The 72,089-nt window shown below is 35.0% G+C and overlaps 1 protein-coding gene across 1 annotated transcript; it reads left to right on the plus strand.

The window, feature by feature from the left end:
- The first annotated feature begins 3,553 nt into the window (after positions 1 to 3,553).
- LOC124637072 (hemicentin-2-like) lies at positions 3,554 to 43,488 on the plus strand. Its single transcript, XM_047173392.1, has 7 exons — positions 3,554 to 3,720; positions 17,623 to 17,827; positions 22,997 to 23,133; positions 33,660 to 33,870; positions 34,771 to 34,870; positions 38,188 to 38,345; positions 41,080 to 43,488. The coding sequence occupies exons 2-7, from the start codon at positions 17,788 to 17,790 to the stop codon at positions 41,358 to 41,360; spliced, it is 927 nt and encodes a 308-aa protein (XP_047029348.1). The 5' UTR covers positions 3,554 to 3,720; positions 17,623 to 17,787; the 3' UTR covers positions 41,361 to 43,488.
- Positions 43,489 to 72,089: the final 28,601 nt, after the last annotated feature.

Here is a 72,089-nt window from a genome sequence, read left to right on the forward strand (position 1 = left end):
TCCATCGCTTATTTCATTTTAATATTGAGAGTGAATAAATATCGTTTCTATTAGGTAAGTGCTACCGATAGTGCGTTTTCGATAACGTTTTAACATCGCATATTTCATCCTAATGCAAATCATGCTTTAGTCAGACATAATGTAGATAAATGTTAATCTGAAAACTACGATGTATGCATGGATGCATTTGTTAACGTTTAAATTATAGGATGCGAACCGCCGATAATAGTTGAATTAGGTATGTCAATTCCTAAGGTACAGAAAAGTTTTGTTGATATTTTCTGCCATGGTTAAATAGGATATTTCAAAAAAATAGGTACTTTGTGATCAAAAAGTCTCGTCAAAGGATTTCATGGAATTATTGAAAAAGTGTGGCGCTTTTTACTTAGCAAATGGACAATGTTTACGACTCGCTACTATCAGACGCAGGATGATTTTTTGTTAGTTTAGTGTAATGTGTGTGATAGGAATTAGGTCACAACCGAGAGTAATACTCGAGACGACATTATTGTTTTTTAGTCTAACTATACATCTCCGAAGTAGGTATAAGTTTTGACGAGTTATCATAAGAATAAAACATCACCGATTTATCACCATAACCACTTGTAGTTCTAAGTTCAAATCTATATTCGAAATTCAAATCATATTCAGGGACACTACGATAACATTTACTTGATGGGTTTCATAAAGTAAATAAAGCCAGGGTTTTGCGCCTGACGTTTTCAGGCTCAAGAGATCTTTGTCAGTCTTGTTATTATTAGTGGAGCACGGGCCGTCACGTTATCCGAAGCTTGTACGAATATGCTTGTTTCGTCCCCAGTTGGGTCCGGTGACACCGCAAAACCACCACAGCGTCTTAATTTTCGTGACACTGAGCTACGGCGCGTGTCACCTCGGAGTGAGCTAGGTCTTACGCTGGATATACCGTAGATATCTAGCCGCTCTTGAATGTATACTGAAAATATTATTTCGCTCCAGAATTTGCTTGAATTTTTAGTATTTAATATGCTGTTCTAGTGATCCAACTACTGTGTTCCATGCTAGATTTATCAACACAAAGGCCATCCATACCGACGGTATTTCCAATATGGAGAATGTACAATTGCCCACTTTTCTAGCAGCCTAAATATCAGTCGTAGTAAAAAAGTCATGTAAACAGTAATATCTCATATTGAGTTGCCCCAGACAATGTCCGGAGCCGTCGATTCTGTATCTGACACAACGTATTATGTGTTCTGAAATAATATCAGTAGTTTATCGCAATATAATCACGTAGCAACAATAATGTCCTGCACGATCGCTCGCTTCGCATCCATATTCGAAATACGCATACATTTTTTTACTGATTCTCCATTTGAATGTGTGCAAAACAATTGACGTTAGATGAAATTAGAACATGAACAGCAGGAATTTAACGTTTGCCAGGTCGTTTTTAAAGCCAATTTAAACAATTTCACGAACCTTATGAAGAAAATTATCAGTGCCTAAAGCGTCCACTGTTGGACAAAGGCCTTCTCTCCCATCAAGGAATCGAGGAATTTGCCCAAAGATACTCACCGCAGTGGGCAAGCGTAAAATATTTAGCTTTGGAGAAGCAGAAGAAATTCAGGAAGCCTTTACCGAACCTAGTCATACTTTAATATATCTCCTATTTATGATTATTGACACAAAATATTGATGATGATATAATATCACCAAGTAGGTAGGCCAATAAAATAGTTATAGCGCTTAGGAGGCAGCGTGGGCTGATATTTTCATTAGAGCATTAAGTCAACTTGGGGAGGCATATATCTGTTTACGAGATATCGTGTTATGTAATCCAGTACTATATAGTGCAGTTATTAAACCTGAAGATTATTGATGGTTTGATAATTAATGAAGTTATCTTTTGACAAAAAGAAGGCGTCAATTAATGAGATGAGGTCTAATAGATCGAGATCAAATACATTATTTTCTAAATTAAACAATATTTATATTATAAAAGCAAAATAGGTAAAATGTGATAAAAAAAGTACTTATTGACTCTTACATTTGTAGTGAAACAAACTATGAAATGACATAAGTTATTAGATATTATCTCAAAACAAATTCTAAGTAGTTCTACGTTTCATTCATCAATCAAAACAAATTCAAGCTGAGTAAATTAAACCAGTAGTAAATAAATCATCCGCAAAATTTATTCACCTGTAGAAGCTACGGAAGAAAAGATTTTATTTTCTTTCAGCCCACGTTATATTATCCGTACTTCTAATGACTTATGATATCACAAAGTAATTTAGAAGTTCATGGATAAATTGATCCTTAGGAGTCAGTTTTTTAATCACATGAATAATCCAATAAGCTATGGGACAAATTAAGTTATAATTAGTTATTCTGAAAGTATTTGATCGACATAATTTTCATTTCGTCATTTTCCTTACCTAGCCTTACAGTGAATTCGTCAAAAGTTTAAGGGATCAAAATATAAAATACTTTAAAGGAGCCTAATTATAACATTTACGAAGGAAACGCTAAAAGTACTTAAAAAAAACTAAACAAACGCGTCAGTTGTTGACATTTGTTCAATCAAAGATTTCCGTAGGCGAATAAACAACTTAGCTCTTGAATTTAAGTATTTTGGAAACGTTTTAATGCTATAAATTATTCATAGTTATAAAGTAAATGACTTATATCAGTTGTTTCTTGTTTCTGGTTTTCAATTATTCCAGGAATACTTGGTCAATATCTGACGACAATCGGACAATTTGCAACTAAAAATAAATGTACTCTAATTGACGTTAGAATTTTTTAAATTCTAATTTAAAATATAAGAAATACGACACAAATATTTTTATAGGACGATAAAACTATTATTTTATAATAATAAAGATAAAGCAACAATTTACCTAATTATAACAGGACTGTTATTTTACGTAATAAAACTAGTTTTTTTTTTTCAATTTCTATGGTTCAGGGTTCCTCAAGTAGAAGTGAAACCATCGCATTTCCGCGCTTAGAGCCTCAATCACTACAATATCTTCTGCCTTGTTTAAATCAGACGGAATCCTCTTACGAGCTATGCCCAGGTTCTAGTGAGCCAATCCAGAGCAAAGAGAAAATCTCCCGACGATGTCCAATTAAGGGATTATAATTCCCTACTTTCTAATATGATTGTCATTACCATGCAGTTATATTTATACCTCTACTCAACTGAAGCGTTATTCCATAAGCTCGAAAAATAATAATTTGGCGCATTATGTTGATGAAAAAAACACATATGTTGTAGTTGAAAAAAAGCATTTCCTTTTTTAATTTGTAAGAGTGAAGAAAATGCAACATGTATTAGCTGGAGTGGAATCAGCCACGTGAACGCAACACTGAAGAAGATCTCGCGATACAGCGGGAAACAATAAAACCATCTGCACACTATCCCAAAAAGGTTTACCTTCAAGTAATGCGGAGAGGAGCGTTTGCAGGGGTCTTCCACAATGGTTTGAAAGAGAGGCGGTGAGTGCGCATGTTCGCCGCGGCACATCGCGAGCCGGCCCGAGAGCCACTCCAGTTCGCGTACGGAACCCGGGGACGGCGCGTCGAACCCCGCGGCCACGCGCTCTCGCCCGCAATGTAAACACTACAAACTAGTTCTTTTTTTAATTGGTGCAACGTACTTGTGACTGTTGTGTGAAAAGTTTTGGAAAAAGTTCTTGTAACAATTCACGGTATTTTCGTGCATTTATTTGGGTAATTATTTCTATTTAAATAGGTATTGAAAAAGTTCTTGAAACATTTTTTTTTTAATTTTGCAACATTTACAGCCTATTTTTAAATTATGATGGGTTAGGTCAAATATGGATTTAGTTCTGCCAACATTGTACTGCTAAAGTTTACAAAGTCACACAAAATAAGTATAAAAATTAGTTGTAATGCGTACTGAGCCCATTAACGGCGACTCCTAGCACGCGACCTCGCCGACGCTTTCATAGCATGTGACTTATTTTTAAGCCTTTTCTACTAAACAAGATGCAATATTGTGAAAGAACTTATAATTATATTAATTAACTTAAAAATTGCATGGTTTATTTGATTTAGAAATTAAATTAACTGTCAATGCGTGCCTGACTCTAAGAGGTCACTTTTTGAGTCAGGCATTTTTTTTCTAGAGATCTATCATTGTTTTAATTAAATGTATCATCTATCAGGTGCTTAGAAACATACATCATATCAAATTATAACTTAGTAGTGGGTAAATAAAAAGGTTTTTGTGGCAAGAAAATATTTGGTAATTCGTTGATGAATGACAAGGTAGAAGAGCACTTTCGGCTAAACTTAAAATAAAGTGCGTTATGAAGCAAATGAATACTACAATTAGACACAACTTTTTAGTGCCATAGAACTCATCTACGTTTCGTTAGAAATTCTCCGTGCATCCGGATGAAAAGTAGCCGATACAGCCTTTCTCGACAAATGAGCTATTAAGCACTTAAATACTTTTACAAATCAGTCCAGTAGTTTTTGCGACTAGTGCATGATTGCAAACAAACAAACTCGTCAGCTTATAATTAGTGTAGATATTGAAACAACAAGCTGGTTGAATTGAATTATTCCGAAAGCATTTCCTTATACTCCTCGTTATCTTAATTTCCATCGTATTCATGTTTCTTCTTTCCCGAGTTTTCCCCGCTTGTCAAATCTTGTTAAGTTGCCGACGGCCGCTCGTAACTGCCTCAAAATCAGGGTGAAATCCATCGCAATTTTCCAAATGGATAGGTAATTGATTTCTTCGTTAATATATTATAATTGATATGTCAACTTAATTTAATTCAAATAGCATATTGATAAAACACTGAATCTGATTTGTGCAATTTATTGAACCGGGTTGTTTTGAATCTAAAATATCCCATTTCAATAAATTGATTGTCCGGATCACTACATTCAATCAAATGATGGACGGACTTGATTGGAATACAAATTTAAACAAGTACTTGTGTTCGCCCGTGTAATCGGCTTAGAAACAGATTACTCGCTTTCTTAGGTGTTTCAAGATGCGAGTAATCAGAGAAATTGGCTTAGGCCTGATCTTGTATTGTGAGAATTAACGCTGCAATCAGCGACTCGCGTGCCAACCAGATTATGGCACGACGCCTACAAGATAACAGTAAAATACTCACTGCTTTACTCATTCGAATTATTAAGGAATTCTTTTTCCGTTCACATCCGAGGCAGCTTAATTTGATAAACAACAATCAGAGCAATCTCGTCTCGTCACGTTGACGTTTCTGTCTCAAGCCTCAAATCCTCTGACATTAGAAGGTAATTGGGCAAAAGCGAACACAAAAATCTTCTTTCCATTCCCGCTACATGTCTGGCAAGACACTCTGGCAACTAAATACGTGACCCTTCAACGTCACACAAAACAATTTGGGAGCATCCAAATTTAGATGGAGGCTGCATTTCTCTTTCACATGTCGGAATCAGCGCTTCGGCTTCAAGCGTGAATATTGAATTCGATTTGTGTGTTGCTAATGCTTTGTTTCTGATTGGAATTTAAGGGTTATTTTGGTGACTCGAGAGTTTATGACTTATGTTATAAGAATAACCCTTAACAACCCACAAGTGTCTCGCGGACACATTTTTGCGTTTATGTTTTCATAAAAACGAAAGTATTTATTTTTACGAATCGGCCTTTTATCTAATTTATCTCCAATGTTTTACGAATCTAAATGTGTAATGAAAATATTTGTTTCATGAATAGTTTATTATTTTTGGTTAATAAACGAAAATAGTACTTAATCAACCCACAAGTGTCCAACAGACACAGTAATATTTTGTTTGATTCGAGTGTAAAGGTAGATTGTTTTTTATTTATATTTACTTATAATAATCTTATGGTGTCGAGTGCCATGCAAGATGTGGCAGGGTAAAATCGGGAGGCTACTCAATCATCTGAACCTGCTGCGAAAAGAAAGAAGCGTTGTTTTATTTGCCCTTCTAAATTATCAAGGGCTTCTAAACAGTGTTGTGACAAATGCAATCAAAATGTCTGCTCTGAAAATTCTGAAAAAAAACTAATTGAAATAGCTGTAAATGAATAAGTGTAACAAAACATTACTGAAATACATTATACTGTTTTTTTAATTCAAAATAACTTTCTTTTGCTTTGTCATAATTTACCTACATTTATAAAGTGTCTGTTGGACACTATTGGTCAGTTACGTCACAAAAGCATTCTGGATAGTTAAGGGTTAAAGTACATACGATTCTTATCGCTTAGTATATTAATATAAATAATTTTGAATGTAACATGAGTGACGACTTTAATGTCGTCAATACTTCATGGTTAATCAATACGGTCTATCAATATTAACAAACCGCGTTACAAAGAGATAGAAGATAAAATAAAATATAGCCAGCCATTTTATTTGAAATCTGACTAACATTTTCACTCTTGACAAGGCCCAGTCGTTCTCTTTTCTAGCGACCCTCATTTCTTTTCACTAACGCATTCGTAAAATTTCATTACAAAAGATAGCTACTCTGTTTTTCTATAAAACGTCCATTTTCCTCGAAGAGTTTTCAAAGTATACGTGGGGCATTTTACTCTTGGAAATACTCCTGAAAATAGTCGAGCAATGATTGCATAACTTGTCTTTCATGCCGAATTTCACAGCAGCGCTTGGAACGGAAAAACGTCTGAGCAAACAAGCGTTTAAAAAACATAATGAAGGAGGGGCTTATTGTGCTTCTGATGGACTTACAACCTGTCGCTACTTAAGTACCTTCTGTAGGAAATTCAAGCCTCCACTTTAATGTTGGGACCAGCGAAAGGCCATTGCATAAAAGTGCCGTACTTACCAATCGTGCTCAGAATGCTAGAGGCCTTTTGGGCAATTTGCGACAGCTTGGCATTTTTTACGCGGTCGAAAATTAAAATTTACACTATGAAGTAATTTGAATTACAATGCAATGCTTCTTCTACATATCGTTATATGCTTTAAAATGATACATACTATAGTATAGTAAAGATATGTACCTATTAGTGCCACTAAGGCTGACTGTCCTGGCTGCACCGGACGTACATTTCTGTACGTCACTCGTGGCTATTTTAATGCATTCCTTTTATCTACCAACGCTATTTCAAAGCGCTGTTATCTGCATATGTTGCTATTTCATACAAATTCCTAAAATAGAATCATATAAACTCAAAATACGCAGAGCTTTGCCGCAAACATTATGGTTATATATTTTAATGTATGATAATAATTCGATTACGATGCATCTGAAACGTTTAGAGGCGGCATACTGGGACGGTTCGTACTGGTTAGTACTGGTAGGCAGCGGAAATAACCGCATAAAACTGGCGCTGTGAGAATAGTCCTTTGTGCTAAGCTGCACAGAATATACTGTCCGGCAGAATTTAATGTAGGTAGCCGCATAGCGCATACCGAGCGTGACCATAATATCACCCAATCATACGTTATTAACCAACGCTGTGTACTGGGGGTTTAACTCAATTATAAACTTAATATTAAGTAAATAAACTTATAAAAAGTCCTATTTACTTATATGGTTTCTAATGTACCAATTTATTAACTTACTTATTTTTTTTTTCTTCAGTCTGAATTGAGCCAATAACCTATTAAAGTTTAGTGTACGTACTTAGTTTTGTGATGAATGAAAAACCTTTGTATTTTATGCAAAGCTTTTTTCAGGTTCAATAAAGTTATATGAAATAAACTTATAGTCATGTTAAAGATATAAAATAGACTCAACACATAGCACAGAGCATACTCGTAATTTGGATAACCTAATAACAACACAAGATTGAGGCTCAAAATAGAACATTTAAAATATCTTCCTATTAATAAGTCACTTAATAAAGGTTCTCAAAGCAAGTTTCGGGAGTTGTTTAAATAATAAATTAAATTGAGAGCTAACCTTATCCATTATTTATCAAATAATTTGTAAACTGTAGCTGAAGTGGACTGTAAACTATGCCGATGATAAAAATAGAAAACGGAGACAGGCACCTAACTGATATTGATTATTCCGTTTGACTTCTCTTTCAAGTCATTCTAAGAAATATTAAAGAATATAAAAGCCACATTATCTTTACCTACGTCATCGAATTAGATGTATGAATGTTTTAATGTTTTTCAATAATTTATTGGAATGTTTACACAGACATTTATTCTGTGGACACATCATCCTCCGAGCCTTTTTTCCCAACTATGTTGGGGTCGGCTTCCAGTCTAACCGGATGTAGCTGAGTAACCCAGTTAGGGTTACTCCGCAGTACTACTGGGTTACCCGGGCAACAAGAAGTGAAAAGTACCCAAAACTTGTATTTTTAAACGATGATCGAAATGTCACTTCAGTAACACTTTTCTCCAAGTTTCTTATTAAATTTTATTTTTGGAATAAATCCCCACAGACACTCTCATATAGCTTGATATTATTTTTCGTATAATATTAATAACCAAATGCTGTTCGAAGAGTGGGCGTTAGCTTGTGTTTCGTATTTTATGTGTACCTACTCGAAGATCATAATTAAAATTCATTTATAGAAACAAGATACAGAAAATGGAACAATCAAAAATACATTTTGATTTTCCCTTGTATATAAATTGCAGTGAAGGAAACTTAATCTCGTATCATTAATAAAACTATATTTTTTGTCTATCATTTACCAAGTCAGGCAAGAATCAGTCATCAAATAAAATACTTGCTTAAAATAAATCTACTACTTCTCGCAGCTGAGATCATTATCAAAAAATTCTAAAACTCATCAATTAATTATCGACTCACTTGTCGAAAGTAATTATGATAAACGAGATCCTTTGCGAAATAAACTTACATGAACAGACAAGTTTAAGAAGAGTATCCCTGGTCGCTCGTAACAGTTAGGTAGATGTTTTATAGTCCCTCATAATAGGTATACTATTCAATTTATCGAGTTAGCTTAACTGTCCTTTTTACTTGCTACAGAAGGGACATTTGAATTACTGAGATGGTCTCTGAGGGACAAGCCGCTGCTGTCTGATGCAGACATTTTTATTTGATGCGATAAAAGCACTTAATGGCTGATTTGATCGAAAACTTGTGTTATAGATACTGTTATTGTCTATTTGTTTTATAAGTTATTCTTTCGATTCTGATAATAATTTGACAATTATATATGTGTATATCTTGTTCCATAGCAATCTATGTATTATTCTATCAAAGTTATTACATATTTCTTTAAGCAAATCTCATATAAGAAGTCGACTTGTTAACAAAACATGGACCCACAAATATATTATATTTTGAGAATCTAGACAAAGTTATTATAGCAAAAAAAACTTCACCTCCTTTAAGATTTCCATTCAAATCACAAGAGGTCCGAGCCGAAACTTTCGTTAGCAACAGGCTGTCTCGAATATGAAGACTAAGCGCGTATACCTAATTAGCAAAATGTAGGTGTACTATGTATAATCACACGACTGCCTAACCCACTGGGAAACCATGATGGCCTCATATTACGCTAAGACATAACGTATGAAAAATTAATTACCTTTTCTAGGAAATCTGACATCAAACTGTCAAACCATTAGTGGTATGTTGAGGTAGAAAATTAGCTGTAAAACTGTTGTTATTCAAGTCTAGTCGTTCGAGTTCATAAATTACAATGAACCCAGCTATCATAGTTAATTGCTAGACATGCACTTCTCATTATAACTAGATTAAACATACTGGAACAATGATGAGTTAAGCTATTGTCCACTTCGTAATTACGTAGATTTAATATTTCATACAGACATTTTGACGGCGTTTAATGACGGTTTAGTGAACTGTCATTTGTTTCTGTTATATAATTGAGAGATATCGTTATTTTTAAGTTTACAATTTTTAAGTTTTGTAATAGACAAGGAAAATACTGTTATTAACAGTAGTATTATTCAATATTTGTTAAAGAGACATTTAAAACATTTTAAGTAGTGGAATTGATTGAATTATGTACAGATTATATAAATAAAACTTTTATAAGCGAGGCGTTTGCGCAAAAACGGTGTGATGGAATAAAGCTATGATGGATTCACAGAATTTTTTCGGTCAGTGATCCTATCCAAATATGAATGTGTCATTTTAATTGGATCACCATTTTTACAGTACAAACAAACTATCGACAGCGATAGGCTAATTGATTGACTAAAATCAAACAGGATGGATATTTTACCTAAAAAATATTTTGCGTTCGTCACTCATAATCACTCACCTCTCGCCATATAAGCCTTATCTTTCTGAACTAGTTGTATCAGTAGGTAGGTACCTACTTCATTTATTTGAGCTTAAGCCGAAGTTCCGAGAACCCTTGCGACAATAGCCTGCACGCAGAAAAGCATAAAAAAATATTCGCAATTAAGCACACTTTTATTTTTGATCACATTTTTTATTCATTATATCCTTCCATATATCCTTGGAAAAATCCATAGCGTTCATGAGTACTGGATTTTAACAAAGGACGGCTGGATCCCCGTTCGTTGTCAAGCAGACCTTAGCTATAGTTTCTGGGTTAACATAATAATAATATATTATGTTCTGAAGGAAGCCATTTAACGAAAAGCCTCTTGTTTCATTAGTTCGACAAAGTAATAACTTACCTAAATTATTACCAACATGAGCGGTCTGTTGCTACCCAGTCACTTTCCATCTCTGGTATTCAATCAATCTCATAATGAAAGGAAGCTGATATTCTCCGATACGCTAATTGAGTTCTACTAATTAAATTATGAGTATAAACGTTCATTAATTTCAAGGTATATTTTTTCAAATGTCAAGTGCCTTATTTGAGCTTTAAGTGAATGATAAGTGACATACCTACGTACCTAAATATCTTTCAATCAGTAGATTAATTTAGGAAACATAAGTCAATGGTATTCTAAATGTAGTCATAAATAAATAGCTGAATATGAAATGAATTCTATTTTGTTCAAAACTTATACGAAAACCTGTGTTTTAATTAATGAAGTTCTAAATTCATGAAAAGATTATTAAAAAAGATATAATTATCATTTCATAAAAAGAAATGCCTCATTTCATTTTACGTGTACCTAGTAAAGGAGGGCGCCGACTTTTTACAACTACAACTGAGCCTTGTTATAATAAAAAAATACATCACAAACAAAATAAGATTGACAGCCAGGATTATGATGACAACATTTCCTCGCTATTACTTTATTTTACTTTCCCGCTTTGTGGTCGCACAGCCACGAATTGTCATTTTATCGTCACTTTGTGGGCCTAAAATAATTGTGTCTCGAAAAATTGACCTTGAAGCTCCCAAAGTTGGCTAAACTTACTTCGAAGCGTCAATGCGAAGTTTGAAACATTTCAACAACGCGACTCTTACAAAAAACACTTTTAATTAAAGGTAATCTACAGAACAAGCTTGAACGCAAAAGTCTGAGTCTAAGATTATTACTCAGTACCTATCTCCCGAGTTCTATTATGTAAATACTAGTCTATTTTATACTGAGGACACTTGAGGCTAAAAGAAATCCCGTTTCCACTAGTCGTTTATTACCAGGAATTATTTCTTTAACGGTAACATAGAAATGGCAACTACGAGCTTTTAAAGTAAGTAGTTTCTAAATAACTTGGACCTGAGGGACCAAGTAGATAAAACTGTAAATAGAACGTTACACGAGGAAAAGTGTTTAAAAGCAAGATAATCCATCTATTTAAAAAATAGTGTTCATTTTTTGTGGGATTTGTAAATGAATAGAAGAGAGCGGAGCTAGCAATGTACGTTTGGTACTCGCGTAGTATATTCAACGTGGTCACTGTCCCTCGACCACTTATTACGGAGCCAGCGAAATTGAAAACTTGTAGAAAGCGAAATTGTAAAGCAGGTGGTTTCTACCCCCGGCGTATAAAAGGCAGAGCAAAGTAAACACACCCTTAAATCCTATATGACTCTTTGTATATAGGCCCTTCGTGTGTCTACATGCTGTAGGTACTTATATAGAAGTGAAAGCCCTGTTAGTAAAAGAGTATTAACAGATATTTCTATGAAAAACTTTAAAGGTAATTATATTGTAGGCTTTTTCTCCCAGGCGATCTTCTATTAAGTTCCCAGAAAACATTATTCATTTTTCCGCTGACGAAAAATAAGTAATTTCACTAACTAAAACGAGTTAGTTATTAAAACCTAACTGGGTATGAAATTCTGGGATTGTAGGTAATTTTCTGTCAAAAAAGTTGTAGAAGAAAGCCTTTTAATTATGAACAGGAAAAATCTGGAATAACTATAATAGTATAACTTTAACTTTATTAAATCATTTCTTGACATACCCAAAAATAAATCTTCATGACAAAGCATAGCAGAATCTGTTCCACTGCACCACAGGAGAAACAAAAGCAATGCGATTACTCCTTACAAACACTGGGGTTGTTCTGAACCCCTTTGACTTGATCAATAGAACGTTCCGAACATCTGCTTGTGAAGGGAATTATCGAAGCGGACATTTCTACCACATAGCTCTAAATCCATCTAAATACCTGAAAACCCAAGTTAAATCCGTAAACGTTTAACTATGCCGTCCATCAACAAATATAAGACACAATAAATGTAGGTTTTACTTTCCTAATGTACATTTTTACGGACTTGAGCACACAGTGATTTATTACTGAACATTTTAATATGTTGCGTGTATACCCGTATTGATTCAGACCAAATATCAGGTATCTAGTACTTTCTGTGTTATTTATGGAATAAACTTGGCAAACACGTCATATGTTAAGGCCAGTTTATGAAAAACACGTGTTTCTACTTACTTGTTTATTGGCGTCCTATATTTTTAGGTAGCGGGTAATTTTCTTTGGCCGATGGTTTCGGCTATAAATCTTGAGCATGCAAACATGCTTGGAACATTCTGCAGTAAAGCAAATGTTTTTTGAATACATTATTATTTTTGTAGTATTCTTGGTACACTTTGAGTACTTATTTTTCTACCTGGTAGATTCACGTAGCATCAATACTTATAAATCTCCACTTTTAACAACGAACTCAGTGACTTTTCGCGTGCAGCTCAATCTCAAATCCCAGCTTAAGGATTACTTAAACAACTCTTAATACAGTCCCAGTTCCTTTACTTTTAGAGACACTCACAACTAATACAAAAATAAGTTAAACAATTCAAAAGTTTACAAGTTCCCACTTATTTAAAAATACCTGAAACTAATTTAAATCAGAACCAGAAACGTCAAGAGACATCAATTACCAGCAGTCAATAAGTACCATTAAAAGCAAAGCTTCGTGTAAATCGGACTAAGCATTTACAAGTTATTAATGACCATCGCAGGTGGGCAAATTGTCCTCTGACGTTTGATATAGCTAGCATCAATAACAAGCTTAGTTTGCACTGATTGCACTGTTTACGAACATTACCGTTTGCTAAAATGCATTGCTATTTCAAACTGGTTGGTGAGATTATTAAACAATATGTTACCGGCTGGAATTATGGTTTCGAAGCGTTTGAGGTATTTTGAACAGTCATATGTCGATAAAGTTTAAACACAAAGAAGAATGAGCAATGGATGTTGAATCATTGTCATTAAAAAGCGCTTTTTCACATTAAGTATAAAATAAATATTTCGTTTATATTTTTTTTTCTTGAATTAAAACAAAAATAACCTTTGTTAACTTGTAGCATCTAAGCGAGATGCTCATAAGCATGCTACGCAGGATTCTAACTAAAATAAAAATGCTTCATGAAGATTGTAAAAGTATTGTCATCTGTCATTTTTTTGAAGGAGAAAAATTAATAAAATATAAAACATAACACACACACAAAAAGTTCCGACTGTACAGGTTTTAGTCCGCCACAAACTCATATTTTTAATGAAATATTATATTGGACAGCATACATGTAGGTATTATAGTTGCAATGAAAATTTTAATACTCTACGGATTTGTGAAACATATCGTATTACGTAATACGGACTGATACATTTAATATTTTATTACAGCAATTAATTAGTCTAAGTATCTATTTGACACTACCTAATTGATTGGGCTACTATATTGCGATTATGTTCTCGAACAAAATTTATGTTAATCATATAGAAACATACAATGCGTTAAAGATTTAATCTAAAAAAACCGTTTACATGGCACCGACACAGATAGATTAACATTTTGCATCAAAACAAGAAAATACTCATAAGTGTTTTGGTTTAATTCCTACAATTTGAAGCATTAAACCGTCAACAACAATAACTACAGCTGAACATTGTACAAAGTTTGTATCATCGACACAAGCAGCTCCCACACGTAAGGAGTCCAGCTTTAAAGTGGATTCCCAACTAGTCGTAAACCTTTCCCTTTAACAGCTCTCCAGTTGGGAAATGTACCGCGTCTCAGCGCTGACCCATGTCTCGTGCAGCCACTTAACCAACTGCTCTAGACAACTAATTGTTTGGACTTAACGAAAGTACCTACACGTTAAATACGTAGTGCGTTTCTCTTTTAGTTGATCTGTTAAATTCTTTTTATATCTTGATGAAAATTCATAGGTATGTGAAAATTTATACCTTTTCAGTATTTTTTTCAGCTAAAATACTTTTAGCCATCACATGAAACTGGTTGTCCAGTGTAACGTTTGAGCGATTGACGGCGAAAGTGCTTTTCTACGTGAGATATACGAGTTTGTTAACGCTTTCACACCCAAAAACACGAGTGTAGCGAAAATTTTAACTAAAAAAATAAGAACAAAACCATTTGAATTCTATTCCATTTAAATTAAAGTGATGGCCACAGGTCGCAACACATTGGCGCTGCAACCGGGCCGCCTATTGTGTTATCTGCCTAACGCCCAGAATAATCCATTTATTTCACAAACCCTGCCACAAAGAGTCGCGTGGAAAAATATACAATGACAGTCACCGTGAGATATTCTCGAACAAAGAGAGGTTTGCGAGGAACTCGGATAAGGAAATAAATAAATTGAAAACCGAGTTCAGTCCCGCAGTTTATGTAAAATAATATTCTTTGGACTAGTAAACCACAAAAATATGAAGATTTAGATAAACCTTTGCTGTAAAATATACCAAGGTATCTTTTGAAATGGTGGAGTTTTACTTGTGATAATCCACGTAGAATGCGCTAGTTTCTAAGATTGGTCTGTACTTCTTTAGTCCTATAAAAATATCTAGGTACTTAAAAAGAACACAAACATGGTTTTATAAACAGTTGCACAAACATACCATGTCTTAAAACAAAATACTCGGCTTAGAAATAAAGCAAGCTTTATGGATTGTTACAGTTTTATTGTTAAAATTTTATTTTACGACGCTCAAGTTTACGGCGTATGGTCACCGCGGGATCAAAGCTCAGTAATCCGCACTGTTAGTTTAATTTCATTGGATTTACTCAACATCTTATGGCAATTTCACAATAATTAAGAGACACAGTATAAAATCCAAGGTAGGGAAAACTTTCCCTACGGTGGATCTTTTAACAACATCGTTATTTCCTGAAGAGGTGAAGTTGTATATCAAGAGTTGTAAACATAACAACTCCGGACGGACTTACAATTTCTCTCCCAAAAAAATACTGAATATAAACTTCTTACTTCAAGTTATCTTCAACGCAGACATACTTTATCTACATAAAAAAGTATTATGCTAGACGTGTTATCAAGACTTAATAGAAGTCCACTTCTGTAAATGAAAATCGTCTTTACTACATCTGACCACAACCCTTTCAACAGTTTACAGCGACAGTCTAATTACCCATACAAACAAAGTGCGTACTAAGTTTAGTTGGTACATTTCAGTTAGCTAGAAGATGTAGTTTAGTTGGAAGTTAGGCTCTTCCGGGGAGTAGTATAACCGCGGTAACGAATGCATTGGGGCCGCCTGCAGCCAACTGGTAACCGCAATCCCGCCTTGTCGTATCTCTATCTAGTGGAGAGCCGACGCAACCTGTCGGCCCAGTTTCAGTTACGATGTAATTTGCTAAACTATTTTTCTTTATCGCTATAATTTTTCTTTCATTACACTTAACTTTAATGGATCATTGATAATTTAAGTTGTGTTCAATAGAGTTGCTAATTGCATTTTACGAAAAAAAAGTAGCTATGCTTTTGCTCAAAAATAAATCTTGGAAAATTTAACATTTGGATATATTATTAAATATCAATCTATTGATTGCCTATTCTTGGAATACGTGTTAACTATAACTGATTATTTAAGCTCATATAAATAATTCACTTATCAAGTGAAAAAATCAAGTCTCATAAAGTTCAATTTGCTTTCATGTGAACTCATTTCAACGTTATTTCTGACATTTATTTAAGGGTGAGAAAATTGTCATCGTCAGTACAGAATATGAGCAGAATACTGTTTCAGCTCGGATTAACTTTTGATCTCATTACAATATGAATTCACGCTTGACGCTGTTAATTAGTTCGGATATGCTTACCATCCGCAACCAATCGCAGAATTTCGAACATTTTTAATTACGAGGATACTCTTTAGATTAAAAATGTACCAAATTCCACCAAGTTGTGCTGTTTACAAAAGGAAGTGCGCTATTATTGCATTTATTTTACTGTTCTAAAGGAAACAAAAATGTGAAAATTACAGTAATAAGAAGTTTAACAACATCAAGAGATCCAATCATAGATAATGTACCAAATTCAAAAAACGTACCCAAAATGGATTTGATTTTAATTGTCCGTAAACTCGATGCTTCGGGGTTCTTTTTTTAAAGTAATGACAACATTTCCATGCAAGTTTGAGAAAAACATTTTAAAATCATTTACGCTATGATATCATTGTAATAATACGCCGTTAGTGAAAATTTTTATTATCTTGTTCACATTAATTAAGTAAACATGCTCGGATGATCGTGCATTATTAAGTAAGCACTTATTGTTGTCAGTTTTTCAATAACATGGTTAAATTACATAAAAATACGATAATGCAGGCAAAGTGTTTTAAAGTGTAATATTTAAACAGAATTTTATTAATATTCAAAACTCTGTTGTTTTGACCTATGTGTGATTATAACCTATTTTTTGTTTGATTTTTATGGAACCTGCATTGGATTTCAAATGAAGCTTCTTATCTAAGAATCATTTGAAACCCACGGACAGACAAACCTAGCAGGCATTATAGGCTCCTCTCGGGAATGGAATCCTTAAAATAAAGGTGACTCAATTGGCCAACTAAAGTACAATATCTGTTCCTACATCTTAGTAATATTTAATCAAAGCCCAAGTATTTGACAAGGAGTTTTACCTTTTTTATTAGCACCTACTTTTTACAGAATCAGAGCAAATGTTTATTTATTTATAGTGGTACGGTGTTGGGATGCGTATCTCTACGTAATGTAAATCTTATAAGGATGACAACGTTAGACGTAGAAAAAAAACTGAATGAATTTTTGACGGGGGATTTGTGAACATTCAAACTAAGAATTACGTATTTTTTCCAGACCAGTACACACTTCCTTAAGAATTTCTAAAATGGTGTTTTCACATAGCTATATGTATACCTACATCATAAAAAAAAACTATTTTTTCGTGGACCAACTTTTCTTGTTACTAATTCAATTAGCCTGACAATCAGATTCTAAAATGTATTTCTTTTTTTCTACAGGTACATCAGAAAATCACTAACAACTCCGGGAAAACAGAACTAACGTCTCTCTACGGACAATTAAGAACTAAATAATGTACTGGCAATGACAAGTCCGAACGAGTGCAGTGATCGTGTCAGTGATAGTGCATAGTGGACACATGATGTGAACAGACAGTTGACACAATGTGGGCGGCCCAGCTCAGCTGTATTTTCATATTGTTCGGTGAGTAAACTAGTTTGTTAGTTCAGTGTGCTAATCGTGTGTCAATTAGTTTTAAGTGGCCATGTTTTATTTATTTTAAAAACACTAACACTACTGGTTTTATACTACAAACTAATTCGTTAGTCTTTACTACCTATGTACATGCCTGAAATGGAATCACTGGTATGGTTACCGGCACGGATATTGAGCTCTCGGCGGAAGAGTGGGGATCGCTTTGCGCACTGTACACATAAGGCAATAAACCAATAAATCGCTTCTGCGCAGGTGAAGGTCGGGGCTCAATATCCGTGCCAATAACTACACCTAATCCAATTTCAAGTCATTTAAGCATACCGTAAAATTTAAAAAGTAGCCATAATGTCTTTGTGGTTTCACATCACTAACTTCAAAATCATAAGTGTACATTTTAATAAGCTATTTATTTATTTATTAATTGTTTCTGGCCAACCAACAATTGTATATACTGATACATTATACAAAACAAGAATTCTTATAGCTATGGTTAGTATTACAATTTCTTATAGGTTAGCACCTCATGCCCCAATGACAATAATACGCTGGCTAATCGCTAGCTAATCGCTAGCTAATCACATGTTACAACCATTTTCTTTTGATTTTCTTTCCTAGAGAAATACAGACTGGTTATAAGAACTGTCAACCTGTCCGTTAACGTATAAGCTATTAACTACTACCAATGCTTGAAGTGCTACTTCTTACTACTCACAATGGCGACAAGTGACCGCAATACGCTTCGCGCCAACACCGCCGGTGGAAAACAATGCTAATATAATACAAACTGAAAAAGCTTTAAACATCGTTCGCGTTTATTTTTAGGCGGTACGCAGCTGCAGACATAATGTGATACCGTTAATATAACAATGGCCGTATATAATTCAGTTATAAAAACACATTGTTTGCCTCCAGATGAACAATAAAGAGAACAGTCATGACCTAATCGCAATTTCGTTTCAAATTCAAACAAACGAAACCCTTTTATCTCAGTTACAACAGAAATTTCTTTTTCAATAGGCCGACTACATAATGAAATATTTGCAGAATGCCCCGGTTAATGTTAAAAAGTGGAAGAATAAAAAATAACGAAACGTGACGGGAAACAAAGCACGTTTTTATCGTTGGAAGGGATCGTACTAATGGAAGCTGGACCAAACGGGTTCGGATCAAATCGTTACGTTTTTGGCTTTCGTAGAACTTATATGTTTCTTGTCGACTGAAGAAACACATTGATGAGGTGGAACGATACGACGGAAACCTAGAACATTACATTCTACGCTCAATATAACATGAAACGATAATGTTGTTGAATAAAAAGACAGTCAAATTCAACTCGTGATTGATATTGTAACAATTAAATCTTTCACGATGATAGCTGAATCAAGAATTCTACAGAATAAATATACTTACAAGAATACAAAAAGCGAATTCTCGCTTCACAGTAAAACAAAATTGACATTTAACCTACCGATTACATAAACGACTGTCGGTGAAATTACCCCAAGTTAGCCATGACGCATAAAAAGACGGCAAAATTTATTGACCAAAATATCGCATAAAATTAATATTAAGCTTGTTGTATGTTGTATTATAATAGCCTTGACTTAAGTAATATAAGATGTTTTTCACTTACGTCAACTTGGGTGTGAACCCATGTTGCGTTGTCGTATTAAAACGTTTTTTATAAGGTAATACATTAAATGCGTGGGTCTGTTGGGCTTTTACATTTTTCTTACTATTTTATACTTCAATACTGTACAGCGTTGTGAATATCGATCGTGGCGAGACGTTACTTCTAATGTTTTTATTCAATTAGGCAATGACTAGCAGATTTTTGAATGATGGAAACTACGGTTGCCGCCCGTTTGTAAATAGGTATTTAAAACCACAAAGAAATAAAGGTCACTGAACGTTTACAATTAGCAATACACGTGGCTACTTTGGGTACACAGGATATTTGTCGGACTTCAAAGACCCTGTCATAAGACCTTTAAAGAAGATTATTTTTGGTCTTTCCTTTCACAATTATTAAATGATTTTAAGTAATTTTAGCTGTAAATGAATGTGATATTGTTTAAATACACTTTAGTAGATTGTTTGGAAAAAAGAAAAACAAGAACGCATTAGTGTTTTGTATATACCTATTTTTGGACTACTGTGAAATCTTAAACAAACAACTTCAGATAAACAAAGCTTCTACAAAATTTTACTACGACAGTTGTTGCTCTACCAATAAATGCGCAAGGAATCGATCAAATGGGTCACTTCACAATTGCAAAAATATAAGGCGCGTACAATACATAATCTTTAGTCAGATTTTTCATGTTATCTCAATATTATCTTAAGCTCCTTTTAAGTCTTTTTAAGGCAAAAAGCTTTTACTCAAACACTTGGAGGCTGTTGAATCTGAAATGTAAATATTGGTTCACATGTGTGTCAGAAATGTGGAACCCTTACATTTTATTCTTGTGGTTACTCTACATCTGTTGCTTATTGCAACGGTTTGTACGCAAAACCGGACCGTGACGTGTTTACAGACGATTGAAAGCTCCTGTCAGGGTATCTAGGACACCGTGAGAAGAGGGTATAACTTGTTGTGATGTTGCACAATGGCTTTTTATAAATGTAATGTCGTATGAAATAAAATGAAAAATGTATATATGACGGTTTACAGACATGGTATTAATGAAATGATATCGAAAACACTACGATGGCTTTAAATATTTTCAGTTTATGTACCGACGAAGTCATAAGCCACAAATACAACACGATCAAGAAAATCAATAAATATACATTTATAAACTCCGAGAAATCCTCATCTTATATTTTTACATAATTTGAAGGCGCATTTCTTGAGGCGAAGATAAACTATTAATATTTTTATAAGATCCTTGAACTGTAGCTAAGACCAAAAGTGGAACACGGATTGAACTTTGCTGTCGAATGTACCCAAGTGGGGTAACTTTGCGACAAACTTCCAGTTAGTTTATCAGATGTTTAGGACCCCGTGTCCTAATTAAAAGCTTACCGACTCGAGTAGCTTTCATTTATTAAATGTTCAATTAAAAATTCTAAAGGAACCAAATTGAGTCTTACCATCTTTGTGTTTCCATTTTAACGCTCATTAGAAATGAAATTGCATATTTAGATTCAACGAGCAACCCGAATTTATAAAACGTTACATAATTTTATTTTGAATGTTATTTGAATTCACAAAATTATACAGTTTAGCTTATGAAAATTCGGCCGTGGAATAATTCATAGTACAAAATAACTTCAAAGGAATAAAGCGGTAAAGAAATATGGTTACTTAGGTATTACTTTATAAATTGTTATAGAGAATATTCATGTTGAACATACTGCTCATATAAGAACTTACCTACATATTAAAACGGTTTGTAAAAGGCCGCATTTTTGTGCGTGTGTTACATACTTCCCGATTATTGTATAAAAGAAACGTTTGCCATCAAAGCATCAATACTAGAAGCAAATGTACCACATTAACAACTACATACTTAGGTACTTGAAATATTCATAAAAATAAACGCTTTTGTAATAATAAAATTTAAAGTTCTATAAATATTATCCAGTGCATCTGCCACGGACAGATGCCTATTGTGCGTAAATCACACCACCTTGGGGTTTTTTGCGTCATTCGAGGGAAATAGGTAACCTATTTCTTTTAGCTCATTTGAACAACTCGTGCGGAATTATAAAACGTGTATCGTGTAGATTCAGATTATTTGCATGTTTGTTTTTTTCTGTATACTGTAAAATGAAATAAAAATATGTGCTTGTGTGTTTCGATGCTCTTTTTCACTAGGTAAGTAGGTCACATTATTTTTGATCGTCTTTTAACATTAAGGTGAAATTACAGTGAGTAGGTGATTTTGTAGTAGTAGAGTTTGTAGAGTAGAGTTACTTAAAAAAAATCTAGCAGTTTGTGGACAAAATAAGTTAAGTGTTTTATTATCCGTTGAGTTGGGAAGATAAACTTTTATTTTGTTGCTACGTAAAATCAAGGTTTATTACTCCCGCATTAACATATGCGACAAAATATAATTCGAGGCACAACTCTAGTGTGGGAATATTGCACCCGTTGCAGATTCTAAAGTTAAAGCGCTGCGTTGACATTTTCGCTGTCGCTCACGACTCAACTTATGTGTATATACATACGGTACTTCTAGACCAACCTTGTAGCTTCGCTCTTTCAAATAACTTCAAAGAAATATCAACATTACCCGTGTTGAAATAAAGCCTTTATTTGCTTTACTACTCTAAGTAATAGTCTGTGGCTGAGTTTATTTGCTTTCGACTTTGAACGTGTTTTATTTTGATATTTCTTAGGCAATGTGAACAGCGCTGTGTTTCGCTTGGTCTGCATATAACTCTTACATAAACTGCAATCTTTATTTGAGTTTATCTGAGTTGTCTCTTATTAAGAGGCAATATAGAAACCAACTATAAAATATTCATTTCGTAAAGTACATAATCTCCGTACTCTCTTTACAGCGCTTTCACACTGGTTATTATCGTTACATGTAGCAAAACTCAGAGTATACACAAACGACAAAAATCTGTTGCTCGGTTTTGAAAGTCATCTTTCGCCGAACCAAATGCTCAGAAAAATCAGCTAGAACGAAAGCGCTGTTACCACGTTATTCTATCTAGGTATATAAACTGAATCTCATATTCGAATTTTCTATGGTGTAAACCAGACTTTATATCGATCCTAAAGTATACCTCCACTGTTTCCCAAAAAAGAAATATCGAACATTGTTTTTTTTTATTTTACTCGAGCATCTAAGGCCCAAAGAAAATGCTTTACATAAATCCTAGGGCGCCTTATTTAGGTATTTTATTTATTTATTATTATTTATTCATTATAATTTATTTATCTTATTTCACAAGGTAACCATCTTATGTGCTAAGCCCCACAAAACCGTTGTAATGGTTTGACTGTGGGGTCATACGTATTTTCTGACGTTATCCCAATTTTATATGGGGTCAGTCCCGGATGTTTTTACCTTCCATACTCTTCTATCTGCCTTCATCTCACAAGTACCTACCATTATCGAAGCTACATATGTAGCTATAACCAAAATTACGTATAAGAGTTTGGTTTGAAACCTTATATAAATGATCAATTTATCGCAGGTGTGACAGCCGGCGGCGGAGGCTGGGAGCCCCTGGGGACGCCGTACTTCGACAACAGCACGAAGCGCGAGGCCACCGCCGCCGTGGGCCAGCCCGCCTATCTACACTGCAGAGTCCGCAACCTGGCTGATAGAGCGGTAAGATGTACCTTTAATTACACTCTTTGTTCGTGAAATTAATGTGTAACAATAAAATAGTATGTATTTTATACTATATCCTAATTTTGGAGAAAAATAATGATTTCTGCTATGTATTTAAGCTTAAGCTAAAAAGATGCTAGGAGATTTGAAAATCGTAGAAAAGAGTCTAACTATCTGCCAATGCTCGAGACTTTTGTGTCGATGAGAGTGAAACTACGGCCAACAAAGTATGCATTCTTTATTTCCATCATCTCAATTAAGCTATGGTGGTCACACACAATGTCATCAGCTGAACCTATTAAGAATAAAATACACAAGAGAACCATAAACTACAAAATAAAGGATAGTTTTTAGCAAGTTACTAGAAGAAATTACATCGTGAAGCAGTTGAAACCGCAAGTATCAGCTAGTTAATAAATAGTTGATACAGGTGAACTTAGTGGAAGTTTCTCCGTGGAGGAGACCAGGCAAGTGATATTACCTGGTGTACCGGTAGGCTGCCACCAAAAGTTTAATGTTGAGTATTAAACGTTAAGTGGGCGAACTTTACTGGTGCAATATGGCATTTCTGTCGCCAGAGATACTCTAAAAAATACTTAGTGCAGTTTACACAAAAATAATTTCTTCAAAAGGGGTAAAAGGATTTAAAATACAGAAATAAATACACATCTTATTTCTATATGTGAATCGTAAAAAGAACATAAAGGTTTTCGGCTCCACAAAAGCTTGTATAAAATAAACACTGCACAAAATGTTCAACATTCAGACCAAAAGAATCACTTTGTCTGAAAACGAAACATTTACAAAATCACCTCTGCGCTAAAGTTGGGCTCAGAAGTCGTTGAAACTGGGATATCTTAAAGGACAAAACCCTACAATGTACGAGATATTCCAATTGAAAAAGTTATCAGCACCGCGTTATATAATATAAGTGAATTAGAAAATGTCGAGTTTCGGTGACTGTTGATTTCATTAAACGAAGTGCTTTGTATACAAATCCATAAAGGCGGTGAAACTGATGCGTGCTAACGATAAGCAAATGTGACACTTTTATGGTTCTTTATAGGGTGTTCTGGTATCTCTGTTCAAATCAGAATCCGCAGTTTTAGGTCAAAATGAAATTGCACTGTGGTATAACGTAGTGGACTTTATCCACCACATAAGCTGTTTGGATCATCAACTTGGGTTTCCCCAAATATTTTGGGTTCATTTCTAGTTACGTATGTTACAAAGGCCACAATACCGACTGACCTCTCGCTACCCAATTAGTGAGGGATGTCACCGTACATATAGTTCTAAGCAATGTTTTCCGACTATAGTGAGACAACAAAAAATGTTTGTCAACAAAATAGCATCACGCCAGATTTTTACCAGCAAGTCGATAGTTAACGCATACTTTGCCAATTCTAACTGAAAGGCGAAGAATGATGCAAAGAACTAAAGGAATATAAATCTTTGAACATATTTAAAACAAAGATTGTGGCAAACAAAACAATAATTTCGAAAAACATCTCAAAATATAAAAGGCGATCTAATATTTTAAAGTCTCAAGTGCGGAAACGGCGCATTGATCTATCTGCATATATCCATACTTCCTACGTCTCCTTTTCCCAGAAGAACGTAGACGGGAAACTTTAGCATAAAATTGTATATTCAAACCAAAAGGCTGCATAAACAGCTCGATAGACATTAAAACTAAGAGGGAAGGATTTTACCCGCAAGTAGTTACCGCAAACGGTACTCCCCGGAGATGAAATAGATAGTATCCATCTTGCTTTACCTACTTCACAAGACGTTCACATATTCCACTATGCATTTATTTAGATTTTCACTCGTATTCATTTTATCGATACAGAGGCATCTCCGCTGGTATCCGCTTACGTTCCTATGATATACGTATGTACGTATGTATTTGATTTTCAAATTGGCTTTTATAAATTGTGGGACACATTCACTTATTCTACGAGTATATGTCGTAAAATATGCGATGATACTCGGGTCGTATTGGCTGCGGTACTTGTTCGCTTCAGACCGTAAAATACTTGAATTGAAAACTCATCTTTGCACTTGAGAAAGGCTCTGTTTAGTCACACAACAGCGCCGATTCACCGCAAGAAGCTTTGTCCATATATTCAGGCAGTCTGAAAAGCCCCGAGCCGTGCTTAACGGTCCGCGAAACAACGCTTTAAAGAAACCCTTGAGTGGATTTAAGGGTATGGCTGATCATGTACTTGAATCTAATAAACCGACTTATGTTCTGAAATTGTACCTGGTAACGTATTTAATTTAATAAATTGTGGCCATATTATGTGCCAATTTGATACATATTTTCTTCTGAACGTAACACGATTGAAAGTTGTAAAAGTTTGAAAAAATCTCATGTCTTTGGAAACTTTGTTGGCAAGTCTATCTGTAGCTGAAGTGCTGATTTGTGTCGCGTAATTAATTTCTTATATTTAGAGGCGAATCAAGTAGGTATATCAATTCCAAATTAGCCCTTTGAAAACATTTCGATTTCAGGAGTGAAATATTACGGACACAAAATTTAAAAAATATGTATAAAACCATATGAAAAATAAATTCACCACCACAATCAGTGATAACTTCACATAAGCATGTTTATCTCACTTGGCGTCCAACTCGCAATCCATAAACTGACTCGTAAAAAAATGAGCCAATTTTACTGGTTGTTGGCACCAACTTGACAAATCCGGACGTAGAGAAACTCGCGCGACTCAATATAGGGCAAGTAGGTAATGCCTGAAGCCTCGTATTTCGTTATCGCATTTGAATTTAAGATGGCGTGCTGAAAATGTACGCTCACTGCAACAGCCGTATCCCTGAGTATAGTTGCGCATTTTAAATGGTCATTTATTTTAATTAAACGCTCCCGTTACGGTCTTAACATTTTTTTTCTAAATTACTGTTCGGCGTGTCAGGTGATTTGAATATGTTGGTATGTGTGCAAGTGTTCCTAATTATTTTTTGTTATTAATGAATGTGATTATTTATTGTACGCGGTAATTCATGAAACTATTTTTTATTCTTTCTGAACTACAACCTAATCCAATCATCACAGGCTATTTTCGCATTACATGCGCAAAATCTTGTATTTAAATAATGGTGTGTAGCACTAAAGGCTTCAATATACTTCGCTTTACTGTTATATAGAAATATATTCCTAAGAAGCAGTTGCTACTTACGAATATTTCTCTCAGCGTAAACCTTAATAACATTACCATTAATAACAGGCATCAATTATAATTAATCGATTATAATGATAGAAGTTGCGTGAGCGAAGACACTGAATCATAATCAATCAAAGCCGTGAAAGCTGACCAGTATTGCGTAGTCCCTTCTGCCTTGTTAACTACCTACCTATTGCGCAGTTTTTCCAACAAATATATGGAGAAAGTACTACAGAAGACTACCTAAAAAAATAATTTTATGATGTTAAGCTATTCATACTCAATCTCACGTTTTTCATACAGAAAAATATCAATAAACCTTTTTCTGTTTCTATAGTTCGGCCATTCAGAGAATGCGTTCCTGACACGTCGCGATTGAACTGACGACGTAACTACATTCATTGATTATTGATATAATAATGTTGTTTTAATGCTCCTCAATTGTTAAAACGGTAAACAACCAGCAAAAATATTTTTATCGTAACTGCAACGCCATTGCAAAGTTACGTCGTCAGTTCAATCGCGACGTGTCAGGAACGCATTCTCTGAATGGCCGAACTATAACAATTTAATACAGTGAGTCACAAAAGTTAATTCCAAACAACGTCTCATTTGACAGCAAAACTTCAAATTCACAAAAATCACGAAAATCACAAAAGCTATTCGATGCCCCATTATAAGTTGACATCGCCCAAAGTCATTTTTATAGTCTCTGCGAGCTCAATTTAATATATTTATATCTTGAAAGATTACATTTATATTTCATACATCTGAGATAGGTCTTAAACTAAGATCTGTCATAAGCCAGTATTGCCAGATTCAATATAAAGCAATTTGGATAGCAAAAACTGTGGGATCCCAATTCCGGACGAAGTGTTAATCAAGGGGGAAACATCTGGTAACACTTAACTTCTTTGCCCCTAACAATTTGTAAGAAAGTTCGTGCACTTATTAAGCCCTAGTTCGTCCAATATCACCGCTTTTTATGGAATCATTCGGTGAAGTTTGGTTATGGTCTCACTTGGGTGCATTTGAGTACCTATCTATAAGACAAACAATACCCTGTACAAAGAACTGGATCATGAAATCTTATTTTGTACCACCTCTCGTAAGCAGGTATGCTTGGGATTATTGTAAGGGAGGAAAATTGGAAATTAAGGAAGGAAAGTTATAAACCATTTTAACTTTATCAATATGGGCAAAAAAGTAAGATGCGATCGCTAGCTAGCAAATATCACTTTTAATTAAATGTATTTTTAAAACACCTTCTTTTTACGTTCAGAAAAAAAAACATTTCAGTCTGCATAGATATCTATTTAAGTATCTATTGCATAATTTGCATCGGAGATCGAGCGCTGCAAATTGCTTTAAACTTCTCAATATAAAAAAGTCAAACAAACCGCAAAATAAATAGAGAAACTTGTTTGAAATTCTTTCTTCGTTTTAGTGCCTTCCGACCCAGCCGTCTTTTCATTAGCCAAAGTCCAATTTCTCCGTTATGTATTTCGACGAAGTGCTGATTTTAAAAGAAACGAGTTGGCATTGTGTGACTTGCCTACCTACTGGATATAAAACGTAAATAACTTGGTTTAGTACAACAGACAGTCTGTAAGCTACTTATTTAGGTTCGTTTCGAAATAACGTAGGTCTATACGCACTTTTGTTGCTCTCATTTTCTGTTTTAGTACTGTATCTTGAGCTTAAGAAGCTCCATATTGTCGACAGTTTCGGCAAGACGGCTCCTACACAATACCTAAAATGTTATATGACCTAGTTTTGAAATTTTGTACCAACAAATAAAAAACTGCATTAATCGTGTAATCAAAACTAGCATCATATCAACTTCACAAAAATAACATCAAAATCAACTGTTCGAAAAACAAAATGCATTGAAATCAACGTAACACAATAGTTGATTTTATACACTGTATGTTTCCAATTACGTTGACAAATGTATAACAAACACAGGATTAATCAATCACCAACACAAATGATATGTCCTCGCGAACCTTTTGAAATATTATCTCTTTAGTCCAATATTTATAAAGCTTCACATATTATGTAAATCCTAATAACTAAATGTCACCTTGGAAGATAAATCACTTGCCTTGACTAACATGAATGTGTACTATAAGTATTCGCCGTGGTCAGTGTTAGTGTAGCATGCATCGTATAAATATTCTTCACGTAGATATATTACTTTTTGTGGTGCAAATGAATAATATACACGTACTATGCAACATAAACTTATTATTACGAACATATAGAAAATATAAGCCTCTTTATCAAATTACAATTAAATTATATTAATAAACGAAAAAAATATACTTAATAAACTGCAAAATTGGTGATGAGCCTAATCTAGAGTTGCATTGTATGATTACGAATCTTGCTTAGCACTTTTAAAAAGATGATAAAAACAGTCATAAATCCTAAATAAATACCATATTAACATTGTTCATAAAATAAATAAAACTCCTGCAGTATGAGTTTTCCATACCGAGGGTGCGGCATTCAATGAATTCGCCCGTTGCGCTTTCCCCACTTTCCACGGGCATCGAGTAGCGGCCAGGTCGCATGCAATTTCTAATACCAATATCTTGGAACTGAAGAGTTTACGTATAATTTGCCTTTGCTCATACATAGTTATTTTAATTTATTTATACATACTTTTGTTATTTCCTCAAGTGAATGTATTGTGCGTTATGTTTCTCCATATGCTGAATTATACATGCCAATTTGACTTAAGAGGATTAAAGCAAAACTCCCTCGAAAGAAGGAATATAAATGAGGATTTATATTTGACTGCAAACATTTTTATGTATCCAGACTATTGAAAATTTACTTTACTGTACCTTTAAGGTACCTTCTATATGAAATATCGAATTCTTCTGTGCTTGTTTCAGGCGATGAATAGACCCTCTCTCGTGTATGAAGAATAGATCCACATTGTGAAGGTTCTGCTATTGTTACCATCGCACAATCTGAAGCTCTTCGCTAAATATATTCTGGGAATTGTCACCAATTTCTAGGTCAAGCCTTGAAATAAACGTGGGATTTACTAATTATTAAACGTACTTTTTGTCATTTTGAAAGGGTTTTACAGGTTCATTAAATAATACTCCTCAAATGAAGAACACCAGAAAATGTTACCTAACGAGATGCTATTGTATAAAGAACTTGGTAACTGGTATAAAAAACTCAAATTAAGATTGATAACTTTTATACGACATTCTCAATTGTCGGCAAAGTGAGTTTAAGTTTCAAAGGAGGATCAAACTTGGCCGAGGCGCGTACGGGCCAATTTCTCTCCACGAGATTGTGGAAAACAACCAAGCACTCCCAGAATAGTTTCATAATTACTCATCTTGCTCTAATTACTTAATCAGACCCGGATATCTTTCTCTGTTAATTTAATCCAAGTTATATTAACCAAGAATCTAAAATATCTACCATAGTTACACTCTGAATAATCGGGTCTAATATAATCAAATTACTAACACCAGTTTACGACAGGCAAAAATATACACTTATTAAATTAATGTATTAAAACAAAAAGTCATCAGAGTCCGCTATATAAAGTCTATCCCAGCTCAACAAAACAGCATTTAGGTCAAACGCGGTTTGAGCCGTCACAATTCACGACCGAAATTTACCTCGAATAGATTCAATATTTAATCCTCTTTTCAGAGCTCGGGTAAAAGATTAGTGAAAGACATTAAAGGTTGGCTTTCTAGTGGGAAACTATTCAGAGGAGTGGGCAATCTTCTATGTGGTTTCCGATGTGAGTGGCGCGTGAATGGTGCCCAAATTGCTAGTGAACGGCTGACTCATTCGAGCCACAGATTGCGCTGATTCACTTCACTTTACTCCACTCACAATTTTTATCTAGTGATACCATTGAGGTAAAGTGTACGTAAAGCGCGGAATGATTTGATACTATTGAGCACTGCAGAACTAACGGCACGATATTTAAAACGCAAACATCAGTCAGTGTTAGTATTATTAACACGTTAGCGACGTGCGATGTCACTCTCGTTAAAAATTACGTAAATTGTTTGGTAGATAAATGCCAGGCTCTCGAAACACAAATAAAGTCCCAATCAATTTGTCTAAACCCTCGCATGCAAAGCCCACTTACCCATTGGACAGTTAACACAATTTTGTAATTAGCGCGCTCACTAACGCAAACAACTGTAAACCAACACAATAGAGGTGAACTATTTATAGGTAAATGAAGCTCGGTAGTTCTTTAAGGTGAATTGATTGTGCTCGATTTTCAAATGAACTACGTGGTAAATTTTGTACACGAATAATCTGATCCACCGAATAACAATATATGAATAATTTTGTAAAAATAATTTGAGCCCTTGAGATAATAACTGAATATGTAGGTAGCTACTTCATTTTACTTTTTTCGTCACCTATTTACAAAAAAATGCAATATAATAAATATTGTATTCCAATTTCTCGTAAAACAGGTAAAATTGAGTTTTCGTTAAATGTGAATTACGTTTAACGAGAATTCAATTTTATGTAAAAATCTAACCCATTTTAGATTTAAATCGGTCCAAATTAAACCCATCAATCTATCAATTACAATCTGCATAACAGAGCGAGGGGAGCGACAATAACATTCCATTTTATTCGACAACGAGTTCAATCCTACTTTATCTAGGCTTGACCCATAAAAACTTTGGCGCCGCGAGAAAGAATGGTTAGGGGGTTTCCAGTTATATCCAGTTAGTTCTGTCTCCGCCACGCTTTAAACCGTGCCACGAAGAAAGTTTTAAAACCTCACAGCGAATAGTCTCGAATACAAATTCGAATGAAACTCTCGATGCGGCCACATAAAAATTGGAACGAGTCGAAACAGCTACAATTACTTTGTAGTACGAAAGCATCATAAATTAAAGCGGCTTTTTATTTTATTTTCTTTCTAATTGTTCTTAACGAATTTATCAAATTTACGCTTACGTGCCGGAAATTTATGGTGATCCAGGTCTTAGGGTACGAATTTTATAGAGCCCGAATTTGAAAGAGCTTATCGAGACTTAAGTATTCTCGGTTTACTAAAATTATTGCTGTAAAAGTTTACTTCCACCAAATTCACGTAAGTTTTATCTTGGAATAAAATTGGAATAAGGATTTTATTTGAGAACTTAAAAGTTTACAACTCGAAATTAACGAAGTCACGTAGGTACCACTTCGGGAATAAAGTTTTTGGTAAATTGGGGTATAAATAAGTTTGATAAATTAACTCTTTGCTGGCCACAAGACACAATAGCAGCTTTATTGCTATTAATGCCGCACAAAATTTTGAATTTATGAATATGAAATACTTTACTTATATTGAGAAGATAAATGGCAACTTCAACAGTACAAAAAATTATCTAGCTTTGTTCTATGAGATATACTTTAGCACCTGCTATGACGTACTTTTGAACCTCAGTTCTCACGCACTGAAGCTATCAATTTTGTTAATTATCACCCGATTCAACACATAAGCACTCTCTACGGAACCATAACATATTGTAAAGATATCAAGATAAGCGTAATCATGCGTCAATTTGTTTATTTATTGCAGCAAGTATAAACCATCAATTTATTAAGAAGATATTATGGCGCAATGCGTATGAGACACAATAGTAACGCAGTGGCCAACTGTTGTCTAAAGTTTATTGTGGAACTAGTTTACGCAAACAAGTTCAGACCCTTTCTGAAAGAACTACTTCCCGCATTCGGTTAAAAAGTAGCTTATATGTTTTTTTGATGTACAAGATATAGCACTGCCAAGTTTCATCAAAATTCAATTTGTTATTTTTGTGTTACAGAGAAACAAATATCCATACCAACTTTTGGGTTTTTCCAAGTAATAACTAAATAGCAAATCAAATATTTACAAAACATCGTATGGCCATTTAATTTCACGTACGGCCTAATTCTGCAACAGAGTACTAATTGTTTACATAACACTCGAACGGGTAAACACATAGATAGGAACAATCCCGTCTAAATATAAACATAATTTGTATTTTAATTAAACTTACACCAATTTATGTTCCAATCAGTTTGAGCGTATTAACAAAATTAATTATGGGAACCTAACTTGTATTAGAGCTAGTCCACGTAACAAGACCACAGCGGTCGTCTTCGATTCTTTACTTAGCCTATCCGCACACTGCAGACCGACACTCGGCTGACAGTTTGCCCGATGGTTGGAAAAATATACATATTTTTAACTAGCTTCCGCCAGCGGCTTCGCCCGCGTGGTGTGTAGATAAAAAGTAGCCTAGGTCTTAATCCAGGGTATCACCTATCTACATACTAAATTTTAATCAAATCGGTCCAGCCGTTTTTGCGTGATTGAATAACAAACATACATCCATACATTCTCACAAACTTTCACATTTATAATATACTAGCTTCCGTCAGCAGCTTCGCCCGCGTGGTGTGTAGATAAAAAGTAGCCTATGTCTTAATCCAGGGTATCACCTATCTACATACTAAATTTTAATCAAATCGGTCCAGCCGTTTTTGCGTGATTGAATAACAAACATACATCCATACATTCTCACAAACTTTCACATTTATAATATAAGTAGGATATAAGTAGGATGAAAATAATGAATTTAATCATGTTTTTAGTCGATCTGATACTGGTCAAATACCTTATCATTTTTATGTGCACACTCCTATACTTATCGATACATCTCCATACCTATCAAGCTTCCGATGAAAGTGTCGGCCCATTAAAAGGTCTGGTACATATGTGCGGACACTCTTAGAATGTTAGGTATAAGTACGTCGCTGTTACGTTTGAAACTTGTAGGTCAAGTTAGAAACATTCACTGACATTTCAATAAGAAGCACTAAATTACAGACGGGTAATTCGGCAATAATTTAAATTGAGAAATTCTTGCAAAGATTCTAATTTTACACTGGAATAGTTTAGTATTGAAAATGTCTTGTTTTCAAAGTAGAGTTTTGTCGAATGGAATTTATTGTTCAACTTTTAATTCAATAAATAGTTAGGAAACAACGTGACATCCGACGAAAATTGTAGACGTTTTAGTATTCACGCTATGTAGTTTTAGGCCCAAGTTCGTTGACAACATGAACATCCTTTTTTCCTTACAACAACTGTTTACTTTGAAAATTGTACGTGAAAAATAATAGTCAACAGTTGTTTAAAGGAAACTGACGTTTATGCGGGATGAGACGATGTCGGGAGGATAGGATACAAACTTTCTTGGTTTTTTGGGTGACACAAATCAGCCTTTCAGAACAAGTTATTATTCCAATTTCCTAAAATAGGTATGTTATTATCACCAGGTATCCTGGATCCGCAAACGTGACCTCCACATCCTCACTGTGGGAGTGCACACTTACAGCAGCGACGCGCGATTTGCCGCGCTTCACGCTGACGGCTCTGATGAGTGGACGCTCCGAGTTGCTCCGGCGCAGCCGCGCGACTCCGGCGCGTACGAGTGTCAAGTGTCTACGGAGCCTAAGATCAGCCTGTCGTTTCGACTTACTGTTGTTGGTGAGTTTTGTTACACCTAAAATGTTTAATATTAAATGATATGTATTGTGTATTACATAAATATACGACACATTCAATATAGTTAATGAGAAACAAGAACCGAACTCTTCTAATTCTTTACTACGATGTAGGATTTGGTCAAAGAATTTTATCTCCCCTGTGTTGTGGCTACACCTTTGTTAAACATTGTTGTGGTCAGTATTTTTGAGCAATTCATGTCTGGTTGTTTACTTTGACCATTGTATTAAAGCGTGCTCTATTTAGCAAAGGAACTGACGCCAGGGCCAGTAAATCGATTCAGCGGCGATGCCAAGACTCCGATGTCCGAACAATGTTTGTAAAACTTGCAAACGTTTAAACGAGCCAAGACAGCAAAATCTTACGCAACAAATACAAACATTTTCCACCATTAATTAAAATTAATTTAATTGCAAACTGAACGTTGTAAAGAGACAAAGTTTAACAATAAAAAACCGCGAAGTTTTAACAAAAAGGCGCATCCGCTTTTATTATGCAACTGAACTTGCAAACTGTAATTGGCAAAAGCCACAAATGAACAGTTCCATTGAAAACTGTAAACACAACGTTCAGGCTATGTAAACTTCAATGTAATTAATATTTAACAAGCCTTATTTATTATAACCATGTTGCTGCAATTATTATTTTAGTAATATTTACATAAAACATGAATTTACCCTGATGATGGATGATTTTTTAATTGTCTTGCTATTATTACAATTTTATAATGGATCAAAGACCACGTTCCTGAAACAGACCCGTAAAAACATTGTAAATATTCCAATTTTAATAGCTTTTATAGGTAATTGTCATCATCGATTCTTCCTGTGCATTATCGTCATCAAAGAGCTTGTGGTATTTATACCGTTTTGTTGTCAACAGTTTCAAAAGCGGAGATACTGTCGGGACCAGAGCTGTTCGTCAGAGCGGGATCGGACATCAATCTTACTTGCGTGGCGAAATACGCCCCAGACCCGCCGAGGTAACTAATGTGAAAAATCTAGACTACCCAGCACTACACATTAAAAATGGAGATAAATTGCTAGACAATTCTTTGTTTATTTTATGTACGCCCTTTATTTTGTTCACTACTTTTATTTGTTGAAAGATGAAACTTCATATTTCTCGCTTTCAAAAGCTCTATCTACATGTTTTTTTTAAATTAAGTTTCATTTTTTGAACACATTGTTTTTGATTTCAAATGAATATTTACGCAAACACGCTTGATTGTATTTTAGTTTTAGCGCGTATTTATTCCATTGTCAAACAAAACGATCTTTACTACAATAAATTCTTGATAAAAGCCCGAAAGTAAAATCATTTTCACTTTAAAAGCGGAAACTTTTTGTAAGGCTTATAAAGGAAATGGAAAAGGTGCTATATTCTTACTTGGAACGGGCAGAAAGACCACCCATGAAAATGTGGGTTGCCAACATAAAAAACGAGGAAGTGAGAAATAACTCTCGAGTGGGACTTTTGTGTCAGCGTACGTGACAAATGTGTAATGAGACCATCTTGTTCAGTTAGATCATATTGCCCGCACTCGCCTTCTACAAAAGTATCACATTTTTGGCCAGCTCGCCGACATCATATTTTAGAGCTTGCAACTTACTAGCTCACTCTGATGACACACAGATTTTTTATGTTGCCTACTAACTTAAATGAAATTCGTGAAACAAAACATTTTTGAACCGAGCGGTAATAAAAGCCATATCTTTCACATAAACAAGAACAAAATTCGATCCGTTTTTAAAAATGGTTCGTACGTAAATGAATTACGTATGTTGGAAAAACAAATACGGCTGAAAAATAATACAGGCGACAAAAATTGGATGTACGTTATTGATGTTTGCGGTTGTGTAACTCGGAATAAATACCCGGCACACAAATCGTTGCGGTGTGAATAGGCGACCCCGCCTTCCACCTTACGATCTTATAATGGAAGTGTGTTATCGTGTAGGCACCTTTTCACACCGCACCGTGCCTATATATTTAGTGTTCGCATCCATAAACATGATAAGCTTATTTTCAGATAAAAGGGTCGGCTGAGGTCCCTAAGTGAGGTATTCTTTAGCTATCAACGTTTAATGGAGGCCTATGTCTGAGATCTATCGAAGGATCTCCAATTTGAATATTGATACGGTGATACGCTCCACGTGGACAGATGTCGTTTTTTATTCAAATGTTTCCAACTATTTATGGACTCTATCTGATCTTTTAACTCTGCTTTTATATCTTTTACGTATTGATTTTTTATTTAGTTCGTTCGAATCCAAACCAGTATTTTTATTCTTTCTCTCAAAGTGACTGCGGTCCGATGTTCGTATCGTATAGAGTATCCCAGCATTCAAGCGGCACAATTTACCGGTTAACAGTAATTTATCGCAAAGGAATAAATAAATAATTATTTTTGGAGCGAACGTATCTCCTTTATGAGTCTCTTTATACATAATCAGAATATTTTAAACGTCAGACCCGAACCCAGATTGGGAGGAATACGTTTTTATATTCCGACATCGCGCGCTCAATAACAGATTGACTGATTACGGTAGGTCAGCTTTTTTTAACATTCCTGGGCTAAATTGCAGCTATAACTTTCTCTTCCTCCCGCATACGTTCACCCAAATGGTTTTTACAGTTAGTTTATTGACCGTGTGACATTCGAAAGGGGAACATGACCAATACGCGTCAAATGTATTTCTAGTAGCTGGAACAATGTGACCCAAGTAAACTGCTTATTAAACTGAAATTACGGACTTAAACTATGAAACACATCCTTCAATGTAATGAATAGCCGTGTGACGTCAAATAACATGTAATTAGTTCGCCAAAGGTGTAGGGTTTGTATACACAATCAACACGAAACTTTGACTTTCGTGTTTGACTTTGAATTATTAGACAAATTATAGTTGTATTTGCCTGCTTTGAACATGACGGATGCGTTCCTAATTATGAAGACTTGATATGTTTTTTGGAAAAATTAATTAGTGCCAGTGACCGTTTGATTTTCGCAAATAATAATGAAAAAATCTGATATAAATATTTACTTTAGAATACCTACTTTTTATTTAAGAATTTAGAAACTTACATTTTAAAAATAAAATAAAACCAAAGTGCCGATTTAAATTCTATACAAACCAAAGAGGCGTAAAGCAATAAATATTAAAATACATTTTGTATGGAGACCTCAAATGCTCCCTTGATATGAGATCGTGTCGTGAATAGAAATGTTATTCTCATTCTGTGACGTCACAGACGCACGACTAAACCTTACAATGTGGTCACCACTTATTCGACATCAGATGAGATTTTGTGATACAGAATCAAATTCAACTTCAATGCTTTGAAAAACATTTTGATTTTAATGTGATTGAAAATCTTTTATATGAAATAAAATGAAAATAGTCAACTTTATTTTGTTTGTTTCTTGTAGAAATCTTTCTTTTGAGTGCTTTTTTGCGATCTGTGACTTTGATTTGTTTTTATTTGAACATTGTTGTTTAACTGTCAGTGTTAATTAATTAATGTATTACATGAATGGTTTTCTGATAAAAATAACTAACAGGCCTTTCAAAATGTTTAATTTGGATTATATACAATCTCGATCTTTTAACGAGAATCATGATAAAATAAAAAACTTTGTTTCTATCGTAAAACAAAGGATTTACACTACACGAAAAGGGAATTTGAAAATGTATAAACGCATTCACGAAATTGTCGCCTTAAATCTGCAATTTATGCATCTACAGAACATTTGCAGCAAAGTAAGCCAACTACAAAAGGCGGTTAGCTCACCATTCAAATCGTCTTTATCACTTGCTTTTCGAAACGAAATAATAAACCGTTGAATCTACAAATACTTTTCATGCTCCATTTAACATTGTTCCTTAATATGCTGTGATGATCTCCTTGTTTTACACCTCGGTTTCGTATGCACGCAAATAAAAAGTATCAAAAACGCTAATTAGAATATTTTATTTTCTTTAGAGCTCATGTCTAAATGACAGTCATAGGTTCGATTGATAGCAAAATTAAGCAATACGAGGTGCGGTCAGTCCGTAGATGTGTGACCATCTTGTCATAATAAGTTGCTCCATGATTCATTCATATTTTTGAGAAAAAAATGTGGTATATGAATAAAACTTTGCACCTGCCACTGCTATTTCTCCACCACCTAAAGGTAGACTGGGAGAAAACGCCTAAGGCGTTAAGTCCGCCATTGTACAAAATGTGCATAAATAAATAAATAAATATGTATAATTTGTCGTGCAAATAATAACGACCTCTAATTTTATCTAGTTTCATCTACTGGTATCGAGGCGAGCAAGTAGTGAACTATGCTCAGCGCGGAGGGATCAGCGTGGAGACAGAACAACGGACGAGAACCAGTCGTCTGCTGATCGCACGAGCTGCGCCACACGACTCGGGGAACTATACTTGTGCACCGAGCAGTTCGGGTAAGAAAAACTTATCTTTAATAAAATACTTCAGTTTATTTTTTATAATCTATTTCTACAATGTACACACTATACATATATACAAACTTAAACTACTTATCTTTATACAAAACTAAAAAATTTATTTAAGTTTATTTTTTTTATTTTTAGATCAGCAACAGACGAAACACGTAAGAATGACGTTATAAAAAAAGGGAACACAATGTGCTCTCCCAATTACGGGGTTTCTATTTTTGTAAATGTTTTGGCTGATACAAACCAGAAAGTTTGTAGCAAAAAAGACATCATGATTGACATTGGGTTATTTTCGTAGGCATCTGCAACGACCGTAAAAGCGTAGCAAATGCCTACGAAAAGCGTAGTACATGCCTACGAAAAGCGTAGCAAATACAAATTACGTAAAGCGTGGCATTTACTCCTACGCTATAAGCCTACTTATTACAATACCGGTTGCTAAATTGATAAAATATCAGTTATGAACCCGTTAGATATATGGAACGTCAATTTTAATCAATTACAGAAAAATAACAGATTTTTCTCGAAGACTGAATCATTACTTTAATTTTATTTTCTCTTAAAGTACATCATATTTTAATAAAGTAAGCGCAGACAAATGGTCTCATATAATCTGTTAAGCCACAAAAAAACCGAGACATTTCACTTGGAGGCCTGAGCGACGATAACGTTATTATCCCTAACATTACTTTTATTAGATAACATGGTATTAACTAGGTTTATGAAAACCCCAAATTACGGCATATGGCTAACTATGAGTAAATATAATTACTTCTAAAATTACAAGGGGCACAAACACGGTAATGTTTGAACTGAGAAATGGGGCGCACGCATAAATTTTATAACTGATTAAAGTCGGGGAACGGGTCAATATTTCATTGTTATGACTATCGATTTTCCCCTCATTATCGAAAGGATCAACTGTTTATTATGGCGTGTTAATTATTTAGTTTATTTAGAACCTATATTTAAATGATAGAATCCTAAAATGTAATTAATTTTTACCCGATTGACTTGCTAAACATTTAAACCAATTAATTATTAGAGCCTTTTGTGGCATATGTATGTAGTTCTCTAATTAAATTCGCAAAAGTTATAGTTGGTTGAATTCAATACCACAAATCATTCGATACTGTTTAAATTATTTAGCAATCATATTTCTACGCATTTAACAAATTAAAACGAAATCATTGCTCCTTCATAAAAAATAATGAGTCAACTTTCAATTTTGATAATAACATGAATATTTACTACAAAATTATCTTCAAATTAAGTAATTAGAAGCCCATAACAGTGCAACTGGCGTAAGACGAGATGCACGTATTCTTTCTATTCACGAGAGGGCAACTTTAGTGCGTAATTTTCATAATTGGCGAGTGCAACCGAATGCAATCAAAGCTATGATTTTTCTCTTTTTTGCAGAAGAAGAATTAGGAACAACAAAATTTATACTTAATCCCTCTAAGGCCGAACAATATCAGTAATGTGCTTTCTTACAAACATAGTATTTGTACAATACTAATAAAATGCTAACTGATATTGAAAATATCCAACATTATTACAAATTAATCCCGGATTTCGATTAACCGATATAAAAAGTACTGTCTCCGCTTCAATCTATATCTAGCATACAATATACATTGAATCCCTCATTTCCTCTGAAATGAAAGCCGTGAGCGGAACGCGGAACAATACCAACTCACAGATTGCCGTATTCAGTACCTCCATATTAAAATTATTCATTACAAGGATTTGCTGCAAACTGCCTTGTAATTATTCCAGTCTGGATTCTTACAAAGTACCTCAACATTATTGCTATGTGCCACAATTACCCACACGACTACTAAATGCTGCCAACTTTTTAATTGACGCCGTTTAATGGCACTGAAAGAACTCAATGTTTGATGTTCTTTGAATGTCTAAAAATATTTCGCTAACAATTTAAATGCTTTGTGGGAAATTGCAGTATTTATATGTGATTACAGTGCAGTATACAATTAACATATTAAAGTGTTCATATTTCTAGGTTAATGCATTACTAGCGTTAAACTGTAATATAATAAAATTACTTTAAATGTAGGCTGGTTGTGTGTATGCGAGGACATTTGGAAATCTATATACGTTCTAGGTTGCAAGCGGCTTGAATGTTTTCTTCGATATCATCCTAAGTTATAAACTTAGAACTTACAGTAAAAATGTATACAAATAATTATTTAATTTTGTTTCTAAAAGTAGCTCTTGGAAATATTACTTCTAGTAGTATTCATATTCAGTGTAATAATGTAGTATGTAATTGATTTTTCGAAGGTTTAGGCTCGATTCAATAAACAATTTATTGTTACTTCTTTATTCAGTCTGACCTACATAAACACGTTTAATGAGGACGTCACGGAAAATTATATACTTCGCTGAAACTATGTTTTAATCAGCTATACAAAGGGCTCGAAATTGTTGATTCTTCAATTATTTTTATATTTATACGATTTAATTTGTTACCAATGTATTCGCATATTCAGAAGAATGATGTCTAAATAATATTAGCGAATATAGTTTTGTTAAGGTTCCAAATTAATGCTACGACGCTTCACGTAACCGCAATTTCGGAGAACCTTTAAGATACCCCTTGTATCATTTGTGAGCAATCAGGGGTACCCGAGATTAATCGATAACGGGACGTGACATTAGATAGCGTGATTAATGACACAACTTTGTTATACAGAGTCGGCGTCGGTGATAGTCCACGTGCTGAGCGGCGAGCGGCCGGCGGCCATGCAGAGCTCGGGGTCCTCGCCGCCTTGCCTCAACCGGGCCATCCTGGTCACTCTCACCACGCTGACGACCCTGCGCCAGCCCCGGCCGGCCCTGCTCGTCGCCCTCCCCGTCGCCGCGCACTACGTCACCATCCCAACACTACTCATCACGTTTGTCTTCGCCAACGCGCTCCTCAAGCTCCTCGCCAAGTCTACAAGACCCCACATCGAACCCACGCCTTCAAGATGACCTACTAGTGCAAACACAACTTCCCACACGTTTTAAACTATGGAAGTATTTTATATGATTGAGTGAAAATGCGAATCTGTGTTGGACCTTCTCATTACGGTATCTGAATTGAACGTATTTAAAATACAACGATAAAAATATAGACACTAATGTTTCCTGTGAGGTAATTTTAAGGCGATAAATCAATAGCGTATGGTCAATTTTTAAAATGATATCTATTATTGTTTGTAAATCTCTAAATTTCTATTTTATCTGTAAAAGACCAGAGGTTTTAGTAATTGCGATAAATAACGACCGAAGAGATTAATGTGAAACGCATGAGATAATCCTTGTGATGATTTATCCAAAGCTGGATCTCCTTTGTTCTCACAGCTAACTACGTTCGTCGTCTTAATCCGGTGCCGAGATTACAAGCAAATCGATTTCGTTAGTCCAATACTGGAATATAGCGAGATTCAATCGTAGCGGCAAGCTTATCTATGCGTAACGTATATCTAAGCCGCTGGTTGCTCTCTTTGCCACGTTATTTGCGTTCGATCAGCTTGAACTAACAGCGCCTGAACTATATGCGTTACAACCTACTATTGCCAGTATCTAAATTAATTGAACCTTTTCTTAGGAAATGACAGACTTCGTGAAAAGAACTTAAGAGAAATATGAAATTGAGAACTTTTTGGACACGGTTTAAATTCATTAGGACAAAAGTTTTTCTCAATTCATTCCTTTTCATTATATTTATTTATTTCGTTACTTAACAAGGCTATCATACTTTCTTATATTTCATTTTGTTGTACCTATCGCAAACGTCTTATGAAATAATTGTGACTAAATCTCTATCATGATCGTGTAAATACCACTAAAACTATTTTATGTTTTCTTTCTTTAACGACCGCTTTGAGTTGAGTCAAGTCGTTTTGTACGAGTACAATGCAAGAAGACAACGCATAAGTTGCAACTGAAATAAAACAAAAAGTTGCTCTGAATAAAACCTGCTTTAGTGCCTACAGGCTAGACGTTATCCCAAGGAATGGCTCAATTTTCCAACAATTTCATCTCCAACGATGCAACTAAATTGACTTGATTTCTCAGCCACCAAGACCCCATTTTACCTCTCTTTCCACGAAAGTTCCAAGAATTTATGGAAGTCGTTAATCTTGGCTTTGCAATGAGCTTTTCGACGTTTCTTAACATCAAGCAGCTTAGACATATGCTATTCAAATCTCTGGATCCTTACTTACTTACCAAGCTTATTGCCGTACTCACTATCCCACAAAATAGACAAGTACTTACCGAGATCCCGAATGAAATTCTCTTGACATTTAAACAACAAACGGCGCATACTTTTTAAATTCGCCTGACTTTTTCACATTTCACAGTCTTACTCTGGAATAGAATTACGCAATCAAAGTTTAAAATTAGGGTTGCTTTACTGAGCAAAATAAAAGGCATCGTCCCGAAAGTTGTTTGGAGTGACAGCAAGAAACAAATTAGGTACCTAAGGTATCATTCGTTTCGAGTTCATTTCATGTAGCGAATCTGGCAAATTGCTACTAAACATTGCTCTCAGCCAGTTTTGTTTTTATTCTGTGCGTTTTCCCTTACTTATGTTGACAGTACGAACACAATATTATGACTTCTCAGTAAGGAAGGGTGTACTCGGGGTCGTTTTGCTACTTTGTCAATAAAATCTCTGTTACTTTGTAGATAATTACAACTGTTTAAAACTAAAGTAAAATGCTTGTCAAAGGCAAGTTTAAATTGTATAAAATGTTAATTTTATCTAGATGATTTATAGACATTGGCTATTGTACCTTTGTATTTAAAGATTTAATAAATGAAATCATGTTTAAATAAGGTTTAGATCGTATGTTGTACATAATAGCTGATCAATTGTAAATACTTGACGATGTAAATAAATTGACTAAATGTTATGTTTGTAATGTCTTGACAGCCAAAAATACATTTTATGTATTCAGATTACTTTGGCAACGGTTTCCAACGTCGCCATCTTTAACAAGTAGATAACAAAAGGGTTGTGTAATAAACTATCAAATTGTAGAAGTATTTAAATATGTTACCTAACGATTTATAAGAATACAGAACATAGAAATAAAACCGATGAGGAATATTATGCGTATCATTATAACTGACGTAAATTCAACCCTTATTAATCAAGGACGTAATTACTAGTTAGTACTACCATCGAACACTTCTGACAAGCTATTTTTATAGGATTATATTAATTCGTAAATTAATTCTGTTGAAGTGTCGAGAAATAAACTCAGCTAAGATCACCAACAAAAAAATCTGTAAAAAGAATTCATTGAAGCGAGTTAAGGACAAAAAATTTCATTGTATTAAGTAATGCGGCCGTGGAAGTAGGGCAGAAAGATGAAGACAAAATTGAGGAAAGGGGATAACGGACCGAAACCGAGCGTATCTAAATGAAAGGAAACAGTGGGAGCGGGGTATTTGGGTCCTATCGCACGCAGATACGCGTATGGGTTACCACTCGGGTCTTAGTCCACTTGATGTATGTGCAAGGGTTGCTACCGTCATATTATCGAGAATATTTCCGTCTTAAGATTCCATATCTGAGCACAGAACACGATATTTTACGATTCCTCTCGACAGAATTATTTACTTACGTCTTTGAGAAGTATAAATGTGAATTAATGGTCTTTCGGTTTTATAGCATTCATTCATTGTATGCTTTTATTTCCAAGTACCTTGAGTACATTTACTGTTAATAAAAATGTATGTGTTGGTGATAAAATCGATGGTACGTCAAGGGCAGTATAAACGGCTATTCTTTTCAGACTTTTCGAAATATACAAATTGTTCTGTAGAAAGTATTGGAGTCTATTGCAATATTTTCTCTTTTGTAGTTACTGCAAACTTAAAGCCAAAACTACCATCATTAAAACAGGTAACTTTATGAATAACTGTTAGTTACAGAAAAGGTTCTTGATTTTCCAATCGATTGCACTTTCTAGAGAGACGATCGGTAATAAACTATTGGGTTCATTAAACCAAGATAAAGACAATTTATCAAGTCAACGAGAAGGGTTGGGAGATCGAAAAGTCAAATATATTTTGGTCATAGAGGTGTGTTGTCGATATCAAAACCGTAATAATAGAAACTATTGGAATAAAAAAAATAAGTTGTACCCTAAATAATTGCAAACTGCATCTAGACAGATTGTGACCATAGTACACAAATCTTCATTATTACCTCAAAGGGACAAGTGTCATAATATTTCAGCACATAATTAGGTACTTACCTACTTATATAAAAGGAAGCAAAATATAAAAAGCAACAAACACCCAACTACTTACAATATTATTTATTAACTGAAATCATAAGGTTAACAACAACAAAAAATAGACATTAAAATAAAGCAACCTTTTTACAAACTTTACTTTGATTCTCTGAATAACGTCTAATTAGCGTTGTTTTTATAATGAAGATTCTTTCAATATTTTTTATGTATCTTTAAGGAAATTGTCTGTCGAAAGATTTATCCATTTTTAATTCTAAGATATTTTACTAGTCCTGGAAATATAATTTTAGATGGTTAACAGTTCCAATGATCAGTTGTGGAAAATAAATCTATATTTTCTTTTAATCTTTACCATGTCCCATGTGCCCCGATCGCACCAATGTTAACCCCATCGTTAACCCAATGGCTTAACACTTTAGCACCTCCGCCACAACTCTTTACGTAACCATGAAATTGTTCTCAGGGGAAAAGTTATACGAACATTTCTCAAATTGTTTATCCCATTAGATAAATTGAAGAAGATGCCGCGATATATAATAAATACAATATTCTTTATTGCAATAGTACGATTACACGGTCTTATCGCTAGACAACCTTTGGATGGTGGAATCGAAAAGAAAAATCTTCACCTACTCTCTATGAATATATCTTCTTTTCTCCATCTTTTCCTGCTTAACCAGTTGCGTCTCATTGCAAAAGAAGAATTTTATGGTTTCAACAACATTAAAACTGCAAACACTTGTAAACTAATGGTGGCACATAAAGAAGTTAATGCACATAAATTCCGTATTAATTATGCGCGAGACTCATTAACCTCGCTTGCGCTTTTATTACAATATACATAATAATAATTCACACGTTTTCATTACCTGCTACGAGAAACGGTGTGAATGTGAGTATACGAGCTGCAGTTATGAACACTTTATACATCTATTTATACTTCCGTACGAAGCTCACAATGTGACGTGTAAGATATCAAATCTCTTTGTGTAATTGACATTACGGCGGATAGACGGCGATTGCTTCGTGGGAAATATCGATATTCCGGCGCACTCCGACCGCTGAGCCCGAAATAATTGGATTACAACTAAACAGTGACGTATGTGATATTTGGTTGAATTCCATTTCACGTAGAACACCTACTTCGTATTCAAGACCGTAATAACCGAATTTTGTAATCAAGAATAAAATCGTGACCTATTTTGGAGTTATTACCTGACTCAATCACGTCTACGAAAGCTTCCCTGAAAGGTTCTTTATCAAAATTCTATCCCTACTCGATCATTTAATTAATATAGGCTTGGAGTACAAAATAGCCATTATATAATATATTTCGGTTTGATACGAGTGTACACGACGGTATTACGTGTTCATTCAATCATGCGTGTGGGACCCACGCTTTATTGAAAGGGTTGTTTTATTTTCTTTTCCAAAGAGACTTCCGAATTTATCTTTTTAAAACCTTTTTTGCCTTTCACAAAATAAGCAGAAGGTGGACCTTTAGATGGAGTTCAATGAAGAGACTATTTACTAAAAACGTACTGAATGTTTATTATGTGATTGTGAAGAAACGGACTGATGTATTTGCGTAACTCACTTACATTTACGATGTATTTTCGGTAACAATGCTTTACTTAAAAATAAATGTTGTGGATTGAAAATATCCTGCTGAAAGTTGCATGATTCTAGAACCCAGCTCGTAATTTCTAGGAAAAAATGTCGCCCAAAAATCCCTTCTATCCGTATAAAATTCACTTTCACAAGATTGCCAACCAAATCACATTCGCGGGATATCGTGGCGTCATTGGAAATTCTATTTAATATACATAATCCCATCGTCCTTAATGCAGGAACACTCGGTCAAGGTCACCAACATCGCCAGTCGAGCACAGACGACGAGCCGCTCAATTATTAAATGTCTTGTGTTACAAACACTCTATTACCGTCCGTCTTGAAGCGCCTTAAGGGAATACTCAGAATAATCAATAACTGCAAACGCTGACATTACCACGTATACTTTATAATTTAATGCGGTTGCGACTGCAAATATAATTATCATAACACATCCATTAAAAAGTCCAAACCTTTTATAAATACAAACAAAAATGATTGAGCACGAACAACAAGCCAACTGATTGTATTAATGCAACACCGCTTTATCATACAATTTATTGCGACTACATAATGAAAACAAATGCCATATATCATTTTAACAACACTCACTTTCATATCAACAATAATAAATCTTTTGTACGTGTAATTACTTCAGGATGTTAGTAGTTAACAAAACAAGTGAAAACGTAAAGTTCTCAAAATCAACAATACGAGTTGGATGCTTGTTATCTTAGTTGTATTGAAATATTAACGGGAACCGTTTAATTCAATTGTTCCGAGACGGTACATAATATCTACAAACAAATGAACTCGCCTATTCACTTGTTTATACATAGATAACAAGCCTTGACTTCAGCAGAGATAAATTGGCTTTCGTTTTTTATTATGTCAGTCTATTTTTATGGGATGTGAGTGGTGTTACTCAGAGATGCAAAGGGACATCTCCGCGCATACATCCCATATATTGTAAGGTTGGAACAAACACCGTTCCCTTTACCCGTAACAATACCAGGAAAAGGGTTATGCTATATTTTGACCGTATGATGCTATATTTTTCACATGACTACTCTTTATACCCAGCGCGTTTTTTGTATTTTATATCAAAAAATAGTTCCACTTAATTTGTTATGTACCCTGTTATTCACCGCAGACACTTTCCTTGAATTGGGCATCTTATCTACGTTAACTGTGATAAAACTTTATTAATTTACAACTTTCGTATTATTTCCACAAGTGACAAAATATAGTTACTTGTACTACGAAGTAATAAAGAGTAATATTGAATTTTTCTTCGTAACGTTCTCCAGCGTAATTCAAGGGTTCGCGATCTCCTTGGAAACGAGCAGGCGTAGACATTACGTATTTAATTAATAACGGATATGTCTCATATTGTTTGATATTAAGCCTCCTACCTCCCGCCCTCACCCACCTGATCCTTAGAACAAATTATTTTGGAGCAAAAGAGTAGGAATATATAATAATATGTTACCTATATTACCTACTTTGATAATGTTCTTTCGTCGTAGTATTTTGTGGTGTTCTTTTTGCTGAACAGTTAATTCCTGCATTAAAATTAAATATTCTTGAAACTTTGATTTCATTTTACTTACATTAAGACTTTATTTCACATACTTTTTAATTTGAAGTCTTGAAAACCAAGTCACGTTTAGTTCACTAACAGCTTTATACACTACAGTGTGACCGTTATTTAGGTTAAACGCAGTGATTTAGATAGAGGGCGGAGTGTTTCATCACCGGCCAGACAGTGACCGACGTGGCCGGTCTGGTCGGTGACCGATGACTTCCTGACTCCGGTCAACGGGTAAACACTACTGTGTTAGTACATTTTTATACTGTATGTACTTACTTTTGTAGAATAAATATCTGCTAGAAAGTAATAAGACGCCATGATTATCGCCCTAAACGCGCGGTGCTACAGAAAAAAATTAGTAAAATAAATGACACTCCACTATTTGTGAGATGAGGCCTTTGCTTGGCAGTGGCAACGTAAAAAGGTTTATTATTACCTATTTTTTTTATTTCGACTTCGAGTTTTGTTGTCTCCCTTTGAAAGGGTCTCTAACCACGTGAGCCGTAGACAACATTATTAAAACCGTCTTTACGACTATTTACAGCGCTACACATACATAGATAGTAAAAACCAAGGCAAGTGCGAATTTGAGTCGATATCATATAAGCAGGTATACATATGTGTTGTATCAATCTATGTAATCCATGTATCAATATATGGCAATAGCCATCGCAGCCTAACAGACATTATTGCCTCCTTGTAACGAGCTTACTGCATCTGACGCGAAATGGTAAAGCACCAGATGATTTTCAAACAACCTAACTATATTTCCACAATTTAACATGAATAAACTTCAAAAGATAAAAGGTTCAAATATAGCTTGAACACAATGGTCTGTAAACTAGTACTTAATTAGTTATAAACCAACTCTGAAAATAGGATTCGTGGAAGTTTATTTGTAGTATGTATTAATATCCAATCGTGATAGGGAAGTTGGTCTTCTTAATTAGGTTATGAAAATAACCTCTCGTAACTAATACTGATGTGGTACTGTTTAGAAGTTCAAGAAAGATATCATTAGAACTAGATTTACCAGTCTTATCGATTAAATAGCTTCTTAGTTCGTTTTTACTTAATTAATAGTTAGCTACATGGGCAGTTGATCCAAAGAGACATAGACAGAGGTTGCAAACCATGCCAGCCCGAATAATTTTTCCAGTTTTTTTTTTTTGTATTCATGGGGAATATTTTTGACATCGTTACTGGTACAGTACATTAAGTTAGTTATTAAATTAATTTTATAGGTACTATCCAATTCCAAAATGTTATAAACAAATCACAAGCGTTGCATATAAAACTAAAAGAAAAGAATAGGCACTTTCTTAAAAGAAAATTCGTTTGTGTACACATATGTTTATTTTATAAGCCCTCGCGCATATAAGTTTCGTTTGCCCGTCTAGGCACAGGTAATTTTTTATCCGGGTAAGTTGCAAACTTCCCTGGGGATAATAAGATATTCGGGCGCGCCAGCTTGGTATCAATCACGCAAATTTGGCCAGTACGAACAAGTTTGCAAGTAAAATATACATAACACAATTCACTTACCTGGCTCCTGGTTGTAAATATGTATGATTTTTATGTTAAAAGTAACTATTTAAACGCAGATGATTAAATATCCTAAGTATACATTTGGTATGTCTGCTCGGTATAAGCAAAGTTATAACACGAAATGGGCTCCACTTTTGTGGAAGTGAGAATAACCAACACCGAGAATACTTAAGAACCCAAAATCTTTTAAACCGAGGTAAGCACCGAAACTAAACCAAAGAAAAAATAAATTCACAAACTCGACCCAAAGAAATGCAATAAATAGCTTCGTGTAGTAGAACTCGAGCGCCTAGGCTGTAAACAGAAGTAACATAACTAAAACTAGAAATTGGTACATATTTCAGTGACTAAAATGGTAAATTTATGTGGCTATCGGCGTAAAATTCTTGCCTTGTACATTTTTCTAGCTTCAAATAGCATTTTCGTTTATATGTCATGTTCGGCGTCCTCTCGTGTCCTCCCGCGGGTAGCAAAACTTACGGTCACGTATAGGGAATGTATTTTTACTATTCGCTTTGTGACCTCTCCAGCGTTCGGGCCTTTCTCGCCAAATTGGAAAAATCTTTTAGGTTTGTATTCACGGAAAAGTTTTCTGTAAACACTTATGCTTGGCTCATGTGCTTGAATAAATGAAACCCTTTTTACTTATTCACTATTCATTATTTCTATAAATAAGCTGTAAAACGGTTATAATAACGTGCCCACTACTTTCAGGGCCATTTGCAGAAACGAAATAGAATATATTTTTAGCTACATTTGTATACCCACTCATAAATATTGTATTTATTTTTAAACGTAAGTGGCGTCTATTTTTGGCAATACTCTATCATAAATATGCCACTTGAATACTAAAGCCATTGATACCTATTTTCCATTCATCAAAAATATAAAAAAGGTCACACAGGGAAAAATTATATAGTGATAGAGAGGACGTTACGTTGATCGACTCATATTAAGAAACATTTTTAGTAGATTACAATTCTTTGTTTTGAACGTAGACCTATTTCAGAAAATATTAATGTTGCAGAAGAATATTGATAACATGTAACAACAATCGTTTAAACATTATTATCTACACCCGTTTCATTCGTAGCACTACTCACTCAATAGGTATTTTCGTTCTTACTTACGCAAGAAGAATTTGCTGAATCCAAAAAGTCTCCACAGCTATACATATAATAAATCTGTAGAAAAGTAATTCTTGTACATTGAAGAAATTGACAAAAAAAATAGCCAGCATTTTAAAGGATAACTAACAGAACCCATTTCCATCGTTTTTGTCATTTTTGTCTGTTTGTCTGTTTGTCTGTTTGTCTGTTTATCTGTTTGTTTGTTCGGGATTCACGTAAAATCTACGAATTAAATGCAGACAATGCTTATATACAAAAATTTTACGTAACTTGGGGTATTACTTAGTTTTTGTTTCATCGAAATCGATTCACTCTATCAAAAGATATGATTAATTTTGTGAATTCAAGATGTAAAATATTACGACACGCAATCTATTTGTCAAAACTGTACATTTGAATGTTGTACTTATATTAGTTGATCGGCCTATTATTAATCTTTACACAGAAAATCACACCTTTATAAGTAACTTGGGAAGAAAAAAAAAATATGAAAATTTTGTTTAGCCAAGGTTAAAGTAGCTCCATCTGAGGTAAATAAAATACATCAAATTTGTCAAAGGAGCGAGGTGGTAAATGACAATATTACCATACATTCTTTATAGAGGATTATTATTTCAACAGATGGAGTTGTTTATTTTCCGTAATTCACCATATTTTAACGCATAGTGTAATTTTTCGATAGACATTTCAATAGTGTTTGTCAGTTTGCCGTGCCACATCAAAATCCAACTATAATTATTACCTTGATGAAAAGAAAATTAATAGTTCTCAGCCAAATTTAAAACGGTGCCATCTAAATTATTTTTTGAACATTATGTCAAAAATGATGACTTTAGTGGAACAATTAATTATCATTTAAAGTTACAGATGGAGTTCATATCCGGATTTTTTCATAAACATAGTTTAGCTTATCTTGAACTAATGTGGTGGCCTTAAAACAAATTACTTTGAGTGAGTAGTATTAAGTAGACCTTAATTATTTTTTCTGATGCAAAATATGTAAACTTAATCCTAGAAGAAATGAGGATCTATCTCTCGCAAGCGCTGCTAAGCGTGAGGAAGGTAATGTAGGATTCTGTAGCTTTAAAAACAAGCCCAGGTACAAAGTGCAGATAAGAAATGGGAGCTCTCTCTATTTAATACCATACACACGTAAAATGCTTTATGCGTCTGAAAACGTACAAATTACGCGCCGCATACCAGAGACATGCTTACTTTCAACTTCTGATCGCAAATACACTGTTCACGATTACGAACAGTCACAGTAAGACCCGAGCCAAGTCTAAAAACCCTAAAAAACACCTTTTATATAAAACTACGTTTGATGTCATTTAATCACAAAGACAGAATTGTTCTCTGTTGCAAATCCTATCCACCTATATCCTATCCCAATCCAGAATGCATTGCAGGTGTGCATTGCACAAAAACCAATGGTATCCTATTCGAGAAGTCAAAAGAGTTGACCTGCCAACGTCAGCTTCTGCGCTAAGCAAGTGTTCTTAATAGTACCATCAGAATTACATTCATCGTTGAATGAGGTGAATAAATTTTCAGAAACCACAATAACAGTAGGAGCCAAAGCGTATTATCGCTTCATAGAGCTCTGATTGGCCCCAGGTGACCAAGTCAGGTCTGATTTGTTCGTTCATCAGATCTTTGAAAGTGTTTCGGTGGATACTTACTGTCGTCCTGTTTACGTGTGACACAAAATATGGTATATAAACGTCCTCCGCAAGAGCGAAATTTTCCCGGGTTGTGCGGTAGTGACGCACAGTATACAACACTTATGTTTCTTTTGATTTGCTGGCTCCACCAAGAAATGACAAATTGCGAGCGTACATTCTGAAAATCTTGGCAAAACTGCAGGTTTCAAGTACGAACACATGAAGTGGACTCTCACAGATACGTACATTTTGCTTATTCGTGAACTAATGCAAACATTTCGGTGGAGTCCCGGCTTAGGCCTCCCCCACATTAGGCGTGCGCGATCCTCGGGCGTGTGAGTAGCGCGGGCGCCGCGCGTGCGTCGCGAGCGCGTTGCGTGAGCGTCGCGTTTTGCTGCCCTGCGGCATTTGCAACGCGCTCGCGGCGCGCACGCGCCGCTCTCCTTGACGTTTAACTGCTAAGGCGTTTAGCGGGCGGCGGGGATAGCAGGCGAAGGGGTAAGAACGCAACTCGAGCGCCGCGTGCTCGCCGCGAGCGCGTCGCTTGCACTCTTCACACATGCCGCAGGGCAGCAAAACGCGACGTTCACGCAGCGCGCTCGCGACGCCCGCGCTACTCACACGCCCGAGGATCGCGCACGCCTAATGTGGGGTCAGCCTTACCATGAGTAAGTGAAACTATCCTACCCTATGCGCCTGCTGATGATGATGACTTATTTTATCATCCATCCAGCTATTCCCCAACTATGTTGGTGTTGGCTTCCAGTCACCGAATCTGTTTGAGTACCAATATTTTGCTTGGAGCGACTACCTATCTACAATCCAGTCAACTGCACAAGACGATATCCATATTATGGTAAGACTGACAGACTTTCTGGCTTCTGATTAGTCGCAGCAGCTGCAGAAAATGTACAAATGACAGCTTTGTCAGACTCAAAGCATGTAGACATAGATTATAGCTGTTTCCTGTGAAAATTACTTACGCACCATACGTAATAATTTTCCAAATTGGCTGAACAACGTCACAAACTTTACTTCTTTTGTTTAGATAAATGGTCACATCCACAACACAACCTTGATCAATGAATCTATGCGACTGCTAAGTGCTAATCCTAATTATACTGTTACGTGAAAGAATGCACCTACGGGATAAATAGTATTTTGACGATTCTATATTGCCCACGCAGACGAAGTTGCGGGTAACAGCTAGTAATATATAAATGCTTTTACTTTGGTCCTCGACTTTATATTTTCCACAAAGAGTATTTTATTACTTTTAATTTTTGAAATATTTCATCTCTTCACATGAGATTTCAAGATGATATTTAAATAAAATATTCTGAGGAGCCTTTTGATACAAATATGTCAGGGGGATAATAACAGTTGACTCTGTCACGTATTACCAGCTCAGCGTTTGAAAATATCGTGAGTAGAATATGAAGGTTGGTAAGTAGAATCCCTAAAATGAGGTCAGGAAACAAACGGTGACGACAGTGCGTGAAGAAATAGCTTTAATAATAAGATGGCTGTACGTATACATATGAGATCATCGCTCGATCCGTGGCACGAGCTCGAGGTAGGATAGATTCATCCTGCTTTGTCCATTTTTTATGTGTGCACTGACTGACATTTTGTTCACCTATTTTTCTTTTGAACTCCTTTTAAAGATCGAATTGATAAAGCAAATTCGAAGTTCGAATTATTTCAAATTATAGGCATTTTTGCAGCATAATGGTTCTTAATCTGCTCTAGTAAACATATTCGAACATACAGGTATAGGTATACCTTATAGATAATTTCCTAGGAAGGTATAGAACTTCATTCAGAACTTAAAGAAAACTTCGATAGAAGCGCGAGCCGTCACCTTTCAATGTGGATGACATCACATAGTCCACAGAAAGAATTTATCTATAAAAATTATTATTATAGCCATAAATCTTAATCATAGACGTGTGATAAATCGATGGAGGGGCGTGCAATAGAGTAGTTTGTTTATCGTCCCGTCTCTATAGACTGGTAGGGAAACCGTGCCGTGAATATATGATGAGATTTTTCTTCTTCGTAAAATGGAGCCTTGTCGTACACCCACCGATTTGCCTCAGAGTATGTTTTAATCTCGATTTATTTCACTTAACGCCTTTATCGAGAGATCCGGTGCATTCCTTTGACAAATCGTTCGGAAAACAACAAGCAATTTAACAACGTGCCCCTGTTTTTAATATAGCGGCCATTTAACGATCTCTCTGTGCCGCTTTCCTTTATTGTTTTAACGTTCATGTTACTTTTATTCATCAAACTTTTGTGCCTACGTCACTATAGACTCGACGATTTTTTTGAAGTTTTTATGTATTTCAGCTTCATCCTAAAAGAGGTCGAAAATTCCGTACGTGATTCGATTACAACACATTTCAATATTAGTCTGGTCTTCAGATAGGCACTTATGCCTAACGATGATTACCCTGAGCTACAAGTTTAGGACAACAAACGACATACAACAACAAGCCTTAGGACGTGTCCTTCAAACGGGATTATGAAAATATCACGGGGATACAGAAGGCAGGAGGCGGTCACTGAAATTTGCTCCTCAATAAGGGCGGAATGACAAACGACCATCCCAGTGACTGTGCGGAAACTAACGAAATAGATGTTCGCAGCGGTCCCGTGGGACACCGCCTTAGACGTCCCATTTTATTTTATAAATCTTACCGTACTTCTCGTACACGATGCCAATGAAGACGTGTGTTTCCTCCGTATATTCCCATCACCTGCCTGGAATGCGAATGTGGGGTAGCCCCTCGTTACCCACCTACTCATAAACTAACACAAAAAGGGCTGGTAAAAATCTTGGTAAAGTAGGTTATAAATAAATTAGTAAGTATATAATAACTGCACTGCACATAGCTACAGATTTCACAAAGAAAAATACTTCTTCGTATTCGTATTTTAAAATCTTTTCTTATTTGATATACCAAAAATTTTTGCGCCAAAGGAACCATCTTTTGTCTTTATGAATTCCGTCTACAGAGGTTACAGCGTAGATAAACTCGGTAAGTTATAGCGCTTATATTTAGCAAAGAACGCGATATTAAATATTCCGAGATAACGACGTATAAAAATCAGAATGTATAATTTCTTTCGCGAGTATGAAAACATAGAGTGAACACTTGCACGAGTGAAATGTTATCGAGACAAAGTCGAATACAATTGTAGTGGTGTGAGCTATAGTTCTATTAACATTGTGCAAACTTCGATTCGCAAGCGTTTCGGGTTCGTAACATTTTTATTCAGCGGCGTCGCCCACATAAATTAGGCTGAGTTGGCCGTCCAGTGCTCGTTTCGCCTTTTCTGGTGTAAGGCAAAACTGGATTGTGTTTCATTTAGCTGTTTTTATCCTTATGCCTGTCGCGTAAAACAGCCCACAGTCTAACACAACGGTTTTGTTAATCAATTTTTATTTTTAATTAAAACGAAATAGAAAGCCATTGTGATCAAAGACCAACACGCTACCTCGGGCTGATATTTCAATTGTTTATGATAAATAAAAACGAAGCTATTTTTTTCAATGTTGCCCATAACAATAAAGCGAAATGAAACAGACTTTTGTCTTGTTTTCAGCCACAATGGTAATGAGACGTCATTTGGGGACCTTATCTGTTTTTTGCTCTAATTTAACTTCAAAAGTTTTAAACACATGTCATTTAGTCTGTAGAGTTCGTTGTAAACCTTTTACCTTTGTATAAATGAAATAAAATTAGTTTTGAAAAGAATACGAGATCATTTTGTTATTTTCGACCGTAACTACATCGCCTTAATTAAAAGCGTTGTACATATTTCATATTATAATTAGGAGTATTTTTGGCGTTACGACCACCGACATATATTATAGTTGCGAAGCTGTGTTTGGTTCCGTAGACTTAGCTGGGGACAGGAGACGGACTAACAACGCAATGCATACAAAACAAGTGCTTAGTCGGGTTTTTGGTTTAATGTTAATGTGCTGGAGTCCCCTCAGCGGGATAAGCTTACTCCAGATAATTGTAATTTGTGTTGAATAATGCATCGAGTACTGTTGATTCATTTAACCTTACTTGGGTTACTCTTCAGACTCTGTAGGCCTAATCAATGTCAACTATGAATGTCATCACATCCTGTACAAATAAATAACACTGGAAACCAGTTTCAGTAGAGAAAATATTAAAGTAAGTAGTATTAAAGAAAGTAAGCATACAAACAAACAAAAAAGCCTCGTTATAATTATAGATAGAACTCGTTGTAATGTACGAAGCAATCGTGACATAAATAGAAAAAACTCAGTTATCGATATCGATGGAATGGGAGCAATAGCATCAACACCTAGCCGGTAGTTTGCTGGAATCAAATTAAAGTGCACAGTGGCAGATCCACAATCAGTACGTACGTAAGCCCATTGTAAGCACTATTCCTATTAGCATTAAACGGTCGTTTGCAGCGAGGAATGAGCGCCAAACGTATTCTACTTTTTAGTAACGCTGCCCCTCGTAAATTGGACTATGCGTCCGGCCCGCGAGTAATTCAGTTTACTTTCCACCTACCCACTTGTTACTATGTTTATCTTACTGACAATTATTAGGGTTATGTATAGAGAAAATTGTGTGCCAAGCACCTAGTAAGGGTACAAGAAAATTGCCTTGGGTTATCTCCTCTCTTTGTGAGCGAATTACAATGAGTTCGCAAAGTATATAGTATAGCCTGTATTCTTTTTGTTCAAAAATGTTGTAATTACTTTGAGTTGTAACCCTATTTGGGCTTTGTGAAAACGCTGATTTGTAGTTAATGTTTCCTAAGGGATTTAGTCTGCGACTGAATCAAAAAACAGATCTTTAGGCATTCTCGACATTATTTTAATGAAGGTCGTGAAAAGATTGAAGCTTTCGAGTGAGTTGTAATTATCGCTGCTTATCGTATCAGATAAAAGTCGTAATTCTTTGCAGGCGTGTCCTTCGAATGCTTTTACGGCTGCAGTGTTTACAAGCCATAACGTTTATTGTTCAACAAACAAACTACCACTAACAATAAGTAGATGCGACTATAATCAGGAAGCATAAACTTTTATATTACACCATAAAGATACCTTACTACACGTTGAAACCTAACTGTGCGTTTATGAAGCAGTTATAACGAGGCTTTTTTAAAGTGCTAAGGATATTTTTGTAAATACTTTTTAAATAAATACTTAAATTAATCAAATACTTAAAAACTTTTGATAAATTATTCAATTTGGCTTGCTAGAAATTGTATTTTCTACGCTTAGCAGCAGCCTAAATGAGTTTGTACTTTGGCGAAAAATAAAAGCCGCCCCTAAGACGATCCACTGACCAATTCCTGGTTAATATATGACGATTAACACACAGCAAAAATAAGAATACGCAAAAAAAGTCGAACAAGTAGATAGAATAAAAATGTGCGAGAATGAGGGATTTACTTTTTATTTTTTATATTCTTTTCGTAGCTGATGACTAGATTTTTTTGTTCACACACACGTTCCCGAACACGGAAATTAGCAAAAAGTAAATCTTAGTCAATTGAATGCTTAAAAACCTTTTAAAAACCAGTGATGGCTAGAAAGATCAAATGAAAATGAAAGAGTTACCTACGCATTATTGAACTCTGTTAAATAAAATATTTTTTACAGTATTTTATTAAAATTATAAATGAATAGAAAAGATAAATAGTGCCAAATATGATATCTAAAGAGTTACGTTGGCAGCAATGATCCCGGTAACACACTAAACTTTTCTTTTTTTCTTTTCTTTTCGCTCATGACGTGAATGTGTGACCATGGACCTTGGTGCTATTATAATAGCGAGATAAGTTTCATTTTTTACTTTAAAATATTCTTTTTTCTTTCAGTTAAAGGTTTTGCTAAGAATGGCTACCTTTATTTTGATCACTAGCCGGGGTCATTGACACTCTCTGCTTTACACATGATGTTCCAAATATGAACACGAAAAATAATTCCTGTGGACATTGAATAGATTTGGTTAAAATTTTTGGAATTCGTTATAGAATACGTCAAAGTATATGTGATAACATTTAATGTGATTAGGTATGACACACCCGATATACTTACATGCGAGGATACCCGATATGTTAACTTTTCAAATAAAAAGCAATCTTATTTTCATACAACAAACTTTATTCAATGAGAAGTTTAATATTTTGGAGATTGTATTTAAGAAGTAAGTAGATACGTAAAACAGGCCGTCCGAAATGTTGACTAGCATATCTAACAATGCGAGATCCAGGAGTCATATAACATGTAAGGAATGCAAACTTACCGTTTCCGCATAACTTCCAAAAGATACACTCGAAGTAGAGCATCATGCAGAAGCAATACTTCACCTTTCAAGTCACACAGACGGATATTAGCTCACCGTTCACTTTCCATTTAAATTCAGAAAACGTCTGCAACCTGATATAATTAACTTCTACAGCTACATTTTACATTACCGTGAAGAGTTTTCGAAAGTGAATTCAAATAAACTGGATGAGAACACTGGTTTGTTTTTTTTTTCTGTCTTTCTACCTACAACTATTGTCTTAGCATTTAATAAATGTCAGGTTTTTAAATACTTACTCGGATAGTTCCAGCCTTTTTTTTCTATCCAGGAAAATTCTTACAACGGGATGTTTATCTAGCTTTCACTATATTGTTTTAATAGTCTAGTATTTTTATAAATTAATTGAAACACATGAAATTTGACCAGAATACTCAGCGTCGCCGTATAGGAGGGACAAGCCAATTTTGAAGTTTCAAGTGTGTTAACGGGAACTGAATATTTTTGTTCTCAAGGCTCAAACTAAGGCCAATACTTTAGAAGGTCGGCAGTATATCTCACAGTTAACACTATGGGCCATTTGCCAAGTGGTTCCATAATATATGTATACTCGGAGTTTAAAACTACCATGAGAATGCACAGGCGCGGGCGCGAGGAACTTTGAAGTTCTTTGGACTTTTGATTGTTTATTTCTTTGATCTGAGCCTGGAGTATTGTTCGTCTAAAGCAGTTTGGCTTAAACAACTGCACAGATAAATACATTTCGAATTATTTATGCTGATTACAAGCAATTATTGACACCTTAAAGACAAGTATTCAATAGGGAGCGCTTGTACCGCCTCGTCTTTTGATATGTTACGTAGTTGTTTATTTATTTTTATTTTTTTATGAAGCAGATGTTTAATTATTCACAATATACATATTTACATTAATTGAAAATAAAATAAAATAAACTTATATATATATATCGGCATGTCGCTATTTCCGTGGAAGGTGGGTAGGACTTTAGTGTGGGACGCGACATGCGTCGACACTCTTGCGCCATCTCACCTTCCCGGAACTGCATGTTGTGCTGGCTCCGCCGCTGCACAAGCAGAGAACCTCAAGCGGCGCAAATATAGTAACCTTATAGGCAATTACATGTTTGAGCCGTTTGGGGTTGAAACTCTGGGGCCGTGGGGTCCGAGGGCGCACCTTCTTGCCAGGGATATTTCCCAGCGCCTGGTTGACACTTCCCGGGACCCAAAGGCTGGCTTTTATTTCGCACAGAGGTTGAGCATTGCCATCCAACGTGGCAATGCTGCCAGTCTTTTGGGTACATTACCCAGTGACAGCGATGAGGAGCAATTTTTTGATGCACTGTATTAGTTTTAAGTTGTATATATATATATATAAGGTTACGTAGTTTGATTTAGTACGTAAATCCGTTCAAAATTGTCAATCATCTTATATTCATACTTACATTCATGTGGAAATAAATAAATTTATTATTATTGTATTATTATACTCTGCAAAAGTCAAATATCAAAAAATACACCTGCTTCCAAGTCATTCAAAGTTGAGTTTTGATATAAAAAATTCAATTGACTCACGTAATGTGAAAAAAATACATAAAATAAATACACACAAACAACGAAACAATACTATTGTCATTATTTTCATTACGTTCGTTGTGAAACTTAATTCAATAGTCTGTTCTCAGTTGCAGCTTACACGAGTAGTATTTTTCCGTAATCAATTCCACAGTCAGAAAAACAACGACTCTAGGAAAAGGACAATGGGAAGCTCAGACAGAGGATTTGTAATAGTTAATTACCATAATTAGACGCCGTAGCGGACTCTATTACACAGCGTAAGCTCCTTATAATGAACTAACGTCTTATTCGTACTGAATTTGTTGAATACGTACTTACATCAAAGTGGCTGCTACAAATACAGTAACCTCGTTTTCCTAATATGGTTTCCTGCTCCAAAGAATACTAAAGTCTATTGATGAGATTTAGTCCTCGACAAAAGAACCTTCCTCCCGAATATAACATTTAAATAAGGCTAAAAGTATTTTCTTTACAATGAACAACATAAAACAAAGACCCTCATTTCTTGGTTTAGGATCGAAAAATGTCTTTTCAGACAAGAAAAATGCGATCGATTAGCGCTTATCGTTTTCTTTTGTAATAAAAGGGGAAGAAAAATTGATTCGGGCGTCGTCAGTCAATTTGCTGATCGGAGATGAACGAACAATCGGATACGAAACGGTTTGATGGCGACGGCTAAAACAGATTATTGCCGAGAAAGCCGAAGATTGCTCGTAAAACTTTTAACGATCGTACTAAATTACAATTGGGACGGAATAAGTTTTTCGACCTATTTAATTTATTGTGATGGCCGAAGGCGACGTCTCATTTCGAAAACATAGGTTTAGTAGTGGCAACTGACTAATAAAATTCGTCGTTAATAACGGGTGACAGCGGAGCTTCGCATTTAGACGAATAGCCCACAAAAGTATTGGAGTTAAGTTGAGAGTTAGGTATATATTTATGATGTAGTTACAAAAGAGATCCTATGTCTTGTACATATCTTCTCAAATTAAATAATAACACTTATCTACAATTTCATCAACACATTGCTCTAAGTAGCGAAAAAAACTAACAACTTTATTTAATTTAAAAAGTTTCTACTGCCAACAGTTTCTTATTAAACCTTCATTGAAAATAAGGTAAAAGTTTTTCACGAATTAAGTTCTTAAAATTAAAATGAACATTCATTTATCAGATTCAAATTATTGAAAGATTCTACCTTGCAAATGTCATAAATATCGAATGTACCACCTGAGCAGGAAAAGGCCTTATGCCATTCATAGCTTAAATATAAGATTAATCTCGAAGACACATTGACAAATAATGAAGCCATTAAAGTACCTACTTTGAATTTGGAATACATTGTAGAAATTGATAGCGATAGTACATCAATGGAGCCTAGTTCCTCAAAGGGTTTGAGGCGTGTAATTATCCCATCCATCTCTAATTTGTGCCAAGATTATAGTTGGTGACATACGGTAGTAACAAACATAAACCCACTTCATACACATGTAGTACTAATTAAGGATAAGTATGAGATCTTAGGATTGATTCCTGGTTAAAATATTTGGAGTACTTATGACGCGGACTTATGACGTTTTATAAGTAGATTATGTTAATAGACTAGTAAGAAAGTGATGTGACAAAAGTGCATTGCCCCTTTCAAGTGTGTTTCCAATGTTTATGGGCATAAAACTTAAACCAAAATGTAAGTTCACTTAAAAGTTGTAAGCGCACGCATTTCGTAAGAGATCTCGTTACTCCTCATATGGATTTGTTCGGGAATTTTGTTATTTGTACCTTCTTAAGAGTCATTGTGATGGGAAAAGTTATAAGTAGGCTGAGGATTGAAAAGTTGCGAAATAACTCTCTGGGAGGCAATAAGACAGTAACGTTTTGCAGGCATTTGTTAAAACTTTTATGAGAATGCTAAAGTTTATTCTTTAAAAAGTTTGTTGGTAATGTATTATTGTGCGATACAACATGCAAAAATTCTGACTCGTTTATTTATACGCGAAATGTTTAATTTTGAATGAAACCCTTTTATATTTTGCGAACCATTTTTCTGCAGGATAAAAACAACATAATACAAGTCGTGTTACTTTTCATCCTCAAAATGGAAATGATACACTTTTTGGCATGGGAATTAACTTTCATTCAAATAAAATTGTGTACAATCTTACTTCTCTACTGAAAAATCTTATTTTCTGCAAATGTCTACGACTATCCCCGTAGGTTTCAGATAAATACCTAAAATAATATAAACCTAAAAGAAAACGATATATCAAACACAATTACAAAAACGTATTTGACCGTACATTGCTTTGTAAATATGAAAATGTCGTGATTCGGTTAATGTCTGTCCGACATACGAATAAACGATGTCACAAAGTTAAACGTACAACTTTAATCATAAACTATGCTTATTTTCTATTTCAGCTAAAACAGCAACTATTCCACACGAGTGTGCTTCGCTCGCCTATGAATAAAATATTCTGCGTCCAAAACATGCAATTATGGAATGAAAACACTAACCGTTTTCACACATGACAATTATTTGAAAGGGGTTATTTGTATTATGTATTCTCAATTACGAGCGGCGAGAAACACAACACTAATGAAAGGGACCCTCAACACATACTATTAATCATGACGAACAATGGCCGTGTTCAGTTTAAGCTCCCTTCGAGATATAATTACTTTCTTTGTAACGGCTATTATGAGCAATTTCATCAAGCTCACCTGAAAACTTTCTTATTGTGTGTTTGTTGTGTTCTGCAACAAAAACTGATATTACAGGAAATTATGTTTTATTCAAAAGTTTATTACAAACATTAACCTTGCAGGCGATTTAAGTTTCGGAAACTTTTTTGAGTTTTGTTAAAAATAGATAGCTTGCTTGTACCTAACGTTAGTCTAGAATCTACATTAAACAATTTTACTTACAACTTTAAGCAAACTAAGTAATATAGTACTTCTTTCACATTAACTTAACAACATTCACATTAACTTGATATTTTTTCACGCATATTTACTGTTTATATCCGAAGTTAACATGACAGTATATATATATATTTTTTTATAAACACACAGTTTTATAAGAACCTTGACATTCCTAAAGCACAACTTTAGTACCTACCTATTGATAGGTAAGATAACAATCTTAATAATCTAAAGGTAAACATGAACTAAGCTTGAAATTTGACACGACACAGATTTGTCATTACACAGCACATCAGGAACTTCCAGTGAGCATACAACAGCCGCGTCGTATAGTGTTTACTCTTCAAACACTTTTAATTGTTACCTTCTGAAGTTTACCAGCTACACGAGTTGAGCCACATCTAGTGATGTTTAACTTCTAATTCGTTGGCTTACATCAAAGATAAAAAGTCGTTCCAGTATACGGTCATGTGATCTAAAGGTTTACAAAATATGGTGTCATTTTTTGGTTAAAAAGTCCAATATTATTTTTAGATAATAATATATTCTACGCTGATTTGAAATGCGTTTATAAGTCACGTATTTTGTGTCTATCATAAATAATGGAATCAATAATTGAATCTATAATGCACGTGTGTTTGCTCAATAGTACCTATCTATTCAAATAAATGTTTGCTTGCATTGTATGTTTATTTTAATAACTAATAAACGGATCCCTAATATAATTTTACAGTTAAAAGAGTAAAGCATTGTGAATCAAGCCATAAAGTTTATTACTGTTTGCACAATATGTTTTCAATTGCTTGTTTTATTCGGGATATAGTAAAATGAGCGATTAAAAAAACGCTTTGCGACTGATGATGACATACTGTATTAATAACTTGAGCGGTATGAATTTGAATAAGCGAAAAATTAACTAAACTTACAACGAATATTGATTAATAATAAAATCCAGAACGAGCTTGATCATCATCAGCCTACGCAGTCCACTGCTGGACATAGGCCTCTCCAAGTGCACGCCACTGAGATCTATTTTCGGCTGCTCGCATCCAGCTCCTGCCAGCCGTCTTGCGCAAGTCATCACTCCACCGTGCCTGAGGACGTCCTACACTACGTTTGCCGAGGCGTGGTCTCCACTCTAGAACTCGTTTACCCCAACGGTTATCGGTTCTTCGGCTAATATGGCCAGCCCACTGCCACTTCAGCTTGCTGATTCGGTGGGCTATGTCGATGACCTTGGTTCTCTGACGGATTACCTCATTTCTGATGCGATCCCTCAGAGAAATGCCGAGCATAGCTCTTTCCATAGCCCGAACGAGCTTACAAAAAGTGAATTGTGATAAATCCATTTCATATATTAAAATTTTATCCGAGCGACTACATTTTTAAGTGAGCGACTGGAAATACAGAAAGGGCAACTTCAATATTAAGATAGAATCGATTTTTCTCAGTGAGGTTATACATAATGTACTACTAAATAGTTCACTTTGAGCAAAGTTTTGTAAGCTGCTTTATTAAGCTAAGCGTCCACTTGTCGGTATCGTACGCAACGGACGTATCGCACGCAACGGATCGTAGTATTATTTATATAGAAACTCAAACAAGTGCGTCCACCTGTCCGCATCGTACGCATCGCACATCTTGTTTGAGTTTCTATATAAATAATACTACGATCCGTTGCGTGCGTTGCGTCCGTTGCGTACGATACCGACAAGTGGACGCTTAGCTTTAATGATTATTGGTTCCTGACATTCTATTTTAAGATGGCAGAATTTTGAAAAAGTATCGCTGCAAAACCGACTCCACGTAGTCTTGTTTGCCCTACCCCTAGAGTGCAAGTGCCCTACCAATAGAGCGTGAAAAGCATCTGCGACGATAAGCTCGCATGGGACCGCCGGAGCCCCGTAGCGCCGGAGCCGTGACAGAAGCCATGCTTGCTGCATGTTGCATTGTGCTTCCATGCTGCATGCCTGCTTGCATGCTTCGCTTTAATTCCCTTCCCTCACTCCGCTATCCCCTGCTTACCCCTTGATATCTTAATTATACATTTCCGATTACTATTTAGGAAATGTGTCTAATGTAATTTATTTCACACATTTTGTATTCGAAATACTTCATTTAAGATAAAATGCCGCTCAGTATAAAAAATACATTAGCCAAATATTGAAAAAAATGCAGGACGTAACGTTGACACTCAAACAAATATTAAGTCGCTCAAATGTTATGAAGCTGCTCATTTTGTATTTTAAGTAACTCAAATTAATGTTTGTAAGATACTATTCTGTTGATTTTTCGTCACTTGCAGTCAGTCGCTCACTTAGTAATTATATAACCCAAATTAATTAATTTTGACACTTAAAATTGTAATTCACAGTCACTCGTTTAATTGCTATCCGTTTTATTCTATGGACGACTATGATTAGAATAACAGAAACAGTCGTTCCGTGGTTAGACGAGAAAAGAAACAGCGAAAAACCTTTCAAGTATGTGACCAGTGTTATTATAGAGCAAACATGGAACAACACAATGAAACATTAATACCTAAAAAACTAGATGATTTTCTTCATCCTGTAACATATCTTTAACATGTTACAAAGTAGAAGCTTCGAAGCCAAGAAACGGCTACCAACATGAGCATAATAAAAAAGGGTTGCTAATTAAACAGATATAATCACATATGCAAAGCAAGAACGCTTATAAACGCAATACACACTTTTTACCGTAATTTGCTCGTATAAATTACTCATGAATATCACTTAATCTCTTTATAAGCTAAATAAGCAAGCAAAGGTTGACAAGGGTCGCCTGCGATTTTTAAATGAAGTTTTAAAAACATTTAATATGTATAAAATAAACCTTTTGTGTCTGCTTTACATTTGAAACGGGTGCTTCCGGCTGGTGTCATTTGCGACCTCTTTTGCTACTTTTAAGTCAGCTTGTAAAAACGTACTGCAGAACAAGGTTTTTATGTTTTTTTACGGAGTCATTACTTACTACGTATGCTTTTTAAAATTAAATTCTTGTTAATAAAAAATAGCGGATGATAAAAGGCATGAATACAGGTAATGTCAACCATATGTAATGTCAGATAAAATCGCAACGTTTTTCTCTCCACAATTCGACATAAAATTTACAAATAAAATAAAAGAATAGGGCAGCGGTGATACAGTAAATCAAAATTTAGTGCAAACATCAAAAAACGATAGAATTGCGAACGTAAAACCATTGTGATTTATAATCGTATCTACCCTCTCTGTCACCTTTAAACCAGTTGTAATATATTCTGACAGATTTTGCCAAAAATCCTACAAAAAACCCTGTGTATAGAATCCGTTTTTATTCAGATTCGTTTGTTCAGCGAATAATAATATCGGACAGAAATCCGGACATAGCGAGTTTGAACTCTGCCCTGGGACAATGTGTTTTCACATATAGAAATCACAAGCAAATAACGCATGTTTGAAACTAGGTAAACTTTTTAACAATTCAATTCTTTCAGTGACAACAACTAATACGGATTTTATTTGTTGTGATCCATAATTAATTGTAGTTCACTTGGTAAATAAGTGGCTTAGATAATTACTTAATTATTTCATTAAGAAAAAAACAGTCACTTTACTATAATTTCGTGTTTTTGTTTCATTCAAATTACATCGTCAATTAGTCGTACATGTGACTAAATAAACAACAAAGTAACATGTTTTAACGAGCTATAATTTATCACTTACAAAAGTTAAAGCTACTAAAAACGTCTGGATTACCCAAACACTACACGGCACTCGTTCAAGTGCTGAAAACATAATTCCTACTTTATCTCTAAAGGCAAAAAAGACATTTATTCCCTTCCCTTGGTAACAAGACGAATTTGGTCCTAGACAAGGTTCAAATTCATCTTATTTTCGTTGAATGCACAAGTATAGCCTGAAACGGGATTTTAAGCAGCTTTAGGAGCAAGGACCGTGAATCACGTAGGCCTTCCATTTATCATCGGCGAAGAGTTTCAGCGTCTCCCGAAGTGTCGCGATAAGAATATCTCCTCGGTTTCTTTGTAAGGAGCTAAGAATTTCGTGAAACAACCCGATAGCCTTGGTCTTATATAACTAACTATAAAAGTATATAATGTACTTTTACATATATCTAAGGTAAAAGCCACATTGTCATTTGTTTTATTTTTCATAGTTGTCATACGTTAAATACTCTTTCTAGATTTTATTAATGTTTTCCATGAATAAATCCGTAACGTTGCATAGAGAATCTTTTCAAATACTTTATGATCAGTATTATTTTTAATCTTACTGGAATTAAATCTAATTTCGACGGATTGTCAATTTTTTAATCGATCGACGTGGACCAAACAAAATGACACCAACAAAAAACCCGGTTTAACAAGTGTATATTACACAACTGAAACTTCATATTGATATAATTTCCATGTAAAATAAAGAACAACGCGTAAAATTACAGTTTTGTTTATGAAAAAAGTACCTTCATCGAGCTCGCGAAGTATGACTAAAAATAAAATTTGTGTTAGTTTCTGTGAAGCTTCGAAAAGGCTCACAGAGTGCTGGCAGTAATAGATATTAAAACACGTCACAGTTTGGCAACGATGTATGAAAATCCACCGAGATGCGTCATGTGTATGTTCAGCGTGACAATAAGTCACGTTTTAGAACGTTGTCCGGAACCCATCTTATTTTACAAGTTACGTTCCATATGTTATTGACCTTATCGAGTACGGGGTATTGTCAACTATCGGGCCACATTGTTAGTGAAACAAATCGGAAATATCATGCGGGTAGACGTAGTAGCATACGATTTCACTGAGTGATAACTATTTTTCTTTTAGCAAGGTATGCCAAAAGTTTATCTGAACAACATCAAAATACACAACTTTCTGTAGTAAGATGTCCGAGGTACTTTAATTGCATTGGGGTTTCGGGTTTTTATTAATGAACTGTCAAAGTACTCAATGTGCAACAGACACGGCTATTATCCCGTTACGTCACACGACATTCAATATGGAAACTCTTCACGCGACTTTTTCAGCTCCCAATATTTTTATGCGCGGGTTTTCCGACCGTTTTCCAGCTTTATTTATTGTATCAGCAACTATATCAACAATAATTTACGCGATATACATACGCACGAACGTTGTCAACCCCTTATCAGAGGATTTGTGTATTTTACTAATATTATACGTAGTTAAGGAAAATACGTGCATAGAAATAATTTCGTGGAAGGTATCCATCGTCACGCTCTGAGGAACTCCTTGGGGGATTTTCGGTAAATTTCGAATACCTTTTCTTGTGATAGTTTTTGGTCTCACGTAGGGATAGGTGGCAGAAAAGGTATTGAATGAAGATAATGGATCGTTATTACCGTAGCGGTAGGATATTTTTTTGAGACTAATCCTTTTGGTAACGTTATTTTGAATTATTATAATTATTACCTCTAATTATATATTACGGAGCTTTGATCACATGTGATTGAATTTATGTCCTTTATTTTTAAGGGTTTTTTAAGGGAATACAATTACATATTATTAGTTTTTCAGTGAAGTACTCCTTTCTGTAACACATATACTATCTACTTATGATAACCAGTTTTTTGCGACCCCTCTTATTGTTCACTTTAGATCGGGACGCACCACAACACGAATGTAGGAGTAATTATTTTTCTTTTCTCAGAAATCCCATGTAAAACGAAGAATTGAATATATTTCCAGTAGCTCATATTTGAGACATAAATATGCTGTTAAGCAAAAGTCGCCAAAAGTAAAATTATCTTCGCAGTATGTAACAGTCGAGCCAAATACATATATTTAGTTGAAAACTGAATAAATAACTTAGTTTATACAGAGTGCTTTGCTAATTTCTGCCGAAGTAAAGTTTACCTTTTAATCCAACAATATTATGTTCTAACTAAAACATACAGCGAGTTGTACTTTGATAAGTCGATGTTCTACTATAATGTACTTCTGTAAATATTTCGACCGTACAAGCTTTGATGTTATTGTATCATTCGCTTCAAAAACTCGGCAATACATTTGTACTTGTATAGGTTTTCGCCATAATAAGACCAACCGGTCACAGCATGATGTTGTTATTACAATACGCTGAATGAAATTGGTATGGTACTGAAGCAATTCTCATTTGCATTTGTAAATATACAACAAAAAGCGCCGAAAAAGGAGTGACGAGGGTCTCGTTCGGAATACCGTAAAAGTGGCAATCAGCTCGGTTTACTGACTTTTACTTCAAAGTGAATTTTTTGCTGTCTTTTTATTTTGCACGTTAGCAAACGGTGAAGTGTTTTCGAGTAGTTCTCTATTCAAGAGCATTTTGCTGCCCTTTCTAATGACATCAAAGGAAATGCTGATGAACATTTTAATTTGATATTTTTCACAATCTTCTGCAAAAGCCTAAGATTTCGAAGAAAATACAGTTTCATTTAAAATGTATTATTTATTGCGGCACTCCTTCTAGGGTCATAAATATCCGTGAGACCGGTCGGAACGTAGGTTACACTTTCTCTACTCTCCGGCTACATACAAGTTAAGTGCTTCGGTATTGGGAGAGAGAATTAATGTATGTGTTCTAGGGAATACTCGTACATTGTTCACTCTATTTTTTATAACTGGACGACGTTTCACGAGGTCAGCTTCGTTTGGCACGTTGAGTTCTCGGAATGCCATAATATTTATGCGACCTGCACATTGCCATAGATTAAGTCTCAGATGTACGGAACCCATTAGTGAACAGTAAATTGAATGTAAGTGACATTTGCGAGAACTTCGAATTACTTCTGTCGACTCGTGGAAAATGCTTACTTTTAAATGCGCTGTTTGCATTACAAACTTGACTTGGTTGATTCAATATGCCATTAAACAGTACATTAAGTTTCAAACCAATTCAAGCAGCAAAATCCATACATTCCTCACGAACTTACATGATTGCAGCATTACTAGGAACGTTAATAGATGTGACGTCACAGCTACGCCACAGTACTACGCCGTAGCACATAAAAACTGCTACACGTAATTTTTAAAAACTTTATTTCGCAAAGCATTGTTAATTCATGAGTCACGACTTTTTTATTTAAGAGAAAACTGCAGTTTAACATTCATACTATCATTATACTCCGTATACAAATCACGTCTGTTTCGAAACTGCTGGAAAAAAATAACAGTAGTTTTTCGTCCTTTTTCGTGTATAATACGAAAACTTTACAAATATTACGGCACACGTAGAATTCAGTGGCATAACTTTTAGCTAATTTGGGGTGTTTCAGCAACACTAATCGTAGCGGGTCGGGGCGGTCATTATGTCCCACACAATAGAACAAGAGGTCTGGTCGCCATTCAGACGTAGGTACCCGGTGTTGTCGCATGACAAATGGTCGTGTGTTTCTCTACGGACATGACTGCTCAAACAATCGGGCCAACAACATTAGATGCGTTAGTACGTGTTGGATATTGTCCTGCCGAAGTCTATTTCCACGGACCGTGTACATGTGTGTATACTAAATTATGCGAGAGGTAGACGAATGAAGCCATTCATTTGCGTTTGTTTATGTTCTTTATGTCCAATTCAGGAGGTTATTAGTCTTAAAGATTTTTACCTTCAGCATTAATTAGTAATTGTATATCCATCTAACTATCAAACAAGAGTAATATTATGTAGTTTTTTTTTTCGATTATTGGGATTTCTTAATTTTAGTACGATACCATAATTACCACACTGCTATCATGTTATTAATTTAGTATCTTTCAAAATAATAATAACCTACCTACCTTTCAAAATGATGAATCGATCGGCTAGTTTCAAGTAAATATAGTCAAGTTGAACGGAAACAGGATATTCGGTAATTTGACTTTTCCTATCATCTATTTTATTTACTACTTTTGTATGTCTTTCTTATGTTTTTCTCATTCGAATCGTAATATTTTAAAAGACGTTGAGAACTATAAATCCAGCCGATTCTATACCAATCGCCAATTACGACGCCCTAAAATTATATCTAGGAGTAGTTTAAAAACTATAATGAGTTATATGACGATGGCATCCAGTTAATATGTTGTGACACCTATAATATAATAATATGTCGTGACACCTTTTTTACACACGGTCGGTTAGCCCCATGGTAAGTTATTAATTAACTTGTGTTATGGGTGCTAAGACAACTGATAAACTACATATAGTTTCATAAATACATATTTATGAATACATATTGTAACACCCAGACCACGGCCAACAAGCATGCTCATCACACAAATGTCGACCGAACCGGGAATCGAACCCGGGACCTCAGGTCCGGCAGTCCGGCATGGTGACCATTGCGCCATCGAGGACGTCATCCAGTTCTTAGAAAAGTTTAAATATGGACTCGCTCCTTTAGTGCTAATATCTTTAAAAATCATAGGTAGACAAGATGAAGATCACCAATTTATCATAAAGCGTCTATTTCATAAATTCGCGTCTTATTTCAACACAAAGATTCAAGAACGCTTGTTTTCAGCAACGTCCCACCTGCGCATTAATTTACAGTGAGCCACGTGTAAAGGATATCACAACCGAAACGGGACTCTTTAGACAAGCTTGTTCTGTACTGTACTATAACAGCCTTTTTATCCTGCCATTGCTGGGCACAGGCCTCCTCTCACACGGAGAAGGATTAAGCATTAATCACCACGCTTGCTCAATGCGGGTTGGTGATTTCAGACTTAATGGTCCAGGTTATACAAGCTTAATTTTTGAGAATAAAAACAACTTGAATGGTCCTTTTAAAAATATCAAGTACAGGTGAGCCGCATCAGCGATCTGTTTAAATTTCGAATATTCGGGCTCTTGCGGCGGTTACGCGCGTGGCAAGTGACGTCACAAGTCACGATACGCTTGCCGCACACTCGACAATTTCACCGCGACGGGCGTCAACTCGGACGTTTCCGTTTCCGACGTCCGTTCCGTCCGTTATTATTTTTATTACCCCTACATAACTCGTGCACTCATAACATTGTTACAGCGCAGTAATTATAACTTCGGATAACGGTTTTTGTGCTCCC

This window comes from Helicoverpa zea, chromosome 15 (genome assembly GCF_022581195.2).
Source record: "Helicoverpa zea isolate HzStark_Cry1AcR chromosome 15, ilHelZeax1.1, whole genome shotgun sequence".
Classification (NCBI taxonomy): Eukaryota; Metazoa; Arthropoda; class Insecta; order Lepidoptera; family Noctuidae; genus Helicoverpa; species Helicoverpa zea.

Coding starts and splice junctions, on each gene's coding strand:
- LOC124637072 (XM_047173392.1), top strand. CDS start 17,788: ATGTGGGCGGCCCAGCTCAGCTGTATTTTCATATTGTTCG. Junction 23,134..33,659: donor GCAACCTGGCTGATAGAGCG/GTAAGATGTACC, acceptor TATTATCACCAG/GTATCCTGGATCCGCAAACG. Junction 33,871..34,770: donor GTTTCGACTTACTGTTGTTG/GTGAGTTTTGTT, acceptor TGTTGTCAACAG/TTTCAAAAGCGGAGATACTG.